Source organism: Macaca thibetana, chromosome 12 (genome assembly GCF_024542745.1).
Source record: "Macaca thibetana thibetana isolate TM-01 chromosome 12, ASM2454274v1, whole genome shotgun sequence".
NCBI lineage: Eukaryota > Metazoa > Chordata > Mammalia > Primates > Cercopithecidae > Macaca > Macaca thibetana.
In genome coordinates, this window is record NC_065589.1 from 117,761,309 (window position 1) to 117,831,253 (window position 69,945).

At 54.0% G+C, this 69,945-nt stretch overlaps 1 protein-coding gene and 1 long non-coding RNA gene across 2 annotated transcripts; both read left to right on the forward strand.

Annotated features, from left to right (window-relative positions):
- Nucleotides 1-9,737: 9,737 nt before the first annotated feature.
- On the forward strand, nt 9,738-18,762 carry LOC126933165 (uncharacterized). Its single transcript, XR_007718436.1, has 3 exons — nt 9,738-9,867; nt 16,191-16,288; nt 18,520-18,762. It is a non-coding gene; the product is annotated as an uncharacterized LOC126933165 (long non-coding RNA).
- Nucleotides 18,763-37,164: 18,402 nt separating this feature from the next.
- Nucleotides 37,165-42,877, forward strand: INHBB (inhibin subunit beta B). Its single transcript, XM_050752714.1, has 2 exons — nt 37,165-37,663; nt 40,163-42,877. Exons 1-2 carry the CDS (start codon nt 37,216-37,218, stop codon nt 40,936-40,938), a joined length of 1,224 nt encoding a protein of 407 aa, XP_050608671.1. The 5' UTR covers nt 37,165-37,215; the 3' UTR covers nt 40,939-42,877.
- The last annotated feature ends 27,068 nt before the right edge of the window (nt 42,878-69,945 follow it).

Consider the following 69,945-nt stretch of genomic DNA (forward strand, 5'->3'; position numbering starts at 1 on the left):
GTAGTAACACATGCATTGATTTTGTTTGTTTGTTTGTTTTTGAGATGGAGTTTCACTCTTGTTGCCCAGGCTGGAATGCTATGGCACAATCTCTGTCCACCGCAACCTCCACCTCCTGGGTTCAAGTGATTCTCCTGCCTCAGTCTCCCAGGTAGCTGGCATTACAGACATGCGCTACCACGCCCAGGTAATTTTGTATTTTTAGTAGAGATGGGGTTTCTCCATGCTGGTCAGGATGGTCTCAAACTCCTGACCTCAGGTGATCCACCCGCCTCGGCCTCCTAAAGTGCTGGGATTACAGGTGTGAGCCACCGTGCCTGGCCAATTTTTCTATACTGATTTTCAACATTTATAATACATCAACTTTTCAGTAGCTGTTTTCTCATCTCTGTTTAAAATACTCAGCATTCCCCATTTTCTGAAGCTACAAATACTTTTCACATAAATAATTAACAGTAGTTTAACAAAAATCTTTAACACTGCATATGAGAACTTTGTCTTTCTAATTTAAAGAAAAAAGTCCCTTGGCTCTTTTTTTTTTTTCTTTTCTTTTTTTTTTTTTTTTTTTTTTTTTTGAGACAGGCTGTCTCTTGTCTCTGTCTTCTTTGAGACAGGATGTCACTTGTCATCCAGGCTGGAATGTTGTGGTGCCATCATAGCTCAGTGCAGCCTCAATCTCCTGGGCTCAAGCAATCCTCTTGGCTCTGTCTCCCGAGTAGCTGGGACTACAGGTGCGGCCGGCTAATTGCTTGATTTTTTTTTGTAGAGATGGGGTCTTGCTATGTTGCTTAGGCTGGTCTCAAACTTCTGGGCTCAAGTGATCCTTCTGCCTCAGCTTCCCAAAGCATTGGGATTATGGGCTGGGCATAGTGGTTCATGCCTATGATTCCATCACTTTGGGAGGCCAAGGTGGGTGGATCACCTGAGGTCAGGAGTTCGAGACTAGCCTGGCCAACGGTGAAACCCCATCTCTACTAAAAATACAAAAATTAGCCAGGTGTGGTGGTGGGGGGTGGGGGCGCCTGTAATCCCAGCTACTCTGGAGGCTGAGGCAGGAGAATCGCTTGAACCCAGGAGGCAGAGGCTGCAGTTAGCTGAGATAGCGCCACTGCACTCCAGCCTGGGCGACAGAGTGAGACTCCGTTTCAAAAAAAAAAAAAAAGAAAAGAAAAAAGAAAAAAAACCCAAAACAACCCAGAAAGCATTGGGATTACAGGCGCCAGCCACCGTGCTGGGCCTCACTTGACTTTTCTGTGCTTCACCTTCCTCATCTGTAAAATCTTGGGCGGGGGGGGGGGGGGGGGGGGCGGGCAGTAAGCCATTCTCTGTTTCTAAGGTGCAGAACTTCTGGGGCTTCCCTCTCCCAGGCTTGTGGTTAGGATCAAAGGAGAACAAAGCACAGATGTTGGCTGCTCAAACACACACCAGGGGTGTAATCACACCACAAAGAGTTCCATTGTGATGCTGCAGCTATTTTAAATAGAGTTGCTTCTCTTGTGTCTCAGACTTATTTGCTTATAATGCTTCATTTGTATATGACTTTTCAGAAACCTGTTCTATAGACTGAGATTCCCACACTGATTGCTAAGTCCTAGCACAGAGGCCTAGCTAGGTCACCGAAAAGGTTTAATGACAAATTTGGGGTCTTTGCATTCCTGATTGTAGATTTTTGATGGAATCTCCTGTCCATCATGTCTTTGACTTGTTGACTTGTTGCTACTGTTTCAACCAAACTCTGCTGGCTGGTTTGTTTGTTTGTTTGTCGTTTTAGACGAAGTCTCGCTCTGTCACCTAGGCAGGAGTGCAGTGGCATGATCCTGGCTCACTGCAACCTCCACCTCCCAGGTTCAAGCGATTCTCCTGCCTCAGCCTCTCGACTAGCTGGGATTATGGGTGCGCACCACCATGCCCAGCTAATTTTTGTGTTTTTAGTATAGACAGAGTTTCACCATGTTGGCCAGGCTGGTTTCGAACTCCTGACCTCAAGTAATCCACTTGTCTCGGCCTCCCAAAGTGCTGAGATTACAGGCGTGAGCCACTGCACCCAGCCTCTCCTGTTTTTACCCAAATGCCAGGAGGTCATTGGTGCCACAATCTGACTACCCATCAGCACTGGCCTGCACGTCCCATTGAATTGGGATAATGTTCTTCAAAAAATATGGCACAAAATACTCGTTCTCAGAAATGCAAATTGGTTTTTCAGGAAATAAGGTTTTATGACCGAATGTGCCCTTGGAACATTGCATGTTCATGTTAGAGTCCTCCTTTCTGGAGGTTCAGAGCCCTCATTAGGACACTTTATTTTTAATCCAGTATTTTCTGTGCTTATTTGAATAGGAAACACTTTTTTTTTTTTTAATTAAAAAAGTTGAGAACAAAACACTTATTTATATCCTATAGGTCAAAACAATCTTTGGCAAATGCTACACGTATGCACAGAAATGGTTTGTTTTGAAAGTTCACATTAGCTCTGCAAGACCCCAGAGCTCCATGCTGCTGCCTGAACCCTGTGACCTGATTCCTTTAAAATTACACTTTTTGGCTGGGCGTGGTGGCTCATGCCTGTCATCTCAGCACTTTGGGAGGCAGAGGTGGGAGGATCACTTGAGCTTAGGAGTTTGAGACCAGCCTGGGCAACATGATGAGACTCCCTCTCTATTAAAAAAGAATAACTGGAAAAATTAAACTTCTTTTTAAAAAGCATGCTGCTTTAATAAACTTCTCATTCCTTATGTTTTTTCGTGGTTTGTTTGGAAATTAGCAACTGGCTTTCCTCTTCTAGTTCATCATCGATTATCCGTAAACGGAGCCAGAGATTCCTATAATTGGAAGCTGTTTGGGGGCCTTTCTTTAGCTCTTCCTCTGCCCACCTACAGGAATAGGCCTCACAGGTGACTCCGCTGTGGCCTGGCAGACCCTGGCCCTAATTCACTATCCCTGATGCTGGGACGGGGCTGCTCCGACCTCTGGTTATCTTGTATACTTGATTACCATGTGCAAACTTATGCCCCCTGCCATGATTTCTTTCTAAAGTTATCTGAGAAAGCAATTCTTTTTTTTTTTAGAAGGAGTTTCATTCTTGTTGCCCAGGCTGGAGTGCAGTGGTGCGACGTCGGCTCATTGCAACCTCTGCCTCACGAGTTCAAGCAATTCTCCCTCCTCAGCCTCTCGAGTAGCTGGGATTACAGGGATGTGTCACCACACCTGGCTAAGTTTTTTGCATTTTTAGTAGAGACAGGGTTTCACTATGTTAGTCAGGCTGGTCTCAAACTCCTGACCTCAGGTGATCCACCCACCTCGGCCTCCCAAAGTGCTGGCATTACAGGCATGAGCCACCACGCTTGGCCGAAAAAGAAATTCTATCAACGAGGATGTGTGTTAAAAAGTGTCAGAAAACATGAATTTGAAAAAGACCTATCACACAGCCAATGCTTTATGTCTCCTTCTTCAGTTTACGTCTGTTTTCTGATAATAAATAACAAAACAATCCTAACAACGTCTGAAGATTGCATTATCTTTTCAGAATCCTTTCACATCCCCTGGCAACCCTAGCTGCTGGGCAGGGCGGGTGTCAGCATTGCTTCTTGGTACGTGGGTCCATGGGCGCAGTGACCTAGCACAGCAGGCGGTGAAGTAAGTTGTGCAGTGAATGGTGCCGGTCTCCGCATTCCCAGGACTGATCAGGTTGGGAGATGGATTAAGGCGAACCAGGACCATGTGGCGCCTCAGGTTCTGAAGGGTTCCTCTACCTCCTCCTTTCCTCCCCTTCTCCTCACTTAAAGTGAGACACGGATTCCTTCCTGACCACATATGGGGGGCTTCCCCCAGTATGAAACTTGCAGGTGCTTCGTATAGCTCCCTCCCATTTCATTTGTATGTGTAAAGGGTAGTTGCATATAAAAGTGACATTTTAATATCATAAGTCCCCAGCGGCACCAAAGCCCAAGCTGCCCTTTTTGGTAAGCACCTAGCTCCACCTAGTGGCCACGAGAAAGTCCGTTTTCCCAGAAAACGCTGCCTGGCTGGCCTGCTCCCCCCTCAGCCGAGGTATCTTTGTAAACTGATTCCGTGAGGAGAGCGCCTGCCTGAATCACTGCCTTGAAAAAGGCCCAAGTGCAGTTGTTTCGTTTAATGACCTGCGCTATTACAGGCTTTGGATTTTGTGTGTGCGTGCCAAGAAGAAGGGTGAACAATACACAAACTCTTGAAGGGAAGGTTTCCTTCCGAGTGCGGGGCAGACAACATAAGCCGCACTGTTTGTGAGGGCCGGTGGTTTCAGTCGCGTTTTTATGACATTAATCAGTTTGTATTGTAATTGATAGGAATTCTGTTCCCACACTGAGTTTTGTTTACTGAGAAAAGGTTTGGAGAGTAAAGGGAGGCCCCAGCCCTTAGCCGGAATCCCAGCAAACTCTTCCTCCAGGTGAAACAGAAGCAGGACGACCCCACAGCCAGGCAGAGTCATGCCCGCCCAGAGGAGCCCCAGTCTCCATTGCCTTCCCCCAGAGAGCAGCAGACCTTGATTTCAAAACCATTCCCGCCGTGTCAACAGCAGCCCTGTGCAGTGGCCGCCACGGGCCCTACCCGCTGTGATCCGACGCAATGGCCTTTACTTCAAGGACTGCTCTCTCGAACCCAAACAAGCTGACCTCAGAGGTCTGGGGCAGCCGGGCGGGGGACCGTCACTCCCACCCGCAGGCAGTCCTCTGGGTGGGTTCTGACCGTGACCTGTGAGCTGGACCGCGGGGCACTTTTGGCATATTCTGCTTGGGTGCGTGGCAGGTCGTGGAAGACCATCTTGTCTTACGTCATTTTGTCCTTCTACATTGTTCCAGCCATGTGTATCTGACCTAGAGCGGTGGTGTGGGGAGACTGTCCCTGACTGCGGGGGCTGGGGGGTCTGGGAAATGGGCTCACCTGCCAGACCCTGCAGTTCAGCCTTGCCTCCAGGAGCTCCGGGCGGCGCTGGCAGCGGAAAGCCACTTGCACATAATGAAACGGTGACCATATGCTGCTTAAATCTCCACGCAGGCTTGTCATAGCAGCTCCTTGTCACCCAGCTCACAGTAGCTGGACTCGCCTTGCCATAGATGTTCACACCTCTCCCCTCCTGTCCTGCGCCTTTCCTTCTGCGCTCCCGAAATCACAGATCCTTGGGCTGTGCATGGAAATACATCTTTGGACTTATGCTCTTCACGGATGGGGGTGCCGTGTCAGCCTCCCCCGGCCCTCCTTTCCTCCCCAGCCTCCTCCTTCCCCACCTGTATGCGATGGGTCCCTGGACGAGCTCCAAAGCACTTTCTTTCATCCCTCGACTGGGGTTTTATTTTTAATTAGAAAGCCAAGCACACTTTTAAAGCCACAGCCAGCCTGAGCAAGCTCTTCTGAAGCGGCACAAAGGTGGAAGCCTGTGCAAGCCTGTGCCGCTGATGCGGCTGGGCTCACGGAAGATGCGGGCTTCCTGCCAGCTTGCACTAGCCTTGGAGGAAACCTTTGTTGTGTAGGAGGCAAATCACCCAGGGCAGTGTTTTCCTAACTTCTTCCATCCTTAAACAACTGACCACAATCTGTGCCTTCCTCACCCCCAGGCTTTCCCATCTCTGTCTTGAACACTCTTCACTCCATGGGCTTCAAGGTAATTTTTTCTCCCTGGTGACATCGTCAGATCCGCCTCCTGCCCCCGGCACACTCGTCCACACACAGAACAGCAGCTCGTTTCTCCATCACTGTGTCACTTCCTTTGAGCCATAATCCTTTCCTTCCTGCCCTCCAGTGGCTTCTGGGATGGATTCTCTCTCACCCGCTGGCAGAGGGCGGCCTCCCACCCGAAAGCACCACAGGAGCTGGGCTGCCCGCAGGGTGACACCACAGGTGTCCTCACTCTTCCCGTTGCTTGGTCCCTGGTGATGGTCACCGAATCGTGCTGTCCTTTCTCATGGTCTAAGTGTGCTCTGTCTGGGTGGCCCCCACTGCCCCTCGGCGCCACGGTCTGGCTTGTACAGCATGACGTCTCGGCCACCGCGACCGACTTTTTCCTGACCTCTCACGCTGATGCTCTGGTCTCCGGTCTCTAGGACAGTCTTTCACTCGAATGCCAGTGTGAGCTCGCTGCTGCACAGGCCTGGCCATGTCACTCCTCAGCTGACGATCCCTGGAGGGTGTGGGACACCACTGTGACCACACGGCCATTGACGAGTGGGTGTGAGGCTGGGGTGCCGCCAGCCCCTTCTGCAGAGGACACCTCCTCTGTGTCCCTGGCTGCCATCCTCAGAGCGTCATTTTGTCTGTGCTCCCGGCTGTCATCTGCACATGCTGTGGTCCCATCATGTGCCTGTCGCCCTTTTCTGCGTGCCCAACACTGTGCCTTCGGCCCTGGCTGCACCCTTCCCCACCCTGCCCACCACAGCGCACAGCACGCTTCACCCAATCGTGCCCTTCTGCGTCTCCAGGCAAAGCCAGACGCTGGTTCCCGCCCTGGCGCAGCGCTGAAATGCCCGCAGCAGCACTGTGGCCCTTGTAACACGATGGTCAGCTCCAGCTCACTCCCCTCCCTGAGTTCCTGGGCAGCCCATGCCTTTTTGCTCAGTGAATGGCAATGGAATGGCGCAGAAGCGAGTACAGAGGCACGAGCAGGGAGGGAAATCGCAGCAATGTGAATAACAGCCTTTTGCATCCTTACAGTGGCCTTGGACCCAGCTGGTTCTGTCGTTATTTTAGAGGTAAGGAAACCGAGGCCCTGTGAGGTGGGCTAACTTGTCTAAGTTCCCACAGCTGCTGTGTGGCCCCAAAAACCTCTGCCTGGAACATTCTGCAGGAAGTGGAGACAGGGCCTGACTGTGCTGGGGTGGGGGCCTGGCAAAGGCCAGAGGGGCGGCCTGAATGCCAGGGCCCAGGAAACTGGCTGGCGAGGAAGCCTCTGAGAGCTGCCGCTGGCTGAGCAGATGCATAGGGCTGCGAGTGAGTGCAGAGGAGGGCTGCTCTGGCTGGGAGACAGGGCAGGGTGGCCAGAGCCAGGGAGGGTATCCAGACGGATTTCAGAAGCACACCTGGAGGTTTGGAGGGACTTGGAGATGACTTAATATAAGGCGGGGAAGGAGAGAGAGGCCTCGGGACGTCTGGTGCTTCTGACTTGGGGATCAGGTGGTGGAGTCCCCCTAACAGAGACTGGGAAACAGGAGAGGTAAGTCCTGCTGGGGTGGCGTGGGGAAGGGAGGAGCCAGCTGCGAGGGGACCACTGGTTTCCTGATGGAGGGATCCGACAGCAGCCGGAGCTGCAATTGGTGGCAGGTCCCCGGTATAGCAGTACAGTAAGGGCAGTAGGGAAGCCGCAGAGGGGTGGGGTTTGCTGGGCAGGGGTGGGGTTTGTGGGTCACGCAGGTCCCAAGGAGCCCAAGCTCCAGGTCTGTGCCTGCCTGCTCTCCCCACTCACCCTCACCCATGGGAACTCTGTCCTTTTCTCTGAAAAAGCCTAAATGCATTGACCTTCCTCTTTAGCGAAGCCTTCCCTGCCTCCGCTGAGTCTGTGAGGGACAGCCCAGCGTCCCCTCTGTGCCAGCTGTCTTCTCCCTGTTCTTGGCCCATCCTTTCCAGGCACAGGCCTCAGCTCCCTCCCCACTCCTAAGCCCCCCTTTCTGCATCCCCACAGAGGCTTTCCTCAGCGCTCCCAGCCTGATGCAGGGCTGCCCTGGTTCTTACTGCCAAGAACCTGCTCTTTGCCACCAGCTCCTCCCCACTCACCAAGGGAAGCAGGTGGGAAGCACCCTCCTTTCTCCTTCTGTAAACCTGGGTTGGCAAACCTTTTCTGTGAAGGACCAGATGGCAAATCATTTCGGTGTCACAGGCCGCACTGTCTCTGCTGCAACTGCTCCAAGTGAGAAAGCAGCCCCAGATGATATGTAAAGGAACAAGTGTGACTGTTTCAATAAAACTTTATTTAGAAAAACAAGGGGTGGGCCAGCTTTGGCCCACAGGTTGTAGTTTAATGGCTCTACTCCAAACCATTCCTCCTCCTCCTGCTGGATAACAACCAAACTTTCCAGAACCCACAGGGCTGGGGGTTGGAAGCAGCAGGTGGAGGTGGGATGTTGGGGAAGGAAGTGGGAGGGGAGGCCTCCACAGAGAGATGGCGAGCCGTCTGCCCAGTCCTTCTTCTCTGGGAGAACCGGGCATGGTGCCCCCTCCAAGTTTAGTTGCCCATGACACAGAATCCCATTAGTTCCACATCGGGCCCACCACTTACCTGTGAACTGAATATCAGTTTCTCTGGCTCCATGATTCCTGCCCTCTTCCATATATATATATATGTATTTATTTATTTATACACACACACACACATATATATATATATTTTATGAGAAGGAGTTTCATTCTTGTTGCCCAGGCTGGAGTGCAATGGCACGATTTTGGCTCACTGCAACCTCCGCCTCCTGGGTTCAAGCAATTCTCCTGCCTCAGCTTCCCTAGTAGCTGGGATTACAGGTTCCCACCACCACGCCCGGCTAATTTTTGTATGTTTTGTAGAGACGGGGTTTCACCATGTTGGCCAGGCTGGTCTTGAACTCCTGACCTCGGGTGATCCGCCCACCTCAGCCTCCCAAAGTGCTGGGATTACAGGCATGAGCCACTGGGCCTGGCTTCCCTTCCCTTCGTATTAGTTCAACAAAGCATGAGACAGGAGGTCCCTCATCCTCTTCCTGCACTGGAAAATTAGTCTTCCGTTACCACAGCGGGATGGACAGACTTGATGGAACTCCACAGTTTAGTTGTCAGGTGGGGAGTGTCCCTGTGTGTGGGCACTGGTGGCTCCAAGGGAACTGTCTTCAGCCCCTGTCCCCAGGTGTGCAGTGGAGGTCAAGGCCTGGGGTCCCTCCTTTCCTGGGCCTTTGAGCCCCAAACCTGGTGACCCAAGAGCTGCTTGCATTTCTTCACCTTTCCTCGGTTTTACATCAAATGTGCGGAGCCCCTGTTCGTTCTTCTCCAGGCTACAACTGTGCCACCTGCCACCAGGCTAGACCCTCGGAGGTGACCACTTCCTCTGGGGGTAAAGGGCCCCTCCCAACCCATCCCCAAAATCATCTTCCCCATTTACCCCAAGTCTCTCCCCAGTTTACCCTAACGTGGGAGTTGAAGTTTTCCCTCCTGTGTGGTGGAGGTAAAGCTTATTTACCGCTGATCCTGTGGGAAATGCAGGGTGGAGGGACCATGCCGAAAATCCCCACTCAGCACCAGCCACGGAAGGAGCAGCACACACTTATCCTCTGTGCAGTTGGAAGATGCAAAATGGAAGCTCAGTGTTCAATGATTCGTCCAAGGAGAGGCAAAGGGATGGGGTTTGAGTCCAGGTCCGGGTGACTCGGGTCCTCTCAGAGGCCTGCCTTCTGGGGTTCCACAGCTCTGCCCCTCTGGAGCAGAGAACAAGATGCAGGGGTGGGGGCAGGTAAAGCGTTCTGTGCAAAAGACAGGCTTGACAGGCCTGGGGGTTCTTCTGAAGGGGACCCCTGGAGCAGCCCAGGGTGACTCGAGGCCCTTGGGGATGGGGAGGAGGTTCATTACCAGTGGGAGAGGCAAGGTGGGGAGGCGCAGGCCCCTTCTCGGCCCCTGTGTCTGCTGTATCTCCACCCTCTCGCCCGGTGACCAGGCCTGGAAGGGATGGGCTCTGGGCCAAGCCCTGCTCTTGGCGCAAACCCTCCACCCCACCCTGGAGGCGCTTGTTAGTGCTGTGTTTAAAAGTAGGCTGAGAAGTCCGAGCAAAGATGAGAAGCTTTGTTTTCAAATATAATGGGAGGAGTGTGTGGAAACAGACACGGCAAAACAAAGGCAGATTGATGTTTCTGTTTGTGATACCAGTGGAGAGGAGGGCACAAGCAGGTATGTGGGGGCTTTGGAGGCCAGGGCATTTGTTTTTTTTTTTTTTAAAGGGGGGAGAGGGGAGTGTCTGCAGGAGCCGTTCAAGCGCCTACACTGGCTCTGCTGTGAGGGTGCTCCTGCCGCATGGCTGTGGGCCTGCGCTTCTCCTCCTCAGAGCCGGGAGGCCAGCAATGGCCCTGCTCACATCTGTATTCCGGCCCTGGAGACTGGGCGTGGTGGGGAGAGGGTGCTGTGTTGGAGTGCCTAGGGCAGCAGAGGAGGATGGAACAGGTTCTGAACCACTGCGATGACCTCCTGGTTTTCAGGGGAGTCACCATGGTGTCTGGCCCTGGCCTGTCAGCCCTTTACCTACATTATCACTCCACTGGGGCTCACACAACTCCTCCAGGTGGGCCCTATTTATTATTTTCAATTTATAGATAAAGAAACAGAGTCGCCCAGAGTCACAGAGGCAGCACAAGGTGAGGCTGGCTGGTGTCTGTCTGAGCGTCGGGCATTGGGTGGGCGACCACACAGCCCAGGAGGACCCCCGCCTCCTCTGGCCTGTGATCTCCTCAGTGCTCAGCAAATGATCATCAAATTTGGTAACACCAGCAGGACCAGAAGCGATTCCTTCAGCCTTTATTGATCCCATAAGAAAGAGGCGTTCGTGTTTCAGACCAGTGTGACTGCTTCCGAGCAGGTCTGTGGAGTTCAAAGCCGACAGGGTGTTTAGCCATTGCCTGCACTTCCCTGCCCTGTTATTTCCAGCCTCATTACAGCCCCTGGCCTGCCGAAACACCTCTGTGTGATGCTGCAGCTCCCACCCAACGCCTCGATTTTCCCTGTGCGAGCTTTTGCTTGGGCTGCAGGAATAGTGGGCGGTGGATGTTTTTGGTGGAACTTTGTGGGCCAACATCAGACACGGCCAAAATGTGTCAGAAAGGGAGGGCCGTGTCGGGGAGGTGTCCCCAGAATCTCATCTTTTCTGTTACGGGACAATGGTGCCTACGCCACAAGGGCTCTGTGCTGGAACCCACCAAGCCTGGGCCCTTGTGGGGTAGTAGTTGTTCACTCCAAGTAACTAAAGGAGAAGGGTTAGGCTTTGGGGCAAATAGGGAATGAATGAGCTTCTGTTCTCTAACCTGACCACATGAGCTGGAGGCTTTGCGCCCGTAAACACACCTTGTGCAGGTAGACGCCTGTCTGCTCACCACGTTCGCATGGGAGATATGCCCTTCTCATGCCCTGGCATCTCTGGATCTTTGCTGCTCGAAGGACACTGCAACATTGAAGCAGCTCCCCAGTTGCTTCCAGCAGGGATGAAACAAGCCATCAGCAGAGCCTGCGCCTTTACCACACCTTGGCAAGGCCCCTGGGAAGGCAGGTCACCATTGAGCAACACCCAGACAGAGTCTAGCATTCATTTCCAGATGCCTCTGGGGTTCAATTGTTTTCTCCCCCTCTCTCCACCCCTCTCTCCCCATAGTTACAGATTTTGCAAGATCCGCACAACACGTGTGTGTGGATTTGCCTCTCCTAAGTCATTCCGATCTATCAGCCCAGTGTTGCTTTTGCTCTCTCCAGCGCTGATGGTTTTCAACAGCTGTGTATAAGAAAGCTGCTGGATTAGAGCAACAGGCTATCAACAGCACTCACACGGCTTCCCCTGTGCGACGACAAGCACCTATGCTTTCTTTGTGTGGGCAGGATGGCCAGCACAGCTTTCACAAACAGGCCTGGGAAAGTTTCGGGTTTTTTTCCGACAGAGGTTAATATCCTTGTTTGTGATAAATGGAAGGTTGGGAAACTTAAGGTACCTATTGGTAAAGCCGATTCCTAGAACCAGAGTCAAGGGAAAAATATCCTTGAGATATATAGATCTTTATAAGGCCTTTTCCCTCTTCTTCTTCCTCTTCTCCCTCTTCCCTCTTCCCTCTTCCTCCTCCTCCTCTTTCTTCTTCCTTCTTCCATCTTCCTTCTTTCTTCTTCTTCTTTCTCCTTTCCTCCTCCTCCTCCTCCTCCTCCTCCTCCTCCTTCTTCTTCTTCTTCTTCATGTTTAAAAGAGTTTAAAAATAGAGACAGGGTCTCGCTCTGTCACTTGGGCTGGAGTGCACTGTTGTGATTGTAGCTCACTGCAGCCTTGAACTCCTGGGCCCAAGGAATCCTCCCTCCTCAGCCTTCCAAGTAACCGGGACTATATAGGCTTGTGCCGCCATGCCCAGCTAATTTTTATTTTTTGTAGAGATGGTGGGGATCTCACTGTGTTGCCCAGCCTGGTCTCGAATTCCTGGCTTCAAGCGATCCTCCTACCTTGGGCTCCCAAGGTGTTGGGATTATAGGCATGAGCCACCGTACTCGGCCACAGAAGGCCTTCTTTATATACTGTTCTTTCTGAGCTGTTTTGACTGTGGTGGACTGGCAGGACACCCTCCATCTACCTAGGGGGGCTGAAGGTGGGCTGATGCCCAGCAATGACTGTGAACTCTAAGTGGAATGTCTGGAATGCCAGTGTTGGGGCTTCATGCCTTTGAATCATGGAAGGCATTTTGCTGCAAATACTGTACATCTAAGGTGCCGAGCAACGACAAATCTGAGCTGGGTCTTTCCTTCGGCAGGGATACACGGCAAGCTCTCTGCGTCACACACTGGATGCACAGGGTGGCCCAGGGAGAATGATGTATTCAGTGTCTGCAGAGCTTTTGCAAAAGGTTTGCCTCAAGGACCCAGGTGTGAGGGGGTGGTTCATTTCCTATCACCTCTGGGGGTGGCTGCAGCAACTACTCGTGAACTCACACTACTGGAATCTTCTCTTCGTCATCCGAGCCCTTTCTGGGTGGCAGAAATGGCTGTGTTTCCATCAAAATCTGTTTCCTTTTCCTCCTGGGCACCCAGTGGAACTACTTTTCCTAGCCTCTTGCCCAGTGTGGCTGTGGCACCCAGGCCTGCTCAGGGAAACGTGGGCAGAAGTGTGTGCTGTTTCCGTGCCTGCCCAGAAAGCTTCTCACACAATTCTCCACGTGCTCGCTCCTCTCCAGGGGATGGCGTGGACACCGGGGGAAGTGTCCCTGAATGACGACGTGGAAGGCTGCCACTGCCCTGCGACCTTGGCATTGGACTTTGAATGAGAAACAAACTGTCATTGGGTCAAGTCCCTGAGGCTTGGGCGTTTGTTTGTTGCAGCAGCTAGCATTGCACGCCCTGACTAATGCAGACCCGGCAGCCTCTGGTGTGTTCTGCTGTTGTGCCTCCTGCTTCTCTGGGTTGCTCAGTGTCATCTGTGACACTGAGCCGCTCCGCCTGAGCACTTCTGATTTCCAGCTCCCTTTCTCTCGTCCTTCTCTTCTGTCCTAAGAGGATAGAGTGTCTCTTCCCTTCAAATCTAAACTTATCTGCTTGTGGCTGGGTGTGGGGGTTCATGCCTGTCATCCCAGTGCTTAGAGAGGTCAAGGTGGGAGGGTTGCTTGAAGCCAGAATTCGAGACCAGCCTGGGCAACACAGTGAGACCCCACCTCTGCAAAAAATAAAAAATTAGCCAGGCATGGTGGTATGCACTTGAGGTCCCAGCTACTCAGGAGGCTGAGATGGGAGGATCTCTTGAGACCAGGAGGTCGAGGCTGCAGTGAGCTATGATCATTCCACTGCATTCCAGCCTGGGTGACAGAGAGAGAGAGACCCTGTCTCTAAAAAAATAAAAAGCAAACAAAAACCCGTATCTGCTTGTGCCCTTGGTTCTGGCCGCTTCCCCTGTCCCTGCCCAGCCCACCCCCAGCTCCTCGCCAGCTCTGCCCTATGCACCCTTTCTGTCTTGGACAGTTTAAATCTTTATCTCCCTGGCTCCATTCCTTCTTGTCTGAAAATATGTCCCAACAGTCCTAAACAAAACAAAACAAAACAAAAACCCTCACCCTCGTTACTCATGTATCCACTTCTCCTCAATGTCAGACTTTTTGAAAAGCGTCTCCCTTGCTGCTTCCTCCCTCCTCCTCCTCCTCCTCCCTCTGTTGCAATTGGCCTTGGCTCCACTGCCTTGGGCTCGGCTTGGTGACCAGCCCAGAGCTACTTCGGTCACGGCAGCCCCAGCATCTGCAGTTCCCACGCCTCGGCCTTTTGGCCAGGCTTGAGCTGAGCTAGACTGTCACGCTGCCCTTTCGCGGGTCTCTCAGGAGCTCCGCCCGTTCCAGCATGGGCCGGCCTCCGTGGCAGGATAGAGGGGAAAGGTATTCCCGGGCTCCTGCCTGGGCCTCCCCTCCTCCTCCACGGCCTCTCCTTCTGGAATGTGTAGTAGCTGCCACCTTCATGCCAGGCAACAGCAACATCGCCTTGTCTGGTGGGTCTGTTCCTTGTGGCTCTGTCCCCACAGCCTACTATATTTTGGGGTGCCAGGGAGGACAGGTAGAAGTCAGCCAGCTGCCCCGTCCCTGTTAGTTATGTCTCCTCGAGGTCTCCCAAGCCCACCTCCCCATGTGTACGGAGTCTCTGCCGTGGGGCGAGCCCTCCTTGTCTCTGCTTAATTAAGGCTTCTGAGCGGCTGACCGGCTGCCTCCCTGCTCCTCACCTTCCTCCACCCCACCTCTCTCTCCTGACTGACCTGGGTGCTGAGTGCTTGCAGGGGCACCGTATTCCTGGATGTAGTGCCCAGAAAGGGAAGGGCGTGTGCTGTGGGCTTGGGCAGACCTGGATTCCTGTCCTGGCCCTGCCACCCAGGAGCTGTTGACTTTGGCAATTACTAAACCTTCTGGAGGCTCAGGGTTCACTTATAAAATGTGATAGCGCCAACTTTAACGGGGTGGTGAAAGTCAAACACGCGAAGTCCGTCAGCCCTGAAGGCACACAGCAGGTGTCCGGTGCCCGGAGCGCTCTCCCTCCTTTCTCCCGCAGAGCTCTTGCGACCTGCTGGAGGGAAGCCTGGTGTGATAAATCCAGGGCCTGTGGCCACCAGGAGTGCAGGAAGCCACTGCAGCTTCATCAATCCTTCAGGTCAGCCATGGTTTTCCACTCTAGGGCCTCGCTAATCTGATGAAGAACCCCAAGATACTGAACCATGTTTTCACCCCTCATTTTTAAGCTCTTTTATTCCTAGGACGTTTATAGACAGTGAGCTCTTCTTCCAGACGTTAAGTTTTACTCCCTGGGATAAAATTAGGCTGTTGGAAACTCTTCATCCACTGCAGAGGCACAGGCTGCAAAAGCCTCAGTGAGCGAGACCCCCTCCCCAGGAGGTACCCCTAAGTCGCCCACTGGGCCAGGTCACGGTGACGTTGCCTTAGGAAGGGTGACCCTGGAGCTGTGTCCAGACGGAGGTTGTGATGGGAGAATATTCCACAACGTTTTTAGGGCTTCTGCCTGAGGGCTGGAAGGTGGCCCTCAGGTGTCTCTGGAGGCCCAGTTGTCACTCTGCTACCGGTGTGGGCAGGGTGAGGAGGTCAGGTCCCTGTGTCTCCAATGCACTTCCACTGCTTAATAAAAGCCCGAAACTCCTGGACCCGGACCATTGAGAAGATTTAAGAAAATAACAAAAATAAGAAATTGTTGAGGCACTCTCAGAAGAAGAGCACTCATAGGTTTGCAGAAAGTCCTGCATCTGCCCAAGGGCCATCACCTGCTCTGTCTCCAGCTGACTAACTTCCTCCAACTGGCTGTCAAGGACGGTCTGGCCCTGGGGTCACAGATACCAGAGTATTATTTTGGGCATTGCCACTCACTTGCTGGGGTGACCCAGGGCAACTTGACCACTGGATCCCATAGAATCTCCACTTTAAGCGTGGACCATTGTGGCTGGTGCTGGGGAACGCTTGGTGTGCCCTGCTGTCTCAGCCTCACAACAGCTATTGTGCAGGGAGAAGGGCAGGTGCAGCCCGCCTTGCGCAGATGAGCAAGCTGAGGCCTGGGAAGGGCCCAATGTTGGCTGCTCTGATGGGGCCAGGCCCCTCCTACTGAATGCCTTGGCTCCTAGTCCCAGCCATCTTTTCAAGGGTGAGTGAGACATGAAGATATGATTGATGTCATTCTCCGAGTTACGAGGCTTGGAGGACAGCCCTGAGACACCCCTTTTTCCTCCTTACTTTGGATCTCCCTTTCTTTTCTTTCCTTCCTCCCTCCCTCCCTCCCTCCCTCCCTCCGTCCCTCCCTTCCTTCCTTCCTTCCTTCTTTCCTCTCTCTCTCTTTCTTCCTTCCTTCTCTCTTTCTTTCTTTCTTTCTTTCTTTCTTTCTTTCTTTCTTTCTTTCTTTCTTTCTTTCTTTCTTTCTTTCTTTCTTTCTTTCTTTCTTTCTTCTCTCTCTCTGTCTCTCTCTCTCTCTTTCTTTCTTTTTTTTTTGAGACTGAATCTTGCTCTGTTGCCCAGGCTGGAGTGCTATGGCACAATCTCAGCTCACTGCAACCTCTGCCTCCCGGGCTCAAGCAATTCTCCTGCCTCAGTCTCTCGAGCAGTTGGGATTATAGGTACGTGCCACTGCGCCCGGCTAATTTTTGTATTTTTAGTAGAGACGGGGCTTCACCATGTTGCCCAGGCTGGTCTTGAACTCCTGACCTCAGGTGATCCACCTGCTACGGCCTCCCAAAGTGCTGGGATTATAGGTGTGAGCCACCGCACCTGGCCCCCACTTTGGATTTCTGTGAAGAGCTTAGAAAGACAAAAACTGAAAAACCCATGGATGGAAAGTTGAGTGGCCATGGATCAGGCAATGTTGACTCCTCATTGGGTTGTTATCCCTTCTTCACGCAGCACAAATTTCCTCCGCATCTAAACCCAACTTCTTTAAGACTCTGGCTTATGAAGATCTGCTCTCTCTCAGATTCATGCCAGGCTCAGAGCCTGTCCCAGTGACGGACGCCCAAGAACGTTGATGGCCGAGGAAAAGTGGAGCGAGGAGGGCTTGCTGAAAATGGGAGTGTGTGGGTGGGCCAAGTACAGGCAGCAGTGAAGATGAATTCACTTGGGATGGATCCCAAGGTTGTCTACACCTGGAGCAGTCACAGGCTTCAACAAATCTTTAAGTGTGGTGCCACCAGTAGCCGGGTTCAGGCCACTCCATGCCCAGCCACTGTTTCTGTTCAGGCCGAGGAAGCTGATGCGGGAACTCGCCAGCATCGTGGGAAGCAGTTGTTCATGGTCCTTCGTTGCTTCTGAAACGTTCAGCGGCAGCACAGAAGATACATTACCCCTTAACGCTTTATTTACGTGAGCTCTTTTGAGAAACTTTTTTTTTTTTTTTTTTTTTTTGAGACAGAGTTTCATTCTTGTTGCCCAGGCTGGAGTGCAATGGAGCGATCTCGGCTCACGGCAACCTCTGCCTCCCAGGTTCAAGCAATTCTCCTGCCTCAGCCTCCCTAGGAGCTGGGATTACAGGTGCACACCACCATGCCCGGCTAATTTTTTGTATTTTTAATAGAGACGGGATTTCACCATGTTGGCCAGGCTGGTTTCGAACTCCTGACCTCAGGTGATCCACCCACCTCCGCCTCCCAAAGTGCTGGGATTACAGGCGTGAGCCACCGCACCTGACCGAGAAACATTTTACAAACAGGTGCATTGTGGGAGTGGGTGTGGTTAGTGTCACATCAGGGACGAGTCTGAACACAGACCTTGGCCGTGGCTGTGGGTCCTGCTCCTCATTTTTCTGTGAGGACATGACACAATCAGGGACTCTTGTGAAACTGCCTGGAAAGGAGCTTGGCCGGGTTGGTGTCATCCCGGGAACGCCTGTCAGCCACCCTCCCGCTTTGGGTTCCCTGAGGCGCAACCACAGGCTTACGTGTGGGGGCGTTGGGGTACTCGAGGCTTCCTTGTGACGGTCTCCTGAGGCTGCCACACCCTCTATCCCTGTGTCACTGGGAGCCCCTGGGCTTCGGATCTGTAGCTGGGTACTCGGGTTCCAGCAGATCTTGTTCATTTAGGGAGAAGACAAATAGGCAGGCCTTCTGAGTAAGAGGAGGGTTTGTGTTGTTTTGTCTTGTTTGTGGTGGTTATTATAGAAAACTCAAACATGTAGAAGGTCATGTGCCCACTGCCCAGCTCCAACAGCCGCCAGTGTAGACAGGAGTCTTCAGGCGTGAGCGCTGGGGCTAGACGTGTGCTTTAGAAAGCTGCCTGGCGGCGCCTGCAGCCCCCGTGCCAGAGGCTGGGTTAGAGGCTGGGAGAGAGGGCTGGGTCTGTAGCCTTGTTGAGGTGGGTGAGGGTGAGGACCCAGACCAAGGCAGGGGAAAAGAACAGGGTGGAGAGTCGGGAGAGAGTCTGAAATAGAATCAGTGGGATTTGGTGGCCAGCTGAATGTGGGAGGGGAGGGAGGGGAAGGGCTTCGGGTGATTCCATTGATCATGGGGGATTACAGGGGAAGGAAAGGGTTTAGGACAGGGCAGAAGTCCAACCACGGCCCTCAAAACCCCATGTGACCTCATTTTGGGACCTTGCCCACCACGCTCCAGCCCCCTTGACCATCTCCTGATGCCTTCACTGTACCTGGCACTGTGCTGCAGGGACGCTGCACATGTGGTCCCCGCTGCCTGGACCACCGCAGCCCTCACACCTCACTTCCGTAAGCCCCGTCACCTTGGGTCTCGGCTCCAGCAGTACTTCCATCAGGAGAGCCACCGACTCTTGCTCTGTTTCCTTATTAACTAATCACAACATGCAATTGTTTTGCCTATTTGATTATTTTCATGTTTATTTTCAGTTTGCCTCAACAGAATGTAAGCACCACGCAGGCCCATACCGAGAACTCAGTAGACACAGGCATGGGAGGAATGAGGGACTCTGGAGGCAAACGTTGGTGGAGGGGTTTGGACAAGTCACTGCAGCCAGCAGCGAGCCAGGGAAGGTTCCGAGCGTAAGAGGGGCCTGAGGGAAGGCATGCAGGGGCGCTCAGAGGGGGCCCAGAGTCGGACACCGGAAAAAACCAGCTCAGCCCCGGCTTCTGTTATTCAACCCCTCCATGCTCTGTGGGAAGAGGATACACAGAATCCCTGAATTCAGCAATTAATAGCAGATGCAGAGACCTTTCTCACTTGGAGGCTTAGATGTCAAATACATGTTTTTAGTGGAAGCGGAGTCAATTAGTATATTCTTGTGTCACACTCAACTTGTGTGCGTGCAAGCGTGTGTTAACCTGTTGAGAAAGCCACAGGTGCTAAATAGCCAGAGAGGTGCTGGGGCTCCCGGGGGCTCTGTTTGGAGCCCTCAGTGCCCTGGACAGTGAAACAGCCTCCATCTCTTTCACAGTTGGTGCTGTGCTAGGCGGTTCAATGGTGTGCACATCCACTGAAGGCTCCTCGATGCCGGAAAATGATGCACGTCCGTGTGTAGCAGTTGCTTTAGAAATGCTTTCAGGAAGTCCCGCTTTGTGCAGAAACCTTCCCTAGCTCCCTAGTTGTCATGGCATCTGGTGGCAGCTCCCCTCTTTAACCTAGGAGGCCTGCCCCACCCCCCTCCTCTGGCCCATGCCTGCTCCGTGCTTGTGTCTCCACCATACCCTTGCTGGTGGCCTAGAATGTCGTTCACCTCCAGCAACTTCTCCTTCCAAACTGCCCTCCAGGCATTGCATGTGCCCTGGCTGTTCGCTGGGCCTCCCTGCCTGCCCCACAGGCCTCTGACTCCTCTGGACGCCCAAGTTGCCTGGGTCCTTCATCATGTGAGTCTCGCCTTGGCTACCATTATTTCTCTTGTATCTGTCTTGAGTTCCCAACATAAAACTCTATGAAAGAAGGTATCATTGTTTTCACCACATCTTCTGGGTTCTAGCTCAAGTGTAGACCTTCAAAAACGTACGTAGGTTGGCTGATTGACTGATAAGGTTAATGGGTGATTGACACAGTGCTATTCTGTACCAGGCTTTAAAAAAAAAAGTCAATCTAATTCCAGAGGTGGCTAGAACCAAAAGGTGACTAGAAAGGCCTGGCGACCACAGCCGTAGGTGCAAATGCGCTGGGTTTTGGGCAACTGTGATATGGCCTTAACCATCTCTTACTCTTTCTTGTCTCCCATCCATGAAACTGAGGGGGCCCCCATGCTCTCTGCCCCTTAGAGCATATGGTGAGGGAAAATGAGGTGCTATAACCATGTACAGGTCTTGCTTGGAAGCTGTGATTTTTATCGGGCTTGTTAGCGTCTGAGAGGAGAGGTTTCCCAATGAGGCCTCCCACCCCTTTCGCACAGATACCGTCTGTGTGCCTGCCTCTCATGATGCCGGCAGGGACACACACCACGCCAGGCAGTCAGAGATCCTGCTCCTGTCTCCTCGGAGGGTGAGCAGCTCCATCCACCGCTTCTTGCTTTGTCAAATGGGTAATCCTGGCGGACTCGTTGCTATTCGCAACTCTACCCGTTGGTTAGGTCCAGGTGGATTGCCCAGACCGGGCCGCCCTGTTACTGCTGGCTTCGGGCCACTGGGATCTCTCAGCTACTGTCACTCCCCAGATGTTAATGTCTGCCTGAAATCCCAGGGCAGAAAGGGACCCAAAAGGCCATCTAGTTCTCCCTCCTGCCTTGAAGTGAGACCACACCTAAACTGATCCAGACAGCTGAGGGTCGGGCCTGGTGGTAAAACCTGCAGAGAAGCCTCCCCCCGGGTAACTTGTTCCAAGCCCCTCCATCGGGAGGCGCTGACACTTTCTCGCTTCAGATGTGGCTGCTGCTCGTCCCCGGAGGGGTTTTGGATGCCCCTCTTGAACATCTGCTGGTGTGTTGGGGGAAATACAAGACTGCCATCCTCGCTGCAAGGGTGGAGTGAGCCAAGAATGGAGAGTGTGTGTGCGTGCGTGGGGCTTTCGGGAGGTCTCGCTGCCTGTCTTCGAGGGGCCTGACACTCCAGGGGCAGCCCCAGCTGGAAAGTGCCCCATCCCTGCTGGTGGACAGTGAGTCCAGTCCAGAATCCTACTGAGCTCAGCCTCTTGTTCTGGAAGAAATGAAGTTTCAGCAGGAAAGAAATGAGGGCAGAGCAGGAGGAGTGAATCCGTCAGAACTTACATCTCTTCACTCAATCAACAAATTCTTACTGACCCCCGCTACGTGCTGCATGGGGATAGGGGAGAAATGAGAACTGGAGGGCGTCCAGGTTGCTTTGGCCATCGGAGAGAGGTCCCAGCCCAAGGTTGTAGGGCACCGGGAGGGCCTGCACAGTCTCGTGCTGTCGGCGGGGGTGTGGGGGATTGAACATATTTGCAGAGCCCCGCCTGCCTGCTCTGGCTCTCTGGAATGGCTCCGCTGTGTTGGGAAGAGCTGGTCTTCGCTGCACTTTCCTATCCAGGCCATCCCACAGCCGCCACGGCCTGATGTGGAGCAGGCACCCAGTAAAGACAGGTGGTGGTTCTTAGAACCTGCTGTGCACCATCCGAAGTGAGGCTGCCGGGGCACACACAGCTCCAGGCGCTCAGCCTACCTCATCTCCCTTGACCCTGCTGGCACCTCTGCTGTGAGCCACGTCCCCTCAAAACTCCTATGTCCGAGCCTTAACTCCCAGTGCTTCAGAAGGTGACTGTATTTGGAGACAGGGCTTCTAAAGAGATAATCAAGGTGAAAAGAGGTCATACGGTTGGACCCTAATCCAGTATGACTGGTGTCCTTATAAGAAGAGAAGATTAAGACACAGACACAGACAAAGGGAAGACCGTGTGAAGACACGGAGAGAGGACGGCCACCTGCAAGCCCAAGAGAGAGGCTGCAGGAGAAATCAACCGTGCCAACACCTTGATCTTGGACCTCCAGCCTCCAGAACTGTGAGAAAATACATTTTGTTGTTTGAGCCATCCCGTCCGTGCTACTTTGTTAGGGCAGCCCTAGCAAACTGACACAGCGTCCACGGAGCGGGGTGCCATTCCTATCTTACAGATGAGGTCTGTAGCGCTGCCAGACGCCACACACGGAATCCCGGGCCAGTTCCTAAACCTCCCTGAGCCTCTGTTTCCTCATCGGCAAAGAGGGATTAATGATAATTTTGTGGTAAGGATTCAATGAGAAAGGACACAATGAATGTTTGTCCCCACGCATGCCTCGGCCCGATTTGATTAAGAAGCCCATGGGCCTGGGGCGGAGGCTAGCTGTGAGTTCTGCATGTGGTTGACAGTTGGTGTTGATGAATGATATGTTAAAAAAAAAAAAAACACCCCAAACCAAAAAGCCTTTTGCACTCTACAGAGAACCTGAAATCAGAAGCGCTCAGTTTCATTAGTTGGCGGATGTCTCTGGCTTGTGAACTTGACTGGGCACCCTGGGACTCCCTATGTCAAAGTCTTCCTATGGCAGCCTCCAGCGAGTTGGGGGAGGGTGAGAGGGCGCGTCTTCCAGGCACCGTCTGCCTGGCTTGACCCTGGTGAAGTGTACACGAGAACAGAGCCCAAGGGACCAAGCCCTCAAGCCCAGGGGCAGAGCTGGCAGGAACGTGGGGGCTGCACGCCTGTAGGCACCATTGGTGCAGTGTCAACCAAGTGGATGTTCCTTGTTAAGCCTGTGCCCTGCTCACCTCAGTTGGTGGGAGCAAGCCTCCTTCTGCCTGGATACACCCGAGGGTGCAGAGCAGCACGTACAGATATGTTCCTGGGGCTGGGTACCACTTTCTCTTTTATTTGGAAGTTGTCTCTCACAATGGAACAGAACCTTTTTCCACCCCTGAACCTGGAGGAGCCATCAAAATCCTAAATGTTACTCTGGGGGAAGCTGATTCTGGGAGGGACCCAAGGGGTAGGGCAGGCAGGGGCCCTTCTTTGGGTTGGTCTAGAAACCTACTCTGTACCCCTCAATTATATTTTAATATCTATCTGTACACTTTCACACCACAAGTCCTAAAGCATCGTTAATTAGGTCCCACACACAGATACACACACCCAGCTCAACAATGATAGAAAACGCCAAATTCAAATTGACAAGGAGCCAGAAGCCCAGCCTTCCTTCTGGCTAAAACAGAGGGACCCATTATGCTGGAATATTATTTTCTCATGGTTTGGAACCATTACATCAGCCTTGATGTAATAACATTGTTTAACTTCAGAGGTGTATTTATTTTGGTTTGGAGTTCAGATAGTTTAGCCTTTAGCTGGGGATTGAGCAAAACGCAGACAAAGCCACTAAAGTTTGAAATGAGCCATTCTGCCGTTCCCCTTCTCCCCTCCCCAGAATAAATATTCTTCAGATGTAGTTTCATCTCACAGCAAAGGTGGTGACCAGGGTGCTGATACATTTTGGAGGCGATTTTTTTTTTCCCTCTGGTGGTTGGCTAACATGATGATGACCAGCTGGGCACTGAGTGGGTAATCGAGCCCCAGACCCAGTAAAGACTTGGGAATTCCACCAGCAGCTTCTCTGAAGATAGCCTATGATCTTTCCACGGTTCCTCCATAAGCCCAGCTCTTCTCCTTAAATAACTCACTACAGGTAGCGCTTTGATCGGTCACCGTGGGGACACAGGGGAGGGCTCTTGTTAACGGCTGAGCCCAGAGGGCCAGGTCTCCAGATAGGAGCTCTTAGAGCCCCAGAGAGTAACTGGAGGCTTCTAATTGTTTCCTCTGAGCCCAGTCCTTGGAGTGGGTGGAAAAAACTCTGGTACCCGGATGTCCTCTGTGCTGGAGTGCAAGTGACAGGAACTGTGAAATGACTACTGCGGCCGGGTGGTGGAGGCATGGGAGCCCCAGGGCTTGTTCGTGGGGGAGCCCTCCCGACTGCACGTTCCCTCTAGCTCCATGCATTTCTCTCCCGCCCTACCCAGCGACACCACCATTGACAGGAATTTCCTGGCAGGTCCACTTGCTCATCAGCCATTCTTTCTGAGGCCTTCCTCCCCAACTCGACTTCGACAGTTCTTGGCTCTTATCAGGGTCCCTACCAATCTCCATGTGGCCAAGTCCCGGGTGCATTCCTGTTCTCATCGTACTCCACGCTCGCAGCATTTGCACTTGGCCCTCGTTCCCTCTCCACCATGCTGGCCTGTGTTCCTCCTCCTCTGCTGGCTCTCTGGCCTTCAAAGGCCAAAATGCCCCAGGGTTCCTCCTTGGCCCTCTTTTCTTCACCAACACCCTCTCACTGAGCGAACTCATTTGGCCCCTGGGTTTCAACACCAGCCATTTACTGGTGGCTCCCAAAATGGTATGACCTCTGCCCCGAATCCCAAACTTCCCCATCCAACTACTTCTTCAGCAGTTGCACTCGGTACCTAACAGGCCTCTCAAAAGCAATATACCCAAGCAAAACTTTCACTGTCCTGGGTCTCTCCCCATCCCTTCCTGCCCCATGAATGGCATCTTCCTCCTGGCTCAGCCCCGTAACCTTGGATTCATCTTCTTGTGTCTGTCTTTCCTTCATACCCACACCCAATCTTTCAGCCAGGTCTGTCAGCACTAGCCCCCAAGCAGAGGCAAATCCAGCCACTTCTCACCACCTCCACGCTGAAGCGCTAGCCCAGCCACCCTCATCTCTCACCTGATTATTGCAACAGCACCTAACTCATCTCCCTGCTTCCACTCCTCCCGGCTATAGTTTCCCCTCCACCTGTAACCAGAGCAATCTTCTCACCTGGTAAATCAAATCATAGCAGCACTTTTTAAATCCTTCTCATTGTAGTTAGAATGCAGCCCAAGCTCCTTTCCACACCCTTGGGCACACCCAGGACTTATTCTTTTTAATATTTATTTATTTATTTGAGATGGACTCTCACTCTTGTCACCCAGCCTGGAGTGCAATGGCACGATCTCAGCTCACTGCAACCTCCGCCTCCCGGGTTCAAGCAATTCTCCTGCCTCAGCCTCCCGAGTAGCTAGGACTACAGGTGCATGTCACCACGCCCGGCTAATTTTTGTATTTTTAGTAGAGATTGGGTTTACACCCAGTATTTATTCTGTGTATCTTACTTTCTGATTGAACCCTTCTTTTATTTGGAGCAGCACAGTACCCAGTTAAATGCCTGTATTTCCCAGCCTCCTTTATAACCTAGGGGTGGCGAGTGAGATGAAAGCAGAGCTGTTGAGTGGGGCTTCTGGTATTGTCCTTTCAAGGGAGCTGGCTCGGCTGGGAGAATGCAGAATTTTTCCTATTCCATGCTTTCCTCCTTTCTACTGCTTAGAATAGAGACGTGATGGATGGTGCTCCAGCAGCCATCTTGTGGTATAAATCAACCTTGACGATAAAAATGTCATAAGAGAGATAGAAGGAGCAGGGCTGCCAGATGACCACAGAGTCATCATACCAGGCTTGTAATTAATTCTGAGCTTCTCTGATGTAAGAAATATCTTGTGTTAGCCACTGATTGAGGCTGATTGAATCTAACCATAAGAAGTAAAACTTGCAAAGCTTGATGTAATCTGGCCTCGACCTCTCTAAGTTCCTTCAACCGCTCTATTCTAACTTTGCCATGTATTGTGCATGCTGGTTTTCCCTCAATGCTCCTTGAACATTCTAAGCTTAGTCCCATCTTGAAGCCCTTCCCCCAGATCTCTGTGACTTCTTCTTTTGTATCTTTTGACTTCTTCAGAGAGGCCTTTCCTGACTTATGTAGCCCCTAACCAGTCTGCTTCTCCTTAAGCTCCTTTAAACATTGTCATAGCACTTTTCGCTCTTTGAGATTACTTTGTAAAACATGCTTATTGCCTGTTTCCCCCCTTGGATTGTAAGTTTCATGAGGACAGAGGTTTTGACTGTTTTGTTCACTGCTTTAGCTCCTAGGCTTTGCATATGATAGGTGTTTAGTAAGTTATGTGTTAAATGAATGTGTGGCATGAGATGACTTTTCAGAAGTTCCTGAAAAAAACTCATCTTGGGTGTCGCCATACATCACAGAATCCCTTCTGCTGTATTTGAAAATAGCCCAGCAAACACTTGTGGCTCACTCACGACTTGCTGGGCCTGCTGCAGCATTGGGATGTAAAGACAGCGTAGCTCCTTGTCCTCTGGAAGCTCAGAGTGGACAAGAGTGTGTGTAGATAGAAGACTGAGGTACCAAAATACAGGAACACTGCGGCCAGCCTCAGGAGGCTTTGGGACAGACTTAGAAGGCAGAGTCCTAGGGGCTTGTGATTGTTTGGATGAGGGAGAGAGGGAGAAGGGAGAATGGAGAGTGGCAGGTGTCTGGCATCAGGGCCACATTTCACCAGGCATGTGTGACATTAGAGGGCATGACAGAGAATGCAGCGCATCTAGACAGTAAAGCTTTTTTTTTTTTTTGAGACGGAGTATTGCTCTGTCGCCCAGGCTGGAGTGCAGTGGTACGATCTTGGCTCACTGCAACCTCCACCTCCCAGGTTCAAGCTATTCTCCTGCCTCAGCCTCCTGAGTAGCTGGGATTATAGGCGTGTGCCACCACGCCTGGCTAATTTTTGTATTTTTAGTAGCGGCGGTGTTTCCCCATGTTGGTCAGGCTGGTCTCGAACTCCTGACCTCAAGTGATTCGCCCGCCTCAGCCTCCCAAAGTGTTGGGATTACAGGGGTGAGCCACCGCGCTCGGCCTAGACAATAAAGTATTGAAGTACTGTGCTGGAGTTCTATGCAGGCTACCTAAAAGGCACAGAGGACCATGTGGTAGGTTCTGTGGTTTTAACAGAGTCAGGGGCTGATTAGGAGAAGCTTCGGGGAGGCAGTGATGCTGGAGGCAAGCTTGGATGGAGTCGAGTGTTCTCCGCACAGACAAGGTCCAGGGGAAGGAGCTGCAGGCTGAGCAAATAGTAGATGTAAAGATATGAAGGGGCGAGGTATGTAGCACAACCTGGTTTGTCTGGGACTGTCCTGGTTTTACCACAGAAAGTCCTGTGGCCCAGGAAAACCCTTCATCCCAGGCAAGCTGGGAAGATTGGTCATTTTAGAGATCCAGGGTCTGTTAGGGCCATTGGAGTAGCTTTCAGTGGCTGGAGAAGAGAGAGTCAGTGAGTGAGTTGCGGGGCAGGAGGAAGGGGCTACTTCATGGGAAGCTGGAGGTGGCAGGGGCTGGATTAAAAGCCTCCTAGGCAGCAGAAGGAATCGGATGTTTTTCCTGGATAGGGGAGAACCACTGAAAAATACTGAAAGATAGGAGTGAGGCAGTAAAGAAATGAAGTTCTTTCTACTGTAACGCACATGGAGCTGCAACTCATCAGTCTGCGTGTTTTACGGACCAGGCTTGGCTGCCACCACTTTACTCCTAAAGCAGCACAGCCCGTACCCAGGGCAGACTGGGCGCAGGCAGCACCTGCTTGAGGAAGTAGCCCCAGTGTTTGCTCGGCTCCGGCATCGTCAGTCAGAAGCCAGTTGCATCGGCCATCCCTTAGCACCCACTTTTGGGGGCTTCCCAGCTGAAAAGCCTCGCAGCTCCGGGCTCCCTGTGGACCTGAATCAGGAGGGCAGACCACGCCCTTACGCATCCCCAGCGTCTTCCCTGTTCCAGTCACTTTGTACATTCAGAGTCCACCCACCTCCTGCCCTCTCTTGCATACTGTCACCTGCAGCGCCCTCTCCTGCCTCCTTCAGAGCCCACCCTGCTGTGCCTGGCCTCCCTGGCCACCCCCTGGCTGCAGGACATCCCCTGTCCTGGTTTCCTTCCACCTCCCTGACTGCCCCTTTCTGTTTCTCATCTTCGTTTTTCTCCTGCTCCCCAGCTCCCCTCTCAACCCTATGCCTCTTGACTCAGTTACATTAGGTCTGGCTTCACATAGTGGAAAACCCCAAATAGTGACGGCTTAAGTGCCCAAGGTTCTTTTCTGTCCCATGAAAGCAGAGCAGAGGAAGCAGCTCAGGGCTGGTGTGGCAGCACGGCAAAGTCACCGCGACCCCAGTCTGGCCTTTAGGAATCTGCTGTCTGGAAGGCCCTGGCCAGATCCTGTTCCCTGACCCTGACCGGCTGGGCCCTGCTTCCTCCGGGGTGGCTTAAGCCCCAGCGCAGGCCCAGGCAGCTCTCCCGCAAGCTCCCATTGGCCCTCCATCTCCTGCAAGCTCCACTGTGCCAAGGCCTGTCCTGTTCATTTCCTCCCTCCGTACTGCCTTTTGCGGGGCTTGGTGCTTGCTGCCAAGGTGTCTGCCCTCCCTGCTAAGTGATCTGAAGTCAGGACAGTGCCATAGCCCAGTCATTGCCTGGCACAGTGTTCTGTTCCTACTAGGTCCTCTTCGGACATGTGGAATGAATACAAGAACCTTTTTGAGCAATAGTTGGAGGCATCAGGAAGGGCTAAAGACCATCCTGAGGGGCCCCGAACTCAGAATATGTTCTGTGGTTGGAGGCTGGGTGCGGTGGGTCATGCCTGTAATCCCAGCACTTTGGGAGGCCAAGGCAGGTGGATCACCTGAGGTCAGGAGTTTGAGACCAGCTTGACCAATATGGTGAAACCCTGTCACTTCTAAAAATACAATAATTAGCCAGGCATGGTGGTGGGTGCCTGTACTCCCAGCTATTCGGAAGGCTGAGGCATGAGAATCGCTTAACCTGGGAGGTGTAGGTTGCATTGAGCTGAGATCATGCCACTGCAGTCTAGTTTGGGCAACAGAGCAAGACTCTGTCTCAAAATATATATACATACATATATATACACACACATATATATATGTGTATATGTGTGTGTGTGTATATATGTGTGTGTGTGTGTGTGTGTGTATATATATATTCTGTGGCTGGAGAGGAGGGCTAGTTATCACCAATGTGTACAAGATCAGTGAGTGTGTCTGACAGTGTTCATAGATTTAATTACAAGAAGATTCATGGTTAGCTGAGCTCAGGTAAATAACAGTTTGACTACATTATGTACAGATACAAATGATGTCCTAAAGGGATTGTGTAACAATGCGTGTGACACCTCTTTTGACCAGTGTTACTTAATGTCAGTTGATGAGTGCTTCAGTATTTCTATGCCTGGCAGGTTCTTCTTTTTATTTCTAATTAAGTTTCTTGCTCTGTGCTGTTATTTCTAAATCAGTAGGAAGTTGTAGGGGTATGAGAAACACTAGACACCCTAAGGGAGATGAAGGTCAAATGAAATTTTAATGTTTGTATTTCTTCATCCTAAAGATGCTATCTATTTATCTGGTCTATCTTTACATCTTTTTTTTCTTCTTTTCTTTGGAAAGGTGTCGAAGGGCACATCCTCCAGTCCCTGGCTTGAGATCAATTTGCGTGACAGGCCCTGCTGACAGGTGGACGGTTGAGGACAGTGCCTGGTGGCTTGGGCTCTGTTCACGGTTCTATTGGCATCATGAATGCATGTGGCTCGACTCTGGGAATCTTGGAGCAATGCAGACAGCAAGTTCACGATAGCTGTTTGCCCTTCAATAGGCCAGAATTAAAACTTTGTCCCCTTCGCAGTGGGGCCTCCTAAATAGATATAAATAAATCCATCAAGCAAAGATCAAACCCTTCCCTTTTCATTCATTTTGTTTTCCTCTGGCATTTCAACCCACAATCTAATATATGGGAAAGAGAAGACACTGTAGAGGTTGAATGACCTGGGCTAGGGAGGTAGGTGAGAAATGCCTCCTTTCTCAGACCAGCACCTGACTCGCGGTTTGGGGGCTTGGGTGGGGAAGGAGGAAAGACAGGGAGCATGGTATGAACCAGGAGCCTGCCCAGCACCCAGATCAAAAGGGAAAGGTCTGAACATTGAGAGGACTTGAAATTAACAGAGCTTTACCAGCCAGTCAATAGGTCCTGGCTGCAGGAAGATGAACCTGCTAATGGCTGTTTCTTTTTTTTATTATTTTTATTTTTATTTTTATTTATTTTTTTTGAGACGGAGTCTCGCTCTGTCACCCAGGCTGAAGTGCAGTGGCACAATCTCGGCTCACTGCAAGCTTCGCCTCCTGGGTTCACGCCATTCTCCTGCCTCAGCCTCCCGAGTAGCTGGGACTACAGGTGCCTGCCACCACGCCCGGCTAGTTTTTTGTATTTTTAGTAGAGACAGGGTTTCATCGTGTTAGCCAGGATGGTCTCGATCTCCTGACCTCGTGATCTACCCGCCTCGGCCTCCCAAAGTGCTGGAATTACAGGCGTGAGCCACCGCGCCCGGCCAATGGCTGTTTTTTTCTCCTTCTACGGCCACAGTGGTTTCCCCAGCGGAGTTCCCTTCAATGCGAGACAGAGACCATTTTAATGACTGCGAAAATTCAATTAGAGTCTTATGTCAGGGTGGGGAAAACTTATGCGAAGCCCAACATTTTGGTGGCTCTCTTTTTGAGCTGCTTTACTGTGGTAGCTTCCTAGGAAGTGAGCTCCATGAATATGGAACATAGGGTTGCAGCTGAAGGGGTGTGGGCTGTTGGAGACACAGGTCCTCAGTTTTCATATACATGACATGATTGATGAGTTTCTTGGTTCTGTTGAAAAAGCAAAAAAGGGGAGGCCGAGGCGGGCGGATCACAAAGTCAGAGGATCAAGACCATCCTGTCCAACATGGTGAAACCCTGTCAATACTAAAAATACAAAAATTAGCCGGGCATGGTGGCACGTGCCTATAGTCCCAGCTACTTGGGAGGCTGAGGTAGGAGAATCGCTTGAACCCGGGAGGCAGAGGTTGCAGTGTGCTGAGATCATGCCACTGCACTCCAGCCTGGTGACACAGCAAGACTCCGTCTTACCAACAACAACAAAAAAGCAAAAAGGATGTCTCATCTGTGGACAAGCATAATTTCTTTGGTTTCTGTGTTGTCCCTGTCACCCATCAGAACCTCAGAAATGCTGTCTTGGGTCAGCTGTGCATTTTTCTTTGCTGGTGGCCCATTGGACAGGCAGGTCACTTCTTTTTTTTTTTTCTTTGAGACGGAGTCTCACTCTGTCGCTCAGGCTGGAGTGTAGTGGCGCGATCTCGGCTCACTGCAAGCTCCGCCTCCCGGGTTCCCGCCATTCTCCTGCCTCAGCCTCCCGAGTGGCTGGGACTACAGGCGCCCACCACCACGCCCGGCTAATTTTTTGTATTTTTAGTAGAGACAGGGTTTCACTGTGTTAGCCAGGATGGTCTTGATCTCCTGACCTTGTGATCCACCCACCTCGGCCTCCCAAAGTGCTGGGATTACAGGCGTGAGCCATCGCGCCCTAACTCTGGGCAGGTCACTTCTTGTCCTCTGAGGAGTAGATGGAAAAAAGGTCAGTTCGAAGTTCAAGAACAGCTGAGGACTGAGGCATGCCATTTAAGGGGAGTTTGGTACTTGAACCCAAGTGTTCCCAGAGTGGTTCCCAAGTGCTCCTAGAATTGGGCTTGGAGACCCTAAACAAAGAAACCTTAGAAATGCTCTACTTTTCCTTTGTAAGTAGCAAAATAGCCAGCTTGCTGGGTTCTCAGCCACACACGGGCACCTGGAAGCCATCTACAGGAGCTCCCATGGCAGGAATGGGAGGAGGGGGCTCCTCAGCTCTTCTCGCTCAGCCCCTCCTCCCATGAGCTACCTGGGCCTGTGTCCCAACAGAAAGACTTCAATCCCTCCCCTTCCTTCCTTTTGGTTCTCACGCTAGCCCTCACTGCCTCCCCGATGGGCCGGGTCTCTCAGGCACAAGAGCGCTGCCACTGTCCTAAAACACCCCTGCAAGGGGTCACACGTCCTCCTGGCCTTACCACCTCTTTCTGGGCTGACAAACCCAGGCCGAGCTACACTGGACTTGACCTGGTTCCTCCCCTAGACCTACACTCACACAGTTCATCCCACGGAACTCCGTTTTTGCCCACCTCGTGTCTCTCATGTCCACCTGGAGGCCACCTGGAAAATGCCTCTTCGTGCTTCATGGCTCAGTTCGAATCCTGCCTCCCCTGAGACACCTCTGGTAGACTGTCTCTCCCCCTCAGCTTTATCCCTGCGGTCTCTCTGGGAGAGGGAGGATCTTCCTGCTCGTGCATTGGTCTTTCCAGTAGACTTGGGTGGGGGGTGTCAGGCCCTGACTTAGGCATTGCTGGATCTCCAGCAGCTAGTTCAGTGCATTTGCTGAATGAAGGGGAAGGAATTCTGTGCTAGGAATAGTTTGTGGTTAGCAATTTGAAGTGGGCCACTAACCAACTGCTGTATTTAGCACCTCTATTTTTTTTCTAGAAAATACACCAACTTGGACAGCCATCCTCATGGGTCCTGCTGTTGAAATATTTCCTGAATGTTCACAAATTTCCTGGACGTTCAAAACATGTTGAATTCTACTATCACAGAGTCTCCAGTACCCCCATGAATTGGTCTGAAGGCCCTTGCTGGATGAACCAGAAGTGGGTCCTCGCTAGCTAGCTGCATCAAGGCTCCCCAGTCTTCCTGAGAATGAGGCCCAGAACACAAGAGTTTGTATGGTTCTTGCTGACGTACAATAGGTATCAGGAGTTGGGGAACTGAGGACATCATCTCAAAAGTACCACAATTGATGAGTAGCCCTACGAAATGCGTTTGCGTTAAAGCCTGTTTAGGAAATGGAAAGGGGGCATGAGCAGGTGTGCTGTGCCTGTGTCGACCTGCTTACACCTGCTGGGAGGGGACAGCAGCACACACCTGGGAGCACGGAGTGGCTTGCCATCCGAGCTGACCAGAACGCAGGGCCTGTGCTGGAGTCCTGGGCCTGCTGCTGACCTACAGGGTATTGGCCCAGCCATGGCTGGGCACCTCAGCTCCTCCATTTGCCCCACGTGATGCCCCTACTTCATTCAGTTCATAAACAGTCACCGAGGCAGGTGCTGTGCGGGACACTGGGCAGTGACAGATGAATAACATAGGTCTTGGCCCCCTGAGCCCATGAGGTACTAGAGATAATAAGCATCCTCACTGAGCCCACTGCTGGGTTTATGGATGTAGATGGCTGCCAGGGCCCTCCTGAGGTAGGAGGCACCCAGCTGCTCTGGTAAGAAATACAGGATTGTCTTATCAAAATACCCCTCCTATGCCCACTCTTTCATCAAGGACTTGAGTCTGTGACCTCAAAGGCATGAGGTGGCCTTGGGGGCATTCTGTGGGGCTCCGTGTTGGTCTCTGAGCTCTTACAAAGGCCAGCTTGACCCCCAACCTGGGAGGCACTCTTGGCTGGGTTCTCCTTCCCACTTGCCTCCAGGCTGAGGCCGTCCATCATGAGTGTCCAGGGCTGCTGGCCGAGCAGGACACTGCTGCATTGGGCCTGGCACGCACCTCCTCTGTGCAGAGATCGAGTTGCTCTGGAGAGGTGTGACATATGATGGTGAAACTTGGCAACAGTGGCTTCAGTGACAGAAAAATAAATGCCAGGTCCCTAAGCCCAACTCTGCCAGAGGCCTTCTTCCAGCCAGAACGCTAGCGCCCACTGGTGCAAAGACCTTCTCTCCACTCCACAACTTGCAGGAGCTGCAGGGCCAAGAACTGCACCTGGGTTCTCAATTCGTTTTGCAAATGAGCCCTAAGGCTCACTTTTATGGTGTGCCTTGTCACTTTTGGACGTTTTCATCGTTCTCAACAGATAGTGATGGGTTATGCAAAAAAAAAAAAAAAAAAAAAAAAAGCGTGAGAGCAAGTGCTCTGTATTCTTCCATCTTCTGCAAGCTCGAATCTATAGTGTCGCCATGTTTCCTTCCCGCCTTCTCCAAGGAGTTCCTTGAAGGCAGCAGGGAGCCAGCATCCTGCATTAGGGCGGCCTGGTCTTGCAGCTGCTTGGAGGGTGTTGGCTACAGCACTGATGTGCATTATTGTATTCAAAACTGACAGACGGAGTCACATCCTTAGCCGAGATGGAAGGCTGAGTTTACCAGTACAAGGAGAACCAAGCTCGGTGTTAAATGAGGCTTTGAAGCAACAGGAACAGGTCCTTGCCCCTCAGGAGAGGATGAGGAACCCCCCCCCCCAAGAAACACAAGGTGATTTGGAAGAACTCAATTTACACCCTTGGCTCCCGTGGGCTGGGGGATCAGCAGAGGGCGGGATAATCCCAGCTTCTCGAGCAGATGGTTTCTGACTACCGCTTGACCCAGTTCCCTCCCAGCAGATGACTGGCAGCGGGGCTGACAGCTCCTCCACCAGGGGAGCAAAGTGTGGACCCTCCTCCCAACCTCCTCTTCCCTCCTCCCACCAGCAAGCACACGGTGGCTTTGGCCCCTCCCTGGTGCCAGGTCAGTGGGCAGGACGCTGCACCTTCTTGAAGGCTTGAAGGCAGGGAACCCTCAGCCATATTCTCTCCCTTTCCACAGCCCTGTCCAGCCCAGGTGGGGCTGGCAATGAGAAAAGCTCACCAGGAACACTCCTGCGAGCACTTGTGTTGGGGAGTGGGGGTTTCGAACTCCTTCATTGGCTCTATGGCTTCTCTCATTCATTCATTCAATCATTACTTCAATAAGTTCTTCCCGATCATCTGCCAGGTCCGCAGGTCTGGCACCAGATAGGGCCCAGGAGGCCTGCTTCCCATGCAGGAAACAGACAAGGGAGGAGGTAACAGCCAGGCACTGGGCTGAGAGCCTCACTTAGGTAAAAAAAACTATACAGGGCACAAGTAAAAAAACTGTAAGGGCACAAGCCAGGGAAGGCTTCGCCAAGGAGGAGAGACTGGGCTGGCTCTGAGAGCCTGAGAATGAGTTTGTCAAGTGGCTGGTGGCTGTGATGATGGAGACAGCCGGGTGGGCAGATGCAAGCAAAACCAGGAGATGGCCAGCCTGGCTCAAGGCCACCATGCAGGAGGTGCTTCCCAGGAGGCAGAGGCTCCCGGGCCACAGGCTCCCAGGCAGGGCAAGGGCAACCTGATGGGAGAGCAGAGACTCTGGCCCTGGTGGAGGTTCTAAGGAGGTAGAAGGGCTGCCATCTCGGGGATCCTCCTGGATCCCGCTTCTGACTTGGGTAGGCAAATTCACACCCGCCCTAGTTTTGCCCGCCAGCTTTGGGTCGGTTCCTCCGATTGGGAGGGAGGGGGCGCTCGGCCTCCAGACTTGCTGGCCGCCGCGGGCCTGCGGTCCCGGCCGAGCTCCACGGTGGCAGGGCTGGCCCAAGAGGCTGGCGGTGGGAGGCGGGGGCAGGAGGCCACGCTCCGCCTCCGACGTCCCCGATTCCCCAATATCCTAGGAAAGCCAGGATGACCTCCCATCGTGCTTCTGCCTTGAGTCTAGCCCGTTGCGAGGGAACAGGCCACGGCTCCGTGTCCTGTGGGCATTGTCATGCGGCCCCAGACCCGGGTGGGGGCGTGAAGAAGGCCAGGGGAGCGCACTGCACTTGGGGCCCTGGACGGGTCTGAAAGTCAGGTTTCCACTGACAGTGTCCCTTGTCAGGTGGCCTGAGAACGGTGACCCTAGAACCATCCTTTATCGGGTTGTGTGACGAGCGTGGCGCAGTTGCCTCGCTGGGCCTCCCACCCAGCCCGTGTGATACAGGTGTTACTGTCCCTTCACAGAAGAGGAGGTTGGGGCTAGGAAAGGTGAGGACTCTATCCAAGGTCACTCTTGCAAAGCTGACAGTGGCTGAGCCTGAGTGGAACCCGGGTCTGAGTGAAGCCAAAGTTTGTCAGCTGGCGAAAGTGGGTATTGCCGGGGAGTGGGGGTGGGGTACTGTAGACCCTGCCAGCCCCGCAAGCCCTGAGGCTCAGTGGCCTCCGGGCCGCGCGCCTGGGATACCGCACAATCGGGGAGTTCCTCCTGGCCCAGCAGAGGCAGCTGCTGGCCAGGCCTCCAGCGGCTACTGCCTTCCCGCCCTCCAGCCCGCAGGGCCCACTCCTGGGCCAGTGCGACGGCGGCCCAGGGCGCTAGGTGAGGGCACTGCAGCCCGGGAGCGGCAGCCGCCGGCGGAGCCTGCCTCTAGCGTCCCAGGCCGCGCCGCACCACCCTCGCCTCGCCAGGCTCGGCCGCGAGGGAGCGCCCCGGGAGGGCCGGGGGCGGCCACGGCGGCGGGAGTCGCCTCTGCCGGTTGGGGAGGGCGGCGGCTGGGACAGGCGCAGGGCCTGCGCGGCCGCGGGGAGGGGGCGGTGGGCCGGGAGGAGCGCCCGGATCCAGCGCCCGGAGCCCGTCGGTGCCGCTGGCCGCCTAACTGGGCAAGGGTCCGGGGCGCCCACGTGGTGGGAAAGTTTCGAGGTAGCAAAAGTAGCCGGGCATTGCGGGGGGTGGGAGGGGAGGGGAGGGGAGAGGGCCGGGTCGCCCCTCCTTCTCGCGAAGGCAGAAAGGAAAAAAGCGGTGGGAAGCGGGGGTGAGCGCGGGGAGCGAGCAGCCCCAACCTGAACAGATTCCGCCTTCCCCTCCTCCCCCCACCCCGGGAAGCCCGAGCGGGGAGGCACGGACCGTCTCCTCTCGCACGGGCAGGACGACACCCTCCCTCCCCCCCTTTTTTCTGCCAACGTCTATCTCAACGCGCGCGCACATACGGAGATTGTGCGGCTTTTTTCCCCCTTGGGAGAAAAAACGGGGAGAGTAAAAGAAGAGAGGGCAAAGAGAAGAACTCCTCCTTGGCGAGCTCCGCACTCCGTACCGCGGCTCGGCGCGGGGACGCCGCCGCCGCCCGCCCGCTCTCTCCCGGCCCTGCGGCGGGTGCCAGTGCGAGCGCGAGCGAGGGCACCGCACCCGGGGACGCTGCGAGACTTTTCGGCGCTCGAGCCGACCTCGCGGCCGCCGCGGCAGGCAGAAGAGACAGGGGCGAGAAGGGCCCTGCCTCCTCCTCGCCTTCCTCGCCCGGAGCCCCGCGCCCGGCCGGGCCGCGCAGGCAGGCGGAGGGAAGGAAGGAGGGAGGCTGCGAGGAGGCGGGCGGAGCAGAGGCCACGGCGAAGCGCGCTGCGGCCGCCCGCCCGCCCGTGGATGCGACGCCCAGGGAGCCTGGAGACAACTTTGCCGTGTGACGCGCCGGGAGGACTGCAGGGCCCGCGGCCGAGGGCTCGGCGCCGCCTGTGAGCGGGCCCGCGCGGCCGGCTCTCCCGGGCACCGCGCTTGCTCCGCGCCACTGCCCGCCGGCCCGCGGCGAGGACGACCTGCCCGTCTCCGCCGCCGGCGGCCCTTCCCGGCGCGAGGCAGTGAGGGCGAGGCGCTCAGGTGCTAGCGCGGGGCCCCGCCGCAGCGCCCGCCGCAGCGCCGCGCCAAGCCGCGCCCGGCTCCGCTCCGGGGGGCTCCAGCGCCTTCGCTTCCGTCTCGGCCAAGTTGCGTGGACCTGCTCTTTCGCCACCTTCCCCGGCCGCCGGCCGAACCGCCGCTCCCACTGCCGCTGCTTTCGCTTCACCCGAGCCGGGGCTGCGGGGCCCCCGACGCGGAGAGGATGGGGAGAAGGCTGCAGATGCCGAGGCGCCCCGAGACGCCCGTGCAGCAGTGACCCGCGACCTCCGCCTCGTCCGGCGCGCCCCTCGGGCCCCCGGGGCCCTCGGCGCCCCTTCCCCGCCGCGCGGGAACCCCCGCGGCCCGGCCGGCCCCCTCCCCCTGTGAGCCGGCGGCGGCCCTCCCGGCAGGCGGGCGGGCGGAGGCCCGGGCGGGGGCGGGGCGGGGCGGCGCGCCCGGAGCCCGGAGCCCGGCCCTGCGCTCGGCTCGGCTCGCCTCGCGGCGGGCGCCCTCGTCGCCAGCGGCGCACCATGGACGGGCTGCCCGGTCGGGCGCTGGGGGCCGCCTGCCTTCTGCTGCTGGCGGCCGGCTGGCTGGGGCCTGAGGCCTGGGGCTCACCCACGCCCCCGCCGTCGCCTGCCGCGCCGCCGCCACCCCCGCCACCCGGAGCTCCGGGCGGCTCGCAGGACACCTGTACGTCGTGCGGCGGCTTCCGGCGGCCGGAGGAGCTCGGCCGAGTGGACGGCGACTTCCTGGAGGCGGTGAAGCGGCACATCTTGAGCCGCCTGCAGATGCGGGGCCGGCCCAACATCACGCACGCCGTGCCCAAGGCCGCCATGGTCACGGCCCTGCGCAAACTGCACGCGGGCAAGGTGCGCGAGGACGGCCGCGTGGAGATCCCGCACCTCGACGGCCACGCCAGCCCGGGCGCCGACGGCCAGGAGCGCGTTTCCGAAATCATCAGCTTCGCCGAGACAGGTGGGTCCGGTCCTCCGGCTGTCTGCCGCGGTCCCCGCTCGCTCCCGCTTTCCCTCTCCTTGCCAGCTCCGGCTGCTGCTGCCGCCGCCGCCGCCGCCGCAGCCCGCGCGCCCTGGGGGCAGCCCGGACTCCCGGGAGGGCTCCTTCGGCCGTGGCCCTGCGCGCTCCGCCCGGGTTGCAGTCCTCTTCCCCCAGGCCGCAGACCCCCTTCCTGGTGCCTCAACCCCCCGCCGCCGAGCGCCTGGCCCTCCACCCCTGCTCTCCGGAATCGGGCCCCAGCGCCTCTGGGCGCGCGTCCCCCTCCCGGCAGATGCGCGCGGCCCTGGCTCTGCGGGCACTTGGTTGGTGATTGCTTAATGTTTTTGTTTCCCACGATCGGAGTGTAGGCTCAGCAGTGTGGATGGAGATGTGTGTGCTTGTTGATATACGTGGGCCGGAGGAGAGAGAGAGTATGTGTGTGTCTGTGTGTGTGTCTGTGTGTGTGTGTGTGTGTGCCTGCGTGAGAGGCCCCTGGGGCCGCTTCCATCACCGGCGGCGTGGGCTTGCCAGGATTGCTGAAGCCTCGCTGGGGAGAGCTAGGCAACCTCTCTTCCGATTGTGTGGGCACTGGAATCGGGCGGAAGGCAGGCTTCTCAACAGGTCCATCATTTACACAGAGAAAGCCGCGGCTCGGGGACAGCCCCGTGCCTTTCGGCTTGCCTGGCAGCTGCAGCAGACCCCTCGCCCGAGAGGCGCAGAGTCGTAGTTAACAAAGGGTATGGCTCCTTTCTGGAATCCGCACCCCCCCCACTCGGCCCCAGATTGCAAATCTCTAACACTGTCTAAATATAAAAATCAGGGAGAGAAAAATCTTTCGGAACTTTAAAAGAAGAAGAAAAATGTGCCCGCGCCAAAATGCTGCAAGTGCTTTCGACTCCGCTGTCCTTTTCAGGACTTGAATGAGCCAGGCTGGCTTTTGTGCCTGGAGCTCGGCCCCATTTGTGCCGAGGGGACTGCGGAGAAGGTCGCAGAGGGGGAAGCCCCGGTGCAGTCAGGGCGGGGGCAAGCGGGGAGCCTGGGTGGGGGGAGCGGTTGTGCCCCTGACTGTAAATGCCCCCCACCCCCCCAGGCAGCAGGCAGCCTGGGGATGAAAAGGGATGAAAAGTTTTGCATGGCCGGGTGTGGAGAAAAGCAGAGACAATCGGGGCTGGTTTGTGCTTAGAAAGAAATGCATTGCCGTTTTAGCTGTCCACTAAAGTGAGTCAGGGAAAGCTCGCCATGCAATTAGAGGGCTCGGATTAAAAGGTGCTTTGGGGCCCAGAGTTAGAAATGTGATTCTGGAAGGTCGAGGAGGCCTTTTGGTCCCGGTGGCACAAAATGACAGCGGGGGCTGTTATATTTCTGGTCCGTTTCACGGAGCCAGCTCTTTGACTTATAAATAACAGATTCAGGTCACAGGCAGCTCGTCCAAGACCAGCTTTTAAGGCTGCAGTTTCCCCCATTTCAAAGTCAGATGTCAGTGTTATTAGAGGAGCCAGGCGAGGCCTGAGGTGTAGGGGCTTGGGAGGGGCATGGTAGGAGGTTTGATAAAACCAGCCCTGACCACAGAGTTTCGTTATTTGTTCTTCCTGGAAAAAAAAAAAAAAAAAAAAAAAAAAAAAGGAAAGGAAAACGTAGATTGTCAGAGGGAAGGGTCACTGAAATGTAGGATGAGAGGGGAGTCATCTCTTGATTGGCACAGCCTCCTTCTTGTTGAGCTGAATTATTGAGAAAATTAACAAGCTAGTTCCCCTACTCCTTGGAGATTTTGAACGTGCCATTAACGGGGAGCCAGAGTCTTGTCAAAGGATTGGACCTCAAGTTTTAAGGCTGAATGTCCTGTCCCTTGAAACTACTCGGAAATAAGGGCTAGGCTCTGCAGCCTGCAAAGCACGCGTTCCTATGTCAGAAACCTGAGCAGAGCCTGCTTGTTTGCAGTGGAGGTTCCACTGGGGGTTGGATCAGATCATACTTAGGTAAACACTGGAAAGAGGCAGTAGGTGGCTCAGCTTGATTTTGCAATGCACTAAGTTAACCAAAAAAAAAAAAGAAAAAAAGAAAAAGCCCTACTAAAACCACCCACCCCAAAATCCTCCCTGCGATCCTGGTTTTGTTTTTCAGATTTCACAGATACCCATAACAACTTGTTAAGATCTTGGCCCCCTGACAAGTTCTTCTGTTGTGCTTTGAGGCCTGACAGCCTGTCTCCAGGGAGCCCTGGCCTGGGAGAGGTGAGGCAGGATTTGATAGGCCCGGACCCTCCAGCCCTAACCTGGTCCGGGTTTCTCAATGGGAAATGATTTTCTCTGCCTCTCCCAGGTTACAGTCAGAGGCCCTGGCCCCAAGAACGGTATTTCTGGTCAATAACGTTTTCCAGCTGTGTGGCGAGTTGCATTCCAGCATCCTGCAGCAGAGTGCGTTTCCCCCATTGCCTCGTGTTCCCCTTGAATTAACTTGGCTCGCTCTTCCCCTTTTCCGCAGATGGCCTCGCCTCCTCCCGGGTCCGCCTATACTTCTTCATCTCCAATGAAGGCAACCAGAACCTGTTTGTGGTCCAGGCCAGCTTATGGCTTTACCTGAAACTCCTGCCCTACGTCCTGGAGAAGGGCAGCCGGCGGAAGGTGCGGGTCAAAGTGTACTTCCAGGAGCAGGGCCATGGTGACAGGTGGAACATGGTGGAGAAGAGGGTGGACCTCAAGCGCAGCGGCTGGCATACCTTCCCGCTCACGGAGGCCATCCAGGCCTTGTTTGAGCGGGGCGAGCGGCGGCTCAACCTAGACGTGCAGTGTGACAGCTGCCAGGAGCTGGCCGTGGTGCCGGTGTTCGTGGACCCAGGCGAAGAGTCGCACCGGCCCTTCGTGGTGGTGCAGGCTCGGCTGGGCGACAGCAGGCACCGCATTCGCAAGCGAGGCCTGGAGTGCGATGGCCGGACGAACCTCTGTTGCAGGCAACAGTTCTTCATTGACTTCCGCCTCATCGGCTGGAATGACTGGATCATCGCACCCACCGGCTACTACGGGAACTACTGTGAGGGCAGCTGCCCAGCCTACCTGGCAGGGGTCCCCGGCTCCGCCTCCTCCTTCCACACAGCTGTGGTGAACCAGTACCGCATGCGGGGCCTGAACCCCGGCGCGGTGAACTCCTGCTGCATCCCCACCAAGCTGAGTACCATGTCCATGCTATACTTTGATGATGAGTACAACATCGTCAAGCGGGACGTGCCCAACATGATTGTGGAGGAGTGCGGCTGCGCCTGACAGTGCAAGGCAGGGGCACGGTGCTGGGGCACGGAGGACAGTCCCGGGTGGGCTTCTTCCAGCCCCTGCGGGAACGGGGGTACACGGTGGGTTGAGCACAGTCATTCTGTTGGGCTGTGGAGATAGTGCCAGGGTGCGGCCTGAGATACTTTTCTACAACTTCATAGAGCAACCAGTCAAAACCAGAGCGAGAACCCTCAACTGACATGAAATACTTTAAAATGCACACGTAGCCACGCACAGCCAGACGCATCCTGCCACCCACACAGCAGCCTCCAGGATACCAGCAAATGGATGCGGTGACAAATGGCAGCTTAGCTACAAATGCCTGTCAGTCGGAGAGAATGGGGTGAGCAGCCACCATTCCCACCAGCTGGCCCGGCCACTCTGAATTGCGCCTTCCGAGCACACATAAAAGCACAAAGACAGAGACACAGAGAGAGAGAGAGAGCGAGCCACGGAGAGGAAAAGCAGATGCAGGGGTGGGGAGCGCAGCCAGGCGGAGGCTGCGTGTGCCCCGTGGCTTTTACCAGGCCTGCTCTGCCTGGCTCGATGTCTGCTGCTTCCCCAGCCTGGGATCCTTCGTGCTCCAAGGCCCGGGGAGCCTGTCCTTCCATGCCCTTGTCGAGGGAAACAGACCCAGAAAGGACACAACCCGTCAGAGACCTGGGAGCAGGGGCAATGACCGTGTTTGACTGTTTGTCGCTTGGGCCTCTGACATGACTTATGTGTGTGTTTGTTTTTGGGGTGGGGAGGGAGGGAGAGAAGAGGGGGCTAAATTTGATGCTTTAACTGATCTCCAACAGTCAACAGGTCATCCTTGCCAGTTGTATAACTGAAAAAGGACTTTTCTACCAGGTATGACCTTTTAAGTGAAAATCTGAATTATTCTAAATGGAAAGAAAAAAAGTTGCAATCTGTGCCCTTCACTGGGGACATTCCTCTAGGACTGGTTTGGGGAGGGGTGGGAATGACCCCTAGGCAAGGGGATGAGACTGCAGGAGGAAATGACGGGGAGGAGGCACTCTTGAACTGCTGAAGGTGAGGGGTGTCCCCTCAGCAGAGGCTAAGGGAGGGGAGCAGCCTAGTTGGTCTTGGAGAGATGAGGAAGGCTTTCAGCTAATTTGCAGAAGTTGCCCATGTGGGCCCCAGCCATCAGGGCCCGCCATGGACGTGGCCCCTGCCCACTCACCTGCCCGCCCGCCCGCCCGCCCGCATAGCACTTGCAGACCTGCCTGAACGCACATGACATAGCACTTGCCGATCTGCGTGTGTCCAGAAGTGGTCCTTGGCCGAGCACCGAACTCGCTCGCCCTCTAGATGTCCAAGTGCCACGTGAACTATGCAATTTAAAGGGTTGACCCACACTAGACGAAACTGGACTCGTACGACTCTTTTTATATTTTTTATACTTGAAATGAAATCCTTTGCTTCTTTTTTAAGCGAATGATTGCTTTTAATGTTTGCACTGATTTAGTTGCATGATTAGTCAGAAACTGCCATTTGAAAAAAGAAGTTATTTTTATAGCAGCAAAAAAAAAAAAATGAATACAGTTAAATGTATTATACATAATTTTGGAACCAAAGAGGCCAACAGATCAGTTTTAATTTTATTAGACGGTGAGGCCATCTGAGATGAGGTAGACGTTCTGAACAGTCCCTTGAGTGGCCTGCCAATGTTTCAGGGTATGAATGGATTTTGTTTATTCGGTTTGATGTGTCTTTTCCATCCTTACGCACCCAGAAGGTAGAGTAAAAATGACTATGATAGAATGCAGGTGTGTATCCTTAAATCCCATCTTTATGTTTATTTAATAAAGCTCCCCTTAGGTTCTGTTTCATAATAATTTAAAACCAAACAATTTTCCCATAGACTTGCTGTTAAAGTATTTTACGTTTGTGTACAGTTTAAGAAAATAAAAGATTGAGTGCCACGGGCCTCCTGCCTTGAGTGATGTCTGGGGCAGGGAGGCCTGGGGTGGAGGTGGGCAGGTGGGAGGAGGGCCAGTCCAGGTGTCCAGGTTGGATGCCAGCAGCCTCCACGGCCTGCTCCTGGCATCTCTGCGTCCTTGCCATGAAATGTATGTCGGACAGAGATTCCAGGAAAAATGGCAGAAGATCAAAATGAAGGACAATTAGCAAATTCCTGAATTACACATTATAAATGTTTACCCTTCTAGTCCCAAGATCGCTTCTGTTTCACCAAGGCCACATCCATTACCATTTGAAAGTGCTGGATAAGCCCCCATTGAAGATGGAAATATAAAACCCTGAAGGCTGAAGTCCAGCTAACCTCTGCTCACCTCTATTTAGAGGTGACTGGGGCCCACAAGAGGCTTGGTCTCTTGGGATAGAAGGGTAGGCAGAGTCAGGCCGTGAGTGTGTGAATGAACCGGTCCTGAGGGGGTTTCCCAGTGTAGAGTGGTAGTAGGGGCGGTGTAGTAATAATGGCCCACCGCGCAGGTATAACTGGGATATTTGCTGAGTCCTGCTGTTACCATGCAGCGTCGCGTCTTTGTGGAAAGTGGCTTTGTCTGCATTTTCCAGAGTTTGAAAATCTGAGGCTTAGAGAGTTCAGAGCCTGCCTGAGGTCACACAGCCCGGACAGGGACCCTGGGTGTTTGAGCCCACCCGTTTCCTTGGAGGACTGCAGCCCTGTGCCCTTGCCTCCATCTGAGGCCCTGCAGGGCTGCTGGGACTCTACCCTGGGGTTCAGGTAGCATATGATCTTCCCAGACAATCTCAGGACATTCGAGCACATGGCACTTTAGAGATCATCTAACCTCATCAAAGTAGTGGGAAACTGAGAGAGGCCCAGACAGCTGGAGGGGCATAGCTCAATCGGCACAGCCAGCTGGTGGCAAGAGGCAGCCTTCTAGCCTTTTCTTTTTCCATTCTTTGCCCAACCAAGGGAGCTACTGCCCTGCCAGGCTTTCAGCCTGAGGGGGAGACTGGTCATCTGTGAAGCTGTGAGACAATATTACTGTAATTCATAGGGGCAAAGAAGAAAGTGTCATAAAGGCAGGTCTGGCCTGTGCATTTCAGGCAGTGAGTCTGTCTCTGCCCTCTGCTCTGCGGGGGTGCTGGGCCTAACTGCTGGTGGCACTAGGCCCTCAGCCCAGCCCTGCCTTCCCCCTGCCCCGGGACTTTTTACAGGTAGTGGCCAGGAGATGCAATGTGAGTCACTGAGGTGCTTCTGCTGTTTGGACATTGAGCACCTACCAAAGCCCTTCTGGGCTGAGCATCACAGGATGGCCCCGTGCGTCTCGAAGTAGCCCCAGGAAGGGCCTGGGGACCCCAGGGGCACAAGGCCTTGGGGCTGGCTGACCTGGTCCCTGAGTGACTCTGCTGCCCTATGGGGTCTGGCCCCTGGGGGCACTGGTGGGCAGCAGTTCCTGTTGCTGAGAGAGGCAGCGAGGACAGGCACTGGTCTCTTGTCCCAGCTGGGCGTCCCCACTCCAGCAGGGCCCTGCAGCCTCCCGTGCTGCTGTGGTCACCGCTCCCCTTGCCTTGCTTCCCCCCACTCAATGCTCCAGCCTCTCTCGTCTGCTCCTCTTATTTCCCCAGTGGCCTCGCCCAAGGGCTCTGCATTTCTCTGAAAAAGTCCCTGGAGCCCAGCTCTGCCCCCAGGTCCAGTGCCTCTGGCTGGACTCCCTGCTGCTGGACTTCAAGGTCCCCAGCCCTCCTTGCCTCCAGCCCTCCCTGCCTCTTCCGGCTTCCAGGCTGCTAGCTTCTCATACTCATCCCCAGCCCCACCTGGGACCAGTGGGACAGGAAGGGCCTGCCTGAGCCAGAAGGCTGCCATCCCCACCCACCTCAAATGTCTCCCCGACCCATCTACCACCATGCCTGGGATCCCACCATACGGGGGTCACCCTGACCTTCAAACATGCCTCAAGCCTTCAGTGACTCAGTGGAGCCCGTGGCCTGGGCTCGGGCACTGGGGTCAGGACAGCACCTGCACCTGCCTCACCTCTGCTCCCGCTGTTTCCCAGACAGGCAGCTAAAGGGCTCAGTACTCAGAGACTCCAAGCGTATGCTCGGTCTATGTTTTCTCTCCCAGCCCTCCCTCGCAGGGTCTGGCTTAGAGTGGGGCACAGAGGGTGCCCTGTGGCGCAGCCCAGGCTTGGGGCCAGCATTTAGGAGAGGCTACTAGGTGCCTGAGCTTTATACCTGTTACCTGTGACATGGTGTGATACTATTGCCTTGGGCTGTACTACAGCTGCAGGCCATGGTGTCCCTGCAGCCTCTTGCACTGTGGCCGGGCTCCTGACTCACCTGGAGCTCAGGCCAGCCCAGCATCACACCTGGGTGGGAACTACCACTGCAGACGCCCCAGGGACTGGTAGGCCATCACAACTTGGAGAATCCTGCAGCTGCGTAGAGCTCCCTTGAGGACCAACAGCAAGGATAGGAATGGGGGCAGGAGGTCACAGGTGGCCACCAAGCCATGAAAACTGCTGGGGGCTTAAGAAAGTGGCTTTGCAGGCAAAAAGTAGAAACCAAACACCGTTCTGTGGGGAGAGGCCCTGGGAGCGCCCCCAGCCCTGTTTCTAGGCTTTCAATGGGAGCAAGTGACAAGTTATGGGGCGGGCTTTGAAATATCTGCTGATGGTGGTCGGCTGTAGATGAGGCGTGGGGTATGAGCATGGCGGCTGTGGGGACTCTGTGTCGTGTGGGGACTGTGGGCGGACAGTCACGTGTGTGTGAGGCTGTGCATGTGTGAGGTGGGCATTGCTGCCCATGGGCGTAGCCAGGGCATCGTGGGTGGGCGAGGGTTGGTGATGCACTGTTTTGTGATTGTAGGTGTTACTGTGTATGCTGAGCTGTGTGGGGCTTGAGACTGTGCTTGTGGGCGTGTGTGGTTGGCTGTGAGTTTGTAGTGTGTGGTTGGCTGGCCTTGAGGTTGTCAGGCTGCGTGGGTGAGTGTGTGAGACTGTGTGTGGGGTTTGAGACTGTGATTGTAGTGGTGTGGTTGCATGGTTGGCTGTGTGTGTGTCTTGCCATTTTCGTTTTCTTCCTTATGGAGAGGTGATGCACCTAACCAGTTATGTACGTTGGGACTGGGGTAGTTGTCACCTTGCAGTTAGAATCTGTGATCACCCTCATACCCAGCAGATGCTTAGCAGGTCTGGCGCAGACACTATTTCTGTGGTCTGTGAAACCTCGGTATGGTTTCACAGCCCCTGATGCTCTGCTCTGGCTACACAGTATGCTAGGGATCACCTCAAAGCCAGAGCACTTTAAAGGGAGAAAGGTACCATCTGATCAGTCATTCAGTCACTCAACAAACATTCCCACGGTGCCTCCTGTTATGTGCAGGGGTTCATCCCTCATCTCAGTGTAGTCCTCACAACAACCTGGAGGTGGGGGGAGCAGGTATCATTATTCCCATTGTGCAGATGAGAAAACAAAGGCTGAGAGCAAGGCAGCCGTTCACTGAAGGTTGCCCACCTCTAGGACTTGTCTCAGCCAGCTGTTTCCAGAGTCACTCACAGCCCCTGTGCTGCCCAGGAGGAGGGATGAGGGGAGGAGCACCTGTTCTGGGGTCTGTCTGGAGGAGAGGGGAGGCTGGAGTCCAGGGGAGGGCCTGCTCCCTAACTCCTGCCCTGGCTCTGGCCTGAGGCATCGGTGGCAACTATGCACTGAGCTGTTCTTCTCTGTGACTGTGGGGAAACCAAACACCCAGCCATCCACGCACCATCTCTGGCCAGGTGGGTGAGATGGCTGCTGCGCCCAGGATTCAGGGGTAGGGGTTGAGCAGCTGTCACTGTGACTAGTCACGGGGAGCATGGGCTACGGGTCAGCCCACCTGGCTTTGCAATCGCAGCCTGGCCCAGCCTCTCGGAGTCGTCCTCTGTAAAATGGAGCAATGACAGTGCCTACCTTAAGGGCGTGGTGAGCATTCATCTGGTTAGAAGGGCCATGCGCTTGAGTTGTTTTGCTCTTTTCCGGCACATTCTCTGTGTCAGGAATAGTGCTGGGTGCCCAGCCAGAGCCCTGCCCTTCCTCTGAGAGGCCCTCTTTCGTTCTCGGTTATTCATTCATGAATATTCACAGAGGTGTGGTGATGATGATGTTGACTACCATTTATTGTTTACTGCAGTTTGCAACAGCTTTGTAGTTAATCTTTATAATCTCCCTCTTGGGCAGGTGAGATGTGCCCATTTTACTGATGAGGAAGTTGAGGCTCGGGGAAGTTGAGTATCTTGCTTGAGGCCTTATAGTTATTCAAGGGAAAGACCCAGGCCTGGCTCTGCTTGAGCTCACAACCCAGTTTTGAGGCCACTGGGAAAGTCACGTACCCAGGATGGAACCACCCCAGGCCCTAGGGAGCAGGCCCTCCAGACACTGCCTTCTCTCCCTTCAATGTTTCCAAGAAACCTGTGGGTCCCTGAGTCCTGGGGGACTTGAGTAGGAGAGAGAGCTGCTGTCATGGCAGAGGGGACCTGGGAGCTGCTGGGGATGCCCTGGGGAGGCCTTTCAGAGCCCCTCAGCTGCCCCACAGCTCTCCTCCTGCCCCATGCCCACAGGGAGCCCTGAGGGTCTAGCTACCTTCAGAATCAGCTGTGCACACACCTGCAGGTCCCACCAGGTGAGACTGGCCATTCTGCCAGCAGGAATAGGGATGTGTCTGAGGTCATGGCAGACCTGCAGAGAATCTGATGAGGGTGAGGACCCTCCGAGTGTCTGAGAAGGTGCACACTGACCACATTTTCAAGTGGGATTTCAGGGCAGGGTTTTTTGGACTACGTGGGCTACATAACCGTGTGTGGGGGCGGGGTAGGGGAGTGGGTCAGAGAAAGACATTGTGGAATGACCCAACTACCCCCTCCCAGGGAGGAGCTTCTCGTGACCTTCTCTCCTCTGGGGGAGGGGCCGCCAGGGTGGGGACAGCGGTCTTTGCTCGGGATGCAGAGGCAGATGGGCAGCTGGACGTGCCAGGCTGCCTGTGCCTCCCCTCCTGTGCAGAGCAGGCTCTTGTTCTGCTCTCTTTTCTTCTCCTGGCGTCTCACCTCCCTCTTTCCTTGTGCCTTCCACCCCACCTCTGCTCCTGGGGTCTGCTCGGTCCAGCCCCAGGGACAGGGGTGAGGGATGGGATGGGGTGGGTTTCCTGGTGCCAGTTCCAGCCCTTGCCCGGGGGGCGGGGTTTGCCATGCTCAGCCCCTTCCCACCTCTTTCTTTGGGGTCTGTGGGTGGAGCACAAGTCAGGCCTCAGGGCCGCCAGGGGCTGGGGTCAGGCAGGGGAGGAAGACGCTTCCTGGCCACCCTGGGCACCTTCGTGTGTGCGTGTGTGTGTGTGTGTGTGCGTGTGTGTGTGCGCGTGTGTGTGCGCGTGTGTGTGTGCGTGTGCACGCGTGCGTGCGTGTGCGTGCGTGCGTGCGTGCACGTGCGTGCGCGCGTGTGTGCGTGCGTGTGTGCGTGCATGCGTGTGTGCGCATGTGTGCGTGCGTGTGTGCGTGCATGTGTGCGTGTGCGTGTGTGCGTGCGTGTGTGCGTGCGTGTGTGCGTGCGTGTGTGTGTGTGCGTGTGTGTGTCCGTGGGTGTGTGGATCTGGAGGATTCTCCCACGCAGCTCTGGGTCTCACGGAAAAAGCTCTGGCTCTTGTTGAGCTCACAACCCAGTTTCGAGGCCACTGGGAAAGTCACGTACCCAGCGGGGAACCACCCCAGGCCCTCAGAGGAGCATTGTGAGCTTGTCCAGCCTTTGAGGGGCTTTCTGCGTGTCCTCTCATTCCTCACAGGAACCCTAGAAGGGAGGTAAGTTAGAACTATTATCCACATTTGCATGAGAAGCTCCTGGCCGGCGACTCTCCTGGCAGGGCCGCAGAACTTAGCCCCGCTCTGCGACAGCTCTCTGCCTGGGAGGGGCCCTGAGTGGCCTTGTTCTTCTAGGGAGGGGTTTCAGTGACTCTCTCAGCACAAATAGGCTGACCCCCAGCCCTCAACTGATGGCCCGAAGTTGCAGAAACTGGTTCCTTTGGGAACCTTACTCCTTCACTTGCTTTACTTGCTTTACTCCTGGGAAGGGTGACGCCTCAGACGCGTTTCAGGCAAGTCGTGCCTATTAGAATGGCCGGGAATGGGAGTGTGGAAGGGGCACAGCCCAGGTCCTGCTGTTGGCTGGCACTGCAGCGGAGTGATTGCAGAAGATTCTTTTCTAAAACATGCCTGTGGCATTCTCCTGCCCCTTCCAGGTCATGCTCTCAGGGACCCTGTCCCTCTCATCCATGTGCCCAGGATGAAGGAGTCTGATGTCCCCTGGGCTGCCCAGGGCCCCTGGCCCTGCTTACCTCCCCGCTTGGAGCTGGTGGGTCCCTCCTCCTGAAGACCACGCTTGGGCATCGTGTCCCACCCACAGCTCACCACCCTCCACCTCTGCACCTTCCAAATGCCCTTCCTTTCCCTGAACTCCTTTCCCCTACCTTTGCTTGGCTGATTGTGATTTATCCTTCAGGGACCTGGGCTAGAAGCCCTGACTCCCACAGCTCGTGGAACCCCTCTACTGTCTCGCCTGCAAGATCACTCGCGGTGTGTGCACCCGCCTCCCCTGAGAGTCTGCAGGCCTGGATTTTAGGGGAACTAGAGTCTGTGTTGCTCACCACACCAGTCTCCTGAGGCTGGGGCAGATGAAGTGGTCAATACAAATTTAAAAAATTTGTTTCTGCTTTTATAGTTTTAAAGTCTTAGATCTTTTTGTATTATTTTCGATGCAGGGGCTGGGGGGCTGGACACGTGCAGATTTGTTCCATGGGCGTTTGCAGGTAGTGAGTGTGGTCACCAATAGGCAATTTTTCAGCCCACTCCCCAGCACCGCCCCCCTCTCCCCGCGCTGGTCGTCCTCAGTGTGTGTTGTTCTGTGTTTATTCCATGTCAGTACACATTTATTCAGTGAACGAAGGCACACCCATCTCAGGGTGAGAAGTTAATGCCGCTCACCCATTTTCCTGCTGGAGCAACTGAGGCTGAGGGGGTCAGCAGGACCCAGGGAGAGGCTCAGCCCTGGCTAAGACCAAAGCCAGCACTCTCGACTACGCCTTTGCTATTTTTCTTGCTTTTAGGAGCACCTCATGCCCCGCAGGTGATTCATGTAATAGCATTTTCAAAAGCCTATAATTTGCGCCAGCGTTTGGGCTCCATGGTGCGGCTCAGCCTCATCCATGCCGCAGGCAAAGGCAATGCCAATCCAAACGGGTGGCAAGCCGGGCCCGAGCGCCTTCCCGTTTCCTCCCTGCACCCCCAGGAAGGCAGCCTTTCCCGCCAGCATCTTCCACCCTCAGGAGAGTGTGGTTTGTCACCCGAGGGTGTCTCATAAAAGCTCAGCTTAATTAATCAATTGCCGAGTGATGCATTGGTTAATGCGGGGCCCCACTCCCCCGTGAATGATGGGCGCATTAATGAGTGCCAATTATTTCAGCATTAATAATTAATCTCCAACCGTGCCGGAGAAGGAGTGGAAAGTACACAAGCCTGGAGTCAGCTCCACGAGCCAGCCTGCCGCCCCGTGCTGCTCACCGCCTTGCCCAGAGCATCCGAGCGGGGCCTCTTTGCTACTGCAGTGCGAAAAAGCACCTCGGACTGGGTGTCCAGAGCCTGGACTCTGGTTAGGAGCAAGGCTGTAATCTCCATGGGGCAGGGGCTAGGCCTGCTTGTGCACTGGGATCAGTAGCTGGCACACAGCAGGTGAGCAAGAGATGCTTGCTGGTGGCTTGCTGTACCCAGGCCCTGCCCCTCAGTGGTTGTGTGATCTCAGGCAAGTTTTTCACCCTCTCTAGCCTATAGTTTTCTTGTTTGAAAAGTGAGTGGATTGGACTAGATGGTTATTTGTTCATTCATTTCTCTAGTAGGCATGGAGTCTGTTCCCTACACAGAAGCCAGCATCCTTTTCCCTCTGAAGCCCGCAAGGATTTGTGCTGCGGCTGCTGGTCACTCCCGTAGGAGAGGCCAGGTTTCTGCAGGCCTGGGAGGGCATTAGAAGTGGCCAGTTGTCCTGAGCTGGCATCATGTCAACTTCAGGTTCCAGACGAGAACTCGGCGTGCTCACTGGCCTGCACCTACAGGATTATGCCGTGGGCCTTGGTGGCCGGGGTGGCGACTCCAGCCATGGTGGCAGGACAGTGTTGGCCTCCACACAGCATTTCCCCTCTTCTGAGCTCCAGTCCAGGATGGTCCCTCACTGCCCAGGGCCTGGCACCTGTCCCGGGTGGGTGGGGGTGGTGGCTGGCAGAGCGAGTATTGGAAAGGGTGGTGGTCTCCCCACCGGGGGGCTCTTCTGGGTAAAAGTTTAAAAAGAAAGCTTCTGTCCTGTCATTCGTGAGTTGTGGGAAGGCAGATACTTTCAGCTTTAGTGGTTTTGGGGGTGGGGTGAAAGTGGAAGACCTTTCACAGGCTGGTTAGATCTGAGAACTATGGAGAAGCCCATCTCACCTCTTTTCTCCAGGTGGAGAAACTGAGGCCCAGAGAGGAGACTTGCCCGAGGCCCCACAGCTAACGGGCACAGGACTACGGGGCCCCTCCTAAGCAGAGGCGGAACCCCCAGGTGTCATCCTCACCTGGCATGTGGTCCACACGAGTGTGAACTTGGCTCTAGAGGATGAAAGGTGGTCACCAGGAGGGCTTCCTGGAGGAAACAGGCCTCTGCTGGATGACCTTCAGGCACCTTCCCACAGGGCCTGTCCTGGGCCCAGGCTCCCTGCTCCTGGGCCTGCTCTGTGGCTTCCCAAGTGGGTGCACAGGCCAGGGGCTAAGAGGGCGGGTCTGCCGGTGGACCAGGCATGGCTCTCCAGACCCCACCCTGTCCTAGCAGTGTGCCTTAAGGCTGGTGACTTAACTTTTCTGTGCCTGAGTTCCCTCATCATACAATGGGGCTGAAAATAGTATTCACCTCCAGGGCTTGTTGTTCAGATTAAATGAGTTAATAATACCAACAGCTACTACTGAGTCAGTGCTCATCATGTGCCAGGAATCTTTCTAAGCCCTTTATGTGTTTTAATCCACCTGACCCACACAGCTCTGGGAGCTATTGGCATTTCTGTTCCACAGACGAAGAAACTCAGGTGCACACACAGGAAGCTACTTGCCCAAGGTCACACAGCATGGCAGGGAAGGGCTAGAATTAAATCCCCTGCGTCCTGGGTCATGTGCTCTGAGTCCCCAGCCCTGGTCTTTGGGGCCTGCACCCTGCTGACCTTGTGAGGTGGGCTCGCCCCAGGGAGGAGGGTGTACCCTCTCTCTCCTCCCGCCTGTCCTCTCAGGGTCACCAGAGTGACTGTGACCCTCCTTCCAGGACAAAGCTGAGACAGGGCTCCGGAGTTGTTTTAGGAAATAGTGAAGCAAGCTGACGGCACTGATTCCTCCGGAGTTCATGTCATCTTATTCCCTATCTTTGGCCCCAGTCCTTCTGCATCAGCAGGTGCCCGTGGATTCTGTCTGCCGACACCAGAGCTGCAAAGCCAGACACAGATTGGTGAGCAGTGCTTATGCATTGACGGCACTCAGGTTCCATCATGGAAACGGGTCGCCTGAGGATGCCTGACCCCGTGGAGGCAATCAGGCTGCAGAGAGCTCGGGGAATGCCTGTCCCGTGAGCTGCTCAGGGCCCTATGCTTTCACAGCGTCACTGCCATTGATTCTAGAACAGGGTTTGCGGGCCAAGTCCACAAGCTAAGAATAGTTTTTTACATTTTTAAATGGTTAAAAACAAATCAGAAGAAGAATATTACATGACGTGAAAATGATATGACATTCAAACCCAAAGCCTTTAAATACAGTTTTATTGGGATACAGTGACCTCATTCATTTATACGTTAGTTAGGACAGAGACCCATATGGCTTGCAAAGCCTAAATATTTACTGGCTGACCCTTTACAGAGAAAGTTTGTTGGTCACTGATCCAGAGGCTTTCTTGGCTGGCAGACATCCCAGCAGGCCACCACAGCTGCCCCTCCATCCTCCTCCTGGGAATCTCTCCTGGGTGGCCATGCTGCTTCCATGACCCTCCTCAGCTGGTGGGTTCACCTGTGGCCCTGGCCAAGACCATCACAGTTGCCTGAACATCAAAATGCACTATCAGTGAGTCTGTTGAAGACATTTAGAGAGTGAGGACCTGGAAGGCTGAGGGTGGCAATCTGTGATTCTTCAGAGCCCTTCTTATGCCCAGCACAGGGCAGGGCTAAATAAATAAGGGAAACAGATTGGCATTAAGACCAGCAATATCACCTCACACCCCTTAGGTTGGCTACTGTCAAAAACATAGACAGTAACAACCGTTGCTGAGGATGTGGAGAAATTGGGGCCCTTCTGCATTGCTGGTGGGAGTGCAAAATGGTACAGTCCTTGTGGAAAACAGTATGGAAGTTCCTAAAACAATTAAAAATGGAATTACTATATGATCCGGCCGTTTCACTTCTAGGTATATATATCCCCCCAAAATTGAAAGAAGAGTCTTGGAGAGATATCTATACACTGAGATGCATAGCTGCATTCTTCACAGTAGCCAAAAGGTAGAAGCAACACCTTTGAACACAGTGTCCCTCAGCAGGTGAACGAATAAACAAACGTGGCATCTCCATACAATGGAATAGGATTCCCCGTTCTAGTGGAAGGCCTTCTGGCACCTGCTACCACATGCGTGACCCCTGAGGACTTTACATTGAGTGAAACAAGCCAGTCACAAAAAGACAAACTGCATGATGACGCTTGTGTAAGGAAGTCAATATGGAGCAGTGAAATTCACAGAGATGCAAAGTAGAATGACGTTTGCCGGGGGTGCGGGCAGGGGAATGCGGAGTTGATTTTAATGGTACAGAATTTCAGTTTTGGGAAGATGGAAAAGTTCTGAAGTAAGACGATGGTGATGGTTGTACAACGATGTAAATGTATTTAATGCAACAGAAGAAATACTCAGAAATGGTTAAGATGGTAAATTTTATGTTAGGTATGTTTTACCACAATTAAAAATTTTAAAAACACCATAAAACTGAGCAGCAGAAGTGCCTTCCCCTGTGGGCAGCCCTGTCTCCAGCCTCGCTCGCAGCCACCATCCATGTCCCCTAGTCCCACGGCCCTCACTCGCTTTCCAGGCCGGGGGCTTCAGAGCTCTCTCACCTTCCCCAGCCCGTAAGGTTCCTCTGTGAGTGAGTGGGTGTGTGTGGCCTGCTCCCTCAGATGCCAGGCACCTGGGGCAGAGCCAGAGTCAGGTGTCACAACCACCCCAGGAACCTTTAAAAGGGTGCCCAGGGTAGTCCCTGAGAGATCAGGCTGCCTCGGGAGTTTCCCCAGAAAAGGTCAACATGCTCAGCTATGATGTTAGGCCTTGGCCTAAGGCTGGGCCACCTCAAAGAGAGGTCTGGCCAGCTCACCTGCTTGGGTACAGTCCTCAGGACTCAGAGACTCACGTGGGCCACATCTAGAATGTTTCCCTTACAGGTTTCCCTTAACAGGTCCTTTCCCTTACAGGTCCTTTCCCTTACAGGTCCACAGTGAGTGTGAAACAGGGCTTTGAGCGTGTTCTCTTGGTCAGGCATGGAACAGGCACTCTCTCATCTCATTTCATTCTTACACAGCTGTTCAGTGAGACCTGGGCACCACGAGTGCCTGCCCCAGCCTTGGATTGCCTCCAGGCTTCAGACCGAGGGGCTTGGGAGGATCTGGAAAGGTCTGGAGCCTGGGGCCTTGCCAAGTGGGGCTCTGAGACCCAAGGGCTGAGGTGGGGGTCAGGAGGGCACCAGGGCCTGCCAGGAATGCTTGACTTCTGTCCCTAAATGTTTTTCTGAGATTGCCCTGCTTGGGCCTTGCATGTAGGCCCTTTGTAACTGACGGGTAGAACCTGGAGGAGAGGGTAGTGCCCAGGCCAGAGCTGGTAGCTGCAGGAACATCAGTGGACACACACGGCAGGGGTGCGCAGGTGAGTGGGGAATAGGACGAGAACCGTGGTCCTCTCAGGGGCTGGTGACTGAGGGGTCCTGTGTGCTAGACAAAGCACGATGCGTGTCTGAAACATCTTCCATCACATGTTCACAGTTCTTTGTAGGGGGCCCAAGAGGCTGTTGTGGGAGCCCAGCAGCCTGGGGGTGGGGGTATCTGAGAGGTCTTCCTGGAAGAGGTGGCCCCTGAGCAAAATCTTGCAGGACAGATGGGAGTTGGTCAGAAAAGAAGGGCAGAGGGAAAGGTATTTTTGGAAGTGGACGCAGCAGTGGCAAAGGCCCAGAGCAGGCGGCCTTGACCTGCAGTGCCCCCCACTCCCCAAGCCAGGCCTCTGGGAGGTGCCCGTGCTGCCTGCCTCTCATACCCGCTTCACTCTGGGAGGTGCCCGTGCTGCCCCTGCCTCTCATACCCGCTTCATGACACATGCCCTCCTCCCACTCTCCCGCCTCAAGGCCTTGGGAAGTGTCCGAAACCTCATCTGCAAGGCCCTTTAGCAGATGAATTGATATATGAGCCTCTGTTTAAAGGAACACTCACATTTTCATTTTTTAAAAAGAGTATCATTCATTGGTGGCTTCATTATCATGACTGTAAGGCATATCCACGGAGAGAGTTAGGACAATCCAGGAAAGTAAAAGGAAACAAAAAATCACCCATAATGCCGGCAACCATAAGGTGCCCACAGTTAACATGTTGGTGAGTTTGCACACATGTGGGACTGCCGTACATGACTGTGTGTGCACTGCTATGCTCGTTTTCTCCAGATAATATTACAGTATGAGCGCTGCCCCCATGCCATCATTCTTCAAAAAGAGCATTTTGGTGGCTGTCTTTTAATTTAGGACCCTTTCTCCTTACTGTTGGATGTTTAGGATATTTCCAGTTTTTGTCCTTGATAAATAACATTGCGGTGAACATCTTTGTCAATTGCATTGTTGATGGGTGTGCTTGCTGACCGCCAGGAATGGTACTATAATGGGGAGGAGAGGTGCCTGGGCAAGCAGGCTGGAGATTTTCAAGCCTGACTGTGACACAGAGCCCCTAGGCGTCTTGCTAAAGCACATTAAGGCTTTGTGGGTCTGGGTGGGGCTGGAGAGAACGTTTCTAACAAGCTCCCAGGGGAAGCAGATGCTGGGAGGAGAACCATACTGTGCGTAGTGTGATCTCTCTGAAAAGTCTTCTGTAAGGTGACCACCAACCAGGGCACGGGCTCTGGGGAGCGACTTGCTGGTCAGGACTTCTCTGCCCCGGGCACTCGGAAAGTGCAAACCATTGGGGCTTACCTGAGGGCACCAGGCAGTTTGCAGCCAGTGGTCTCCGCCCTGAGCCCCGCAATGGCTCTCTCAGGGCTGCGTGGAGGTCCCTGACTCTCAGTCGTCCTTGGGGGCCTCTGAGACTTCTGTGTGGCCAGCCTCATTCTGGCTTCAAGCCGTGGTCTACAACACTCTGAGGGTGGCCAGCCAGCGTCACTCTTCTCCAGACCCTTGGTCCCCCCGTGCCTTGGCCTGTTGTGTGGCTGCCAGGGACTACGGGGACTCCTTCCTCAGATAAGCGTTGCTCTTCCATGACAGAGATGCCTCTTTTTTCCCATCCACAAAGTGGGCTAATAATAGCTCCTACGCCACAGGAACAGTGTGGAGATTGACAAGGCGATCCGAGGATGGCGGGTGGCCCGTGGCAGCACTCAACACGGTGGACTCTTATTCTCATGAGCAGTGAGCGGGTGGCCAAGGGGGCTGGGACAGGCAGAGCTGACTCCAGTGCTGGCTTCCCATTTGTGACTTCGTGTCTGTGTTCCTCTGTGAGGCCCTCTGTTCATTCCACAGCTCCTTACTGAGTGTCTACAAGGTGTCCGTTCTGTGGTAGGGACCGGGGCCATAGTGGCTGATGAAGCAGACATGGTTCCTGTTCTTACAGAGCTCATTATCTAGCGAGAGTGACAGATATGGACAAGTACATCGACGCTGCAGTCAGGGAGGCCTGCTTCAGATGCGGTAGTGGGGAACGCCGAGCTTCAGAGGGGACAATTCAGCTGAGTGCTAAAGAAGGGGCTGATTATAGAAGCGCTGTGTCAGGGTGGGCTGAGTCAGGCATTCCAGACAGAGGGGACTGTGCGTGCAAAGGCCCTGAGGTAGAAAGGGCTTCTCTGGTGGAGAGACTGCAGAAGCCCAGTGGAGTCAAGCTGGGGTGATCCAGGAGAGGACATCATCGTCAGAGGTCACACGGGCAGCGGCCATTGTGGGGAGGAGCACTGAGGGGACTTTGGCAAGGGCATGGGGATCTGACTTATTCTTTCAAGGGATCCCCTGGCTGCTGTGTAGGGAATGGACCTTGACACGAGGAGAGAGGGGCAGTGAGCCCAGCCAGAGGCTCCTGCAGTGTCCAGGTGGTGTGAAGGTGTGCAGGCTCAGGGCCACATAGCTGCAGGCCCTGCTGTGGACGGGAGACAGGGAGGTCCAAGCAGGAGGCTGACCAGGGTCTGTGGGGCAGGCCAGGACTGAATGGCTAATCTCCAAGGGCTGAATGTGGGAGGCTGTGTTGCTGCCCTCCAGGGTGACATATGGGACCTGCCTGCCCAGCCCTGACCCCTCGCTGCCCAGGCCGCCCTGGAGCCACGCCACAGAATCAGCTGGGGCTCCTTGTCTTTGCTGCCCTAGGCCTCTTGTCCTTGGGGCTGGGAGATGGGGGACAGTCTCCATTAGGTCATGAACTGGGCTCGCAGGCCTTGTCCCGTTGCTTCCTCCCCATGGCCTCGTTTCTCATGAAAGAGGATACAGAGCCGTCTATGGGCCCGAACCCCAGGGCACCCGCGGGGCTGGTTCCCATGACTGGAGGCTGGCATGCGTGTGTGTACATGCTTGTGTGTGTGTGTGTGTGTGTGTGTGTGTGTGTGTGTGTGTGTAGGAGGATGCTCTGGGGGATGCTGCATGGGGTGGGGCAAGCTGCATGCTGGGAGTGAGCTGGCTAAAGCTCATCCTGCCCAGGTGAGGCCCCACAGGCGTCAGCACAGCCTCCAAACTCACACAATGATGAGAGCGATGGGATTTCCCATGCTCAGGGTATGGTTAAGGGGCTGAGGTCTGCCTGCCAGCAGCCTGGGTCTCACGGGAATGGGATGGGCATGGGGAGCCATGAGTCAGTGAAGTGGGGAATTTGTAGAAACTGTGCATGGGGGTCGGGGGAAGGTTCTAGATGCAAACAGGCTGGGAATCTGGCAGTTCCGGCCAAGTGTCCCGAAAGTCTGAAGGGCAGGGGGTCCCCATGCCCTACCTGAGCGAATGGGCCCAGTCCCATGGGTTGCCTGGGGGGTGGTGTTCTCTGAGCCGCTCTCCTGCATCCTGTGGGCTGCCAGGCAAGAACATCGGCAGGTGGGTGATGGGTGGGGAGGGAGATGGCTGTCAAGAGGAGGTCCACCGAGCTGGCTCCCAGATTCTCAGAAGGCTTTGCAAATGCCCCTGTTCCTGGGATCGCATCAGTGAAGTCTCAGGAGGTATGCAAGGGCCGAATCTTACCTACTCTAACCTTTTCACTGGCTGGTGGTGAAAGGAGGCCCAGAGACACTGCTTACTTCCCCAAGGTCACACAGTGACTAGGAGACAAGCAAGAGTAAACTCAGCCAACAAATGCAAGGACACTCAATGAACCAGGGGCCTCTGGAATCTCTCCTCTCTCCCTCCCTCCCTCCCTAACTCCCTCCCTCTCTTCCTCCCTCTCTTCCTTCCTCTCTCCTTCCTTCCTTGTCACTCAAGAAAAATTTATTTGAATATCACCCAAGGCCGGCTGTGCCCTCAGAAATTCCTAGCCCGTGATAGTCTCTTCCTGGGGGAGGGGGCCCTCCGCCCTCAGAAGGGCTTGTGGGTTAACTTGCGATGAGCTATTTCCAAGGTAGGAAAAGAGAAACTAGATCATGGAGCCCTGGGGAAGGGCTGTGGCTGGCACAGAAAATGACGGATCCCATCAGCAGGCAGGCGGGGCCAGGGGGGCTCCTCCCCACGGCTGGGATTGGGGGCTGGTCCTGGGGGGTTTGTAGGGTCCCAGGGACAGGAGCAGGGCTTGTCCTCAGAACCTAATTCCTGAGCGTGTGAGCTCAGACAGGTCCTGCCTAGGACACAAGGCATCTGCGGTCTGAGGACCATGCACTGCAGCTTTCATGTTTTGTCCGTCTGTCTGTCTGTGTGTCTGTCTGTCAGGCTGCATGTCTGCCTTACTCATCTGGGCCCTGAGTCACCTCATATCAAAATGCTGCCCTATTCCTAGAACAGAGCTGGGCATCAGGGGGTGGGCCTGAGTCATTTCTGCTGTGTGGACCTGCCTGCCCTGTGAACCCAGCAGGCACTGAAGGCCTGAATGGTGCAGCACTGTGGCCACCTAGAAGCCTGAGGGGATTCAGGGTCTGTTTCAGCCTCAAAAGAGGCTAGATAAGGTCCCCGAGGGCTTTAGGGTGAGGGAGGAGTCGGGGAGGAACAGCCAGGGTGGAGAACCCATGCCAGGCAGTGGCTGGGTGAGGGGAAGAGGGAGAAGGGTGGAGGGAGGCCGGAGGGGTGACTGAGGGGATGAGTTTAGTGTTGGAGTGTGAGAACCCAGCATGGCGCTTAAAGGTGTGGGCCCCAGCGCCGGCTGCCTGGGTTTCACTCCCATCTCCTCCATTTCCCAGGCTGTGTGTCTTTGGGCAAATGACTCCCCTTCTTTTAGTCTCAGTTTCCTTATCTGTGAAATGGGATAAAAGTAGCAGTGTTGGCCCCATCAGGTTGTGGTGAGAATTCGATGAGATAATGCATATAAAGGGCTTGGTGCATAATAAATGCCCAATAAATGTTAGCAAACTTCGCCATCACCATCATCATAGTCATGTCTCCATCATTGTCATTGTCCTTGTCATTGTGATCAGGAGAGATGGAAACGGGCCTGGCACCCAGACACTCAGGAGAGAGGTCCTGCATGGAAGGAGGGAATTGGAAATTTTCTGCACACTGGGAGCATATAGGTGGGAGTGCAGGCGAGGAATGAGGAAAACTTACAACTTCCTTCCCTACTCCTCCCCCTAAAGCCCCCAGGGCCCTGAGGTCACCCGGGGTGACTGTGTGCAGAGGAGCAGGAGCAGGGACTGAGGAAGGGACTCCCCAGAAGGTGAACATGTAAGGGTCAGGTGGATTGACAGGAGGCCAGAAAGGGTGGTGTACAACTGAGGAGTCTCGTGCCCACCTCCCCAGCCCCAGTGCCAGGCTTTATGAGTCCACGGCTGCTTTGTTTTTCAATTACAAGAGTGAAATTGAAATATAATTCACATCCCACCCAATTCACTTATCTAAGTGTACAATTCAATGGTTTTTAATATATTCAGAGTAGTGCAATCATCACCACAATTTCAGAACATTTTTGTCACCCATGTTCCCCAGCAGCTACTCCCTTCTCCCGACCCCCCAGCAACCTCCACACCCCCAGGCAACCACTCACTTACTTTCTGTCTTTATAGGTTTGCCTCTTCTGGACATTTTATGAAAACGCAATCATACAATGTGTGGCCTTTTGTGTCTGACTTCTTTCACTTGGCATGGCATTTTCAAGGTTCATCCACATTGCAGCAGGTATTAGGTCTTCATTTCTTTTTATAGCTAAATCATATTCCCTTGCGTGGATAGATCATGTTTTGTGTATCCACTCATTCATTGCTGGACATTCAGGTTGTTTCTACCTTTTTTGCTCTTTTGAAGAATGCTGCTGTGAGTATTCATGTATAAGTTTTTGTGTGAACGTTTGTTTTCCGTTCTTTTGGACACACACCTAAGAGTGGAATTGCCAGGTCATAGGGTGACTCTATGTTTAACTTTTTGAGGAGCCACCAAACTGGTTTCCAAAGTGGCTGTACCATTTTACATCTCCACCAGCAAAGCACAAGGATCCCAATTTCTCCACATTGTCTTCAACACACTCATTATAATCTCTGTTCCTGATGACAGTCATCCTAGTGGGTGTGCAGTGGTTCCTTACTGTGTTTTAGATTTGCATTCTCCTGGAGGCTGGCGATGTTGATCATTCTTCCTGTGCTTATTGGACATTTGTATACTTTTTTTGGAGAAATGTCTATTCAGATCCTTTGCCCATTTTTAAATTAGATTATTTGTCTTTTTATTATCAAGATGTAAGAGGTCTTTATATAGTCTGACTACAAGTCCCTTATCAGAGGTATAATTTGCAAATACTTTCTCCCCTTCTGTTTTTTTTTCCTGCTTTTTGATAATGTTCTTTGATGCGTGAACGTTTTAAATTTGTATAAAATCCAATGTATCTGTTTTCTTTTGTTGCTTGTGCTATTGGTGTCATAACTAAGAACACGTTGCCTAATCCAAAGTCATGAATATTTATATGTATGTTTTCTTTTTACTTTCTTTCTTTTTTTTTTTTTTTTTGAGATGGGGTCTCGCTCTTGTCATCCAGGCTGGAGTGCAGTGGTGCGATCTCAGCTCACTGCAACCTCTGCCTCACAGGTTCAAGCGATTCTCCTGCCTCAGCCTCCTGAGAGGCATGTGCCACCTTGCCCGGCTAATTTTTTGTATTTTTAGTAGAGATGGGGTTTCACGGTGGTAGCCAGGATGGTCTCGATCTCCTGACCTTGTGATCCACCCGCCTTGGCCTCCCAAAGTGCTGGGATTACAGGGGTGAGCCACCGTGCCAGGCCTATATGTATGTTTTCTTATAAGAGTTTTATAGTTTAGTTCTTACATTTAGGTCTTCAGCTTGAGTTTTTATATCGTGGGAGGAAAGGGTCCAGCGTCATTCTTTTGCATGTGGATAGTCACTTGTCCCAGTACCATTTGTTCAAAAGACAATTCTTTCTCCATTGAATTATCTTGGCATCCTTTAAAAAATTTAGTTGACTGGAAATGCGAAGGTTTATTTCTGAACTCTCAACTTGATTCCATTGCTTTATATGTCTATCCTTGTGCTGGTAACAAACTCTCTTAATTACTGTAGCTTTGTAGTAAGTTTTGAAATCAGGAATTGTGAACCCTCTAATTTTGTTTTGGTTATTCTGGATTCTTTAAATATCTATGTGAATTTTAGGATTAGCCTATTACTTTTTGCAAAGACGCCAGCTGGAATTTTAACGGAGATTCCATTGAATGTGTAGAACAATCTGGGGGGTATTATCATCTGAACAATATTAAGTCTTCTGATCCATGAACATGGACCAGACAAATTTGTGATCAGACAAAAATTTAGAAATAGAAACAAATTTCGGCCGGGCGCGGTGGCTCAAGCCTGTAATCCCAGCACTTTGGGAGGCCGAGGCGGGCGGATCACAAGGTCAGGAGATCGAGACCACAGTGAAACCCCATCTCTACTAAAAATACAAAAAATTAGCCGGGCGCGGTGGCGGGTGCCTGTAGTCCCAGCTACTCAGGAGGCTGAGGCAGGAGAATGGCGGGAACCCGGGAGGCGGAGCTTGCAGTGAGCCGAGATCGCGCCACTGCACTCCAGCCTGGGCAACAGCGTGAGACTCCCTCTCAAAAAAAAAAAAAAAAAGAAATAGAAACAAATTTCTATTTGTTTACCTCATCCTTTGTGTCTTTTAACACATTTTTGTAGTTTTCAGGGTATAATTTTTGCAATGTTTTGGTTAAATGTGTTCACAAGTATACTTTGATACCATTGTAAATGGAATGTTTTAAAATTTTTATTTTCGTATTGTTCATTACAAGTGCATAGAAATAGAATCGATTTTTGTGTATTGCTTTTGTATTCTACAACCTTGCTGAACTCATTTATTAGTTCTAATAGGTTTTTAGTGGATTCCTTAGAATTATATATATATAAGATTATGTCAGCTGCAAATAGAAATAGTTTTACTTCTTCTTTTTCAATCTGGGTGCCTTTATTTTAGGCATGCCTATGTGCCCTGGCCAGAACCTTCAGCACATCCACTTTTGCACAGAAAAGGGACCCATACTCCATGTGTCCACAGATTCTAGAGCTGCCCCACTCAGCTTCTGGGACCCTCACCCAATTCCCTCCCTTTCGTTGCCGACCTGTATTGGTGCCTCCTCAATTCCCTTGACTCCAGTGCGGTCCTCTGTTTTCCCAGATCCTGTTTCCTCCCACCCCTAAGAACGCCCCTCTTGGTTCAATCCAGCTCTTGCACCCTTCCACCCCAACTGCGCCATTGAGGGCAGCTACTTCCTCCTCACTTCCCCTGGGGGAGGCATGTAGTCATGTTGGAAGGCAGCAGTCCCAGAGCCAGGCAAGGAGTCAAGGCCGTCACAAATTTCAGCAAGAGATGGGCTCCGTGTGGGTCTGGGGCCACCAGAAGACGCCACTCAGAGGTCCCCAGTGCTGGAAGCAGGAGGCACGTCCTGAAATCAGCGGGGCAGGAGTGAGACTGCTGCCAGCTGGTCCCGATGGTGACCCATGAGGCAGGCAGGAGTGAAGCCTCCACCGGCAGACCGCTGCTCCCCGTGTTGGGGAAGCCTAGCCCAGCAGGCTGAGAACCGTGCGGGGAAGCTCTGGGGACTCCCCAGGCCAGGAGGGCAGCCAGGAGGTTGGAGATCAGCAAGAGTCCCAGGTTGGAATGAGGCAAATAATCCCTGAAACTAAGTGGGGGAGAAATGCAGCGCTGAGCTTCGCAACGTCCAGTTCTCAGGCGAGGTCCGTGCTTTGAGAGAAAGCAGGAGAGAGGGAGGTGGCCAAAGGGAGCCAGCCAGGGCTCAGCGAGCACAAACCAAGAGCCTGACTCGCGTTTGCTTTCTTTGTGGGCCAGCACGGGGACGGCCACGGTGTGGAGGCTGCGAGGTGCTTTAGGCAGGCCATGATGCGTTCTCCCAAGGCAGCCCTGTGAACCTGATGAAGAAATGAGGAGGGTGAGGGTGTCAATTTAAAGACGGTGGCTTCCATTTTTTTTTTTTTTTTTTTTTTTTTTTTTTTTAAATCAGAGAATTCAGCACTTCCATGTTGACCTGGAAGGAACTCTCCAGGGCACAGAGCCTGCTCTACAGAGTCTCACCTGGTGTGAAGTAAACATCCTCAAGGCCTCCACCATCTCCTGAGCCTGCACGTCCTGGGTTAAGGAAAGTCAAATATGCTTCCTTCCCACAGGACTGTGTTGTGTTTTGTTCTCTGGGAGTGTTTCAGACACAGACACACACACACAGACCCATACAGACATACACACACACAGACACACACAGACATAGACACACAGACACATAGACACAGACACACAGACACACATGCAGACATACATAGACATACAGACACGCTGAGACACACAGACACACAGTCATACACACATAGACACACACACACATACATGCAGACATACATAGACATACAGACATAGACACACACACACACAGTCATACACAGACACACACACAGACACACAGACATAGACACACAGACACATAGACACACAGACACATAGACACAGACACACAGACACACATGCAGACATACATAGACATATAGACACACTGAGACACACACACAGTCATACACACATAGACACACACACACATACATGCAGACATACATAGACATACAGACATAGACAGACACACAGACATAGCCACACACACTGAAACACACAGACACACACAGTCATACAGACATATACACACACATAGGCACACACACAGACACACAGATACTCACACACACACAGACACACACACAGAGTTCTGCACGTTTCCAGTGGACACACATTTACAGGTATGAAGGAGGAAAACAGGTTGCCTCGCCCCAGTGCCTACGGTTCTCTCTGGGGAGGGAGAGCAGAAGGCCTTGGATGGGCTTGATTTCTGAGGGGATCTTAGTCATCTCTATGCTTAGTTTTTGCTTTTTTCTCTTATAAGGATAATGTATTCATGAATTTACTTGCAGAAAAATTAATTGCAATGCAAAAAGAATGTTTTTTAAAGAACTAAAACGACTTCCAGGGTCTGGCAGCAGAACCATTACAATAAGACATCAACTCCCACAGTTGGCTTTGGTGATACAAACGTTTCCTGGGACGTGGCCCTTGCCAAGCCCATGCTAGAGAGGGCCCCGGAGTGAAATCAAGCCCTGGCCTCAGTGCTTCCAGAACACGGGGGAGGCCTGCATGGAAACAGAGACTTTTCCTTTGATGAGGAAGAAACCACAGCTGCCCAGAGGGAGGGGGAGGGATAGTGCCGCTGGGTGGGGGCTGGGCGACGCCAACGGCGGCTCTACGGAAGAGAGGATGCCCAGGCCAGGTCCTGAGAGATGAGCCGGAGTGACTCCTGTGAAGGAAGGGCATTCAGGGAGAGAAGGGCAAGGCGGAGGCTGAGGGGCGCTGTGATCAAGTGTGTAGAGTGCTTACCAGGGCGGGTCTCTGCTCCTCGCACTTACACTGACTTCACGGCAGGATCATGCGGTGAAGCCTAAATTGTCCTAATTTACAGATGAGCAAACCCAAGCACAGGAAGATTGAGAAACATGTGTAAGGCCCCACAGCAGGCACCTGCGTCTGAGCTCTTAGCTACTGTGATTCTCAGGGGATGGGACTGGTGTGAGAGCGCGAGGGGAGGCACAGTTAGAATACTGACAAGGAGTCCCAGATGGGGCTGGAGGAGGGGCCAGTCGTCTTTACTGAAAAATCTCCCTGGGGGCCAGGCGCGGTGCCTCACGCCTGTAATCCCAGCACTTTGGAGGCCGAGACGGGAGGATCACGAGGTGAGGAGATCAAGACCAGCCTGGCTAACACGGTGAAACCCCGTCTCTACTAAAAATACGAAAATTAGCTGGGCGTGGTGATGCCTGCTTGTAATCTCAGCTACTCGGGAGGCTGAGATAGGAGAGTTACTTGAACCCGGGAGGCAGAGGTTGCAGTGCGCCGAGATCGTGGTACTGCACTCTGACCCGGGTGACAGAGCAAGACTGTCTCAAAAAAATAAAAATAAAAAATGAAAAAACTTCCCCCTGGGGACTGGAAGGGGATGTGACCCCTTTCTGGGGGCTGTGTTGTCTCAGAAGGTGTGCCCTGTCTAGATTTCCCGGTCCTCAGCACCAGCCTGTCCCCAGCACAGAGTAGCCTGTCCCAGCCTCCCGATCTTGTTTCCTAGTCTGTACAATGGGGAGGAAAACCTCAATCAAAGCCTTTGTAGGGCTCTTGGATAGGACAGTGGCTGTGACAGTACTTAGGTGCATAGGAGAGCTTCGATCCAGGCAAAGAGGAAAGCTGGACATACTCGGGGCTCCCTGGGAAGGGGAAGGGAGAAGTCCAGCCCTAAGGAACCATGAACGTCTCCTCAAGCGGCGAGACCAGACGGCAGTCAGCAGACTCCTCACACCGCCCCATCGAGTCCCTCCAGCAACCCCTGAAAAGGCGACGTTCTTGTCTGAGGTGCCAAGGCTGAAGTGAGCTGCTTGTGGTCATCACACTTGTGCGAGGGGGTTGGACCCTGGGCTGAGTGACTCCAGGCCTCCATAGTGGAAGTCAGTCCCCGGCACCTCCAAGAGCGATGGGCTGTCTCAAGGGGTGTCCCACTCCTGTCCAGGCTGCCTCCTGGCTACAGCGCCTCAGCCCCACCAGGAGACATTTCTGAACCTGAGGACAGGCTTGGGGCTGGTGCCCTGTGCTGAAGGCAGCGTCCTCCTCCCTGGCTGGGAAGCCCACCCTTCACAAGAGACCCCTGCCCCTGTGGCTGCCGAGGAGCGGAGGGTGTGGCCAGCCCAGAATTTGGACAGGGCCAAGTGTCTGGGTCACTTTGGTCCCCTTGACAACGTTTGGGGCATCTATTCTGAGAAGGGATATCCCCACGTTGCCCCTCACTGCCTCCCCAAGGAGAATCCCCCACCCCCAGTGCCCAGGCCCAGAGCCTGCGCCAGCTCCTTCGCTTGCCCCAGCCGTCGGCCGATACCCCTTATCGCTGTTGTGTCTTGAGGCTGGCCGGGGGCTTCTTGATCTCCAGCTGCGGCTGTGGGCTGGCCAGGGCAGGCTTGAGCTCCCCTTTGCCCCAGCTCCTCGAGAGGCTCCTGCCTCCCAGGGGTTGGAGAACCAGTTCATGAGTCTTTCCCAACTGGCAGAGCCTTGGGGGCTGCCACAGAGCCTGCCAGCCCTGGACTTGCACCCAAGCTGACTTCACCGCCTCCTGGCAAGCTGGGTGTCCCCCAGTCCTCACTGCCTCGTCTGTCCTTTGGGCACGGGAGGTCTTCCTGCAGGGTTGGGTGGTACGAATGGGGACCCCGTGGTGGAAACCGAGGCAACAGCAGGGCCTTGCCTTCTGCCAGGGTCTCCTGAGGCCTGTTACGTCCCTTCCCTTGCTGACATGTGGCTTTGAGTAGCCTCAGTGCTGGTCTCACGCCTGCCCACGAGGGCTTAGTGAACCCTAGGTCCTTCCTGGGCAGAGCCCGTCCAGCTACATGGCCAGCAGGTCAGGTGCCTGGATGCTGGGTGAGGGCCTCAGCCACTGCCCTGTTGTATGGTCCTGGGCAGGACACCCCCAACCCTCTGCCCAACCCCACCTTAGTTGGCTTCAGTTTGTCCCATGAGACATGAGCAGGTTGGACTGAGGGCGTTTGAATGCCTTTTCTGTGTATCACCCACTCCTGGAAATGAGGTGACCCTTCCTGCAAACCCCACGCTGCACTTCACCCGTGGAGAAAGTTTTGAGTGGCAGGGGTGCTGAGGAATGTCAAAATCGCAAAGCCCAGAGGCCATGTGGAGGGTAGACGTTAAAATCAGGAGGGCCCTGGCCTTCGGGGTGAGGAAGCAGAGGTTAAGCCCTGGGCGGGCCCAGGTGACCTGAGTTTGGACTCAGCCTCCGCCACAGAGTGCTTCAGCACCAATGGTGGAAACTGGGGCACTGGTAGAACCACAGACGGGGGTCTTTCCCCAGGGATGAGGGACTTTCTGGCACCCCTCCTCCCAGCTGAACCACATAGGTGACTTAGCCCAGAAAGCATGGTTATGATCCAAGTCTCAGGCGGTCTTGGCGGCCCCAGCCAGCCTAACCCTGGTGACCTTGGCATTCCTTCCTCTCTAGTGTCTAATCTCCCCTCTCACCCGCTGTGGCCTCCCCTTCCCTCTGCTCTGCTGCCTGGGGGGCCCACCCTCCTTCCTCCCTTCTCCTCTGGGCCCCACTCCCCCCTGCCTTTCTCCCTCCCACTGCTTCAGTGACTTCAAAATAAACCAACACAAAGAAATCCTGTCTTGGAACGACTGATGCCACCGGTGGATGCGATTGAGCCCTGCACAAGGACAAGGTGTGAGCTTCAGGCTCCGTCCCCCGGGCGTGGGGCCGGCTCTGGCATCCACTGCGGTCCTGCTCAGCGAGCCCTCGAGGTGTGCCTGGCACCCGCAGTGATGGTTTTCTGTGATCCACATAGCAACCCAAGGAGGAGGAATTGTTAGGAGTTTCATTTTACAGCTAAGAAAATTGAGGCACAGCTGTTAAGTAAAATGCCCCAAGCCACAGCTGCTTAGAGCCAGGATTTAAACACAAGTCCACTGCCCCAGATGTCAAGCTTTGAACGATGATGCTGATGCGGCAGGGGCCAATCCCACAGCCTCCCTAGGCCTCAGCTCTTCCATCTGTAAAATGGGGTCATAGCATGTTCCTCAAAGGGCTGTTTTAGAGGTTTGACGGTGCCCTAATTTCGGAGTCTGGTTTAGCACCTGCTGTGTAGCAGGTGGGTGCTCAAGGAACATATACGCCTTTCCTTTTCTGTTCTCTCTGCAATGGGGTTGAATCCCCCAGCGTCACCTGGCTATGACCCAACAAAGTCAGGCTCTATGACTGGTTTGAATGGAGGTTTGAGGCAAAGGGGAGGCCCCATAGAAGCACCATGTATCTCTGCCCCTGGCTGTAGGGTCTGGCCACTCCCATCCCCACCCACACCCTCCGTGGGCCACCTGATGTGGGGAATGGGAATACAGCCCTGCAGACCCCTCCCTTCTCTGGCCACAGGTAGCTAGTCCTACATCCAGCCTGCCAAAGTCCTCTGCAGCCCCCACCCCTGCCCGGCCCTACTCCCAGAAGTGGAGGGCTCTCTGCAGGAGCCCAGAAGTCCATTTCCTGTTCCAGCAGCTCCTGAGGTTGGCGTGGGAGAAATCGAGCCTGGTGGGGAGGGGCCCTTGAACACCCTCTGCCCCAGAACATGCCAGCTGCACACCAGCGCCTCTCTACTCGTGTCCCGTCTGTCCCCAGCAGCCCTGACCCCATGGGATGCCCTCCTCACACCCTCCCCTGAGAAAACGGGAGCCATTTGTCAGGGATCTTTCTCTTTCCACACCGCAGTCCGCACTCCTGCATCTGGCTCCTCTCTTTGGCTCCTGCCTGGATTGCCGTTGCTCCCTTTGCTCCATGCCTGGGATCTGGGGCTGCCTCAATGGCTCTGCTGCTCTGTCTCTCACAGTCTCCCATGGTCGCAGCTGGCTGCCTGGCCCCATGCTGCGCTCTGCTCTCTGGCCTCAATCGCTGTGACTCTAGCATGGCTCAGTGGATCCAGCCTCACTCCATTTACAGGTAGGACAATGGAGGCCTCATGCGAGAGTCCCAAGACCTGATGAGCCTTAGGCCAGCCTGGAGCTCCGTTTTTCTGCTCCCTTGGGGGCACACTGTCCAGGGCACCAAGGGTTATCAGGTGCTGCCCCCCACCAGGGAGAGCTGCAGGGCTGTGCACTGCATGGGGTCTGCCCCCTTTTAGCCTGTGCTTCTGCATGGCTGCAGGTGCACTGGGTGAACATCAGCGCCAGACAGATCTTGGCTTCTATCTGATCCACTGTCTCTGGCTGGGCACTCTTGGCCACTTACCCAAGCTCTCTGAGCCTTAGTTTCCTCGTCTGTAAAATGGGGTTGATAAGTACTTATACTTGGGCTGTGAGGACTCAGCGAGTCAGGATTGTAAAATGCCTGATTCATGGAAGGCAGGAAACTAATAATCATTTTCATTAAGATGATGGGGCCCTTGGTCGGAGAGGATGCCCCGACATGGGTGGTGGTTGGGGCCGGGGTGTCAGGTCAGCAGATGCACCTGCCAATACACAGCCCAGGACTTCTGCAGGAGAAGCGGAAATTGCATCGCTGCCTTCTGACAGCCAGCACTCTGACTGGGGTTGGGGGCA

Bases quoted from the DNA above. Each gene is read 5' to 3' on its own strand.
- INHBB (XM_050752714.1), top strand. From the start codon at position 37,216: ATGGACGGGCTGCCCGGTCGGGCGCTGGGGGCCGCCTGCCTTCTGCTG. The intron at 37,664-40,162 runs GTGGGTCCGGTC...CCTTTTCCGCAG, and splicing joins CATCAGCTTCGCCGAGACAG to ATGGCCTCGCCTCCTCCCGG.